This window comes from Phyllostomus discolor, chromosome X, assembly GCF_004126475.2.
Source record: "Phyllostomus discolor isolate MPI-MPIP mPhyDis1 chromosome X, mPhyDis1.pri.v3, whole genome shotgun sequence".
Classification (NCBI taxonomy): Eukaryota; Metazoa; Chordata; class Mammalia; order Chiroptera; family Phyllostomidae; genus Phyllostomus; species Phyllostomus discolor.
The window spans coordinates 56,418,680-56,490,768 of record NC_050198.1 but is presented as its reverse complement, the minus strand read 5'-3'; the positions used below and the strand labels follow the sequence as shown (position 1 = coordinate 56,490,768).

General features: G+C 39.9%; 1 protein-coding gene across 1 annotated transcript; it reads left to right on the top strand.

Moving 5' to 3' along the window:
- Positions 1-12,837: 12,837 nt before the first annotated feature.
- Positions 12,838-39,776, top strand: TBC1D8B (TBC1 domain family member 8B; the record flags this gene model as incomplete). The annotated part of the gene is given in 19 exon segments (XM_028523398.2): positions 12,838-12,959; positions 14,244-14,468; positions 14,470-14,529; positions 15,273-15,356; positions 15,358-15,397; positions 15,921-16,020; positions 18,201-18,361; positions 18,363-18,401; positions 18,403-18,484; positions 19,245-19,300; positions 19,302-19,311; positions 20,829-20,885; positions 20,888-20,908; positions 22,042-22,096; positions 36,565-36,614; positions 36,617-36,664; positions 39,412-39,471; positions 39,474-39,616; positions 39,618-39,776. Coding segments are annotated over 19 exon segments (1,572 nt in total), but the record flags the coding sequence as incomplete, so codon positions are not given.
- Positions 39,777-72,089: the final 32,313 nt, after the last annotated feature.

Sequence of the window (72,089 nt, the reverse complement as noted above, 5' to 3'; positions counted from 1 at the left end):
GTTGAGCAGCTTTTCATATATGTCTCTGGGCATTCAGTATGTCCTCGATGGAGAAGGGTCTGTTCAAATCCTTTGCCCATTTTTTAATTGGGTTGGTTGTCTTCCTAGAGTGGATTCATGTGAATTCTTTATATATTTCTGAGATCGAATGCTTTTCTGAGGTATCATTGGCAAATATGTTTTCCCCTGCAGTTGGTTCCTTTTTCATTTTTATGCTGTTTTCCTTTGCTGTGCAGAAGCTTTTTATTTTGATGAAATCCTATTTGTTTATTCTTTCCTTTATGTACCTTGCTTCAAGGAGTATATTGGTGAAAATGTTGCTGCATGGAATATCTGAGATTATCCTGCCTGTGTTTTGCTCTAGAACTTTTATTGTGTCACGACTTATGTTTAAGTCTTTTATCCATCTTGAATTTATTTTTGTATAAGGTGTAAGTTGGTTACTGAGTTTCATTTTTTGTATGTAGCTGTCCAGATGTCCCAACGCTGTTTATTGAAGAGAATATTTTTACTCTATTTTGTGCTTCTGCACCCTTTGATGAATATTCATGACCATAGAGACTTGGATTTATTTCTGGGCTGTCTATTCTCTTCCATCAGCCTATGTGTCTGTTCTTATGTGAGTACCAGGTGGTTTGATTACAATGGCCTTGTAGTACAATTTGATATCAGGTATTGTGATCCCTCCTACTTTGTTCCTACTTATCAAAATTGCTGCAGCTCTTTACGGTCACTTAAAGTTCTGTATAAGTTTTTGAAATATTTGTTCTAAGGCTGTGAAGTATGCCATTGGTACATTATTAGGGATTATGTTGAATGTACAAATTGCTTTGAGTAGTATGGGCATTTTGATGATGTTAAATCTTAAAATCAATGAACATGGTGACTGCTTCCATTTTTTGTGTGTGTGTCATCCTTAATTTCTTTCTTCAGTATTGTGTAGTTTCCTGAGTATAAGTCTTTTACCTTATTGGTTAGGTTTATCCCTATATACTATATTTTTCTTGTTGTTGTGTCAAGTGGGATTTTTTTTCCTGATTTCTGTTATTTCTGATTTCTGATATTTCATTGTTGGTGTATAGTAATGCCTTTGATTTATGAATATTGACTTTGTATTGTGGTGTTTTGCCAAATTCACTTATTAGGTTAAGTACATTTTTGGTGGATTCTGTACGATTTTCTATGTATGCTATCATATAATCTGCAAAAAGTGACAATTTTCCTTCTTCCTTTCCAATTTGGATGCTTTTTTTCCCTTTTTCTTGTCTGATTGCTGTGGCTGGGACTTCTAATACTATGTTGAATACAAGTGGTGAAAGCAGACACCCTTGTCTTGTTCCTGATCCTAGTGGGAAAACTTTAAGTTTTTGCCCATTGGGTATCATGTTGGCTGTACATATCTTGTATATGGCCTTATTATGCTGAGGAATGCTCCCTGTATTCCCAGTTTTCTGAGTGTTTTATCACAAATGGGTGTTTTACCTTATCAAATGCTTTTTCTCATCTATTGATATGGTCATGTGTTTTTTGTCTTTCCTTTTGTTTATGTGATGTATTATATTTATTAATTTATGAATGTACCATCCTTGCATCCCTGGGCTGAATCCCACTTTATCATATTGTATAATCTTTTTACTGTATTGCTGGATGCAGTTTGCCAATATTCTGTTGAGGATTTTAGCATCTATGTTCATTGGTGATATTTACTGTAGTTGTCTTTATTTGTTGTGTCTTTATCTGGTTTTGGGATTAGGACGATGCTGGCTTCATAAAAAGAGTTTGGGTGTCCTCCATCTTGGAATTTTTGGAATAGTCTGTGAAGGACAGGGGTTAGCTCTTCCTTAAATGTTTTGTAAAATACTCCTGTGAAACTATCCAATCCAGGGCTTTTGAGGGGGGTGGGGAGTTGTTTTTATTACTTCTTCAGTTTCATCAGCTGTTATTGGTCTGTTCAGGATTTCTGTTTCTTCTTTATTCAGTTTTGGAATATTAATTTTTCTTAATATCTCCATTTCACCTAAGTTTTCAAATTATCTGGCATATAGTTCTTCATAGTAATTTCTCATAATCCCTTGTATTTCTGTGGTATCAGTTGTAATCTCTCCTCTTTCATTTCTGATTGTGTTTATTTGGGTCCTTTCTCTTTTTTCTTGATGAGTCTACTTGAAAGCTTTTTGACTTTGCTTATCTTTTCAAAACGCCAGCTCCTAGATTTGTTGGTCCTTAGGATTGTGCTTTTAGTCTCTGTGTTGTTAAATTCTGTTGTGATCTTAGTTATTTCCTTCCTTCTATGTTCCCCAGGCTATCTTTGTTGCTATTCTTCCAGTTTTTATAGGTTTAGGGATAGATTATTTCTTTGAAATTTTTCCATCTTTTTTAGGTAGGCCTGTATTGCTATGAACTTCCCTCTCAGGACTGCCTTCACTGTGTCCCATAAGTTTTGGATTTTTTTTTAGTTCATTTGCATTTGTTTGCAGAAACTTTTTGATTTTTCCCTTAATGTCATTTTTCACCCATTCTTTGTTTAATAGCATGCTATTCAATCTCCTTGAGTTTGAGTGTTTTTGAGTTTTTTTCCTTGGGGTTGGTCTCTAGTTTCAGTCCCTTATGATCAGAGAAAATGATTGATATGATTTCCATTTTCTTGAATTGTTGAGGCTTGTTTAGTGTCCTATCATGTGGTCTGTCTTTGAAAATGTTCCACATGCATTTGAAAAGAATATGCATTTTTCTTGTGTTAAATGCATTCGATCTAGGAGATTGTTCAATACTGCAGCATGTTTGTTGATATTTTGTTTGGAAGATCTATCCATATTTGACACTGGGGTGTTGAAATTCCCTAGTATAATTGTGTTGCTGTCAATATCTTTCTTGAAATCCTCCAAGATTTTCCTTCTGTATTGGGTGCTCCTATGTTGGATGCATATATATTTACAATGTTTATGTCTTGATGGATTCTTCCCTTGGCTATTATGAAGTGACCTCCTGGGTCTCTTTTTGTGGCCCTTGTTTTTAAGTGTATTTTGGGTATTGCTACCCTGGTTTGTTTTTCCTGTCCATTTGCTTGGAATAGTTTTGACTAACCCTTCACTTTCAGTCTGTGTAGGTCTTTTGTCTGAAGTGGGTCTCTTGTAGGCAACATATGTGTGTGTCATGTTTTCTCATCCATTCAGCTATTCTATGTCTTTTGATTGGAGCATTTAATCCATTTACATTTAAGGTTATTATTAATAGATTCTTATTGTTTGCCATTTTACTTCCTTCATAGCTGTGTTCTACTCTCTCTCTCACTTTTTTATTTCCTTATCTTATAGCAGACTCTTTAGCATCTCTTGCACTGCTGGTTTGGAGGAGGTGTATTCTTCGAGCCTCGTTTTTCTGGGGGACTCCTTATTTGGCCATCCATTTTAATTGAGAGCCTTGCTGGATAGAGGAGCCTTGGTTGCGGGCCTTTGTTTTTCATTACTTGGAATATTCTTTGCCAGCCCCTGCTGGCTTGGAACATTTCCATTGAGAAATCACCTGTAGTCTTATCAGGGCTCCCTTGTATGTTACTTCCTGTTTCTGCCTTGCTGCCTTTAAGATTCCCTCTGTCTTAGAATTTTGCCATTTTAATTGTGATTTGTCTTGAAGTATCCCTCTTTGGATTCCTCTTGATTGGGACTCTTCTGTTTTTCATGGATTTCTGTGACCTTTTCTCTCATCAAATTAAGGACATTTTCTTTTTTTTTTAGCTTTTTTTTAAATCATTGTTCAAATACAGTTTTCTCCTTTTTATTCCCAATCCAGTCCCCCCTCCCCACTTCCTTCCCATTACCACCCTCCCCTTAGTTTATGGAACATTTTCCATCATTACTTCTTCAAACAGGTTTTCTGTCCCTTGGCCTTCTCCTTCTGGTATCTCTATTATATGAATATTGTTGCTTTTCATGTTGTCCTGCAGTTCCCTTAGCATCCCTTTGTTCTTTCTGAGTCTTTTTTTCCTTTTCTTGCTCTTTCTGTTTTTTTTTTTTACTACCTTGTCCTCAAACTTGCTGATCTAATCCTCTGCTTCATCTAGCCTGCTTTTGATTCCTTGTGCTGTGTTCTTCAATTCAGAAATTGTAATCTTCATTTCCTCTTGGCCCTTGTTGATAGTTTCTTTTTCCTTTATCATGTTGATGTAGTTTGCAGTTAGTCCATCAGTTTCCCTGTGGGTTTTGGTAATTCTCTGTGTGCTCATTGAGCTTCCTGATAACCATTGTTTTGAACTCAATATCTGATAGTTGACTTGCCTCCATTTCATTTAGCATTCTTTCTGAGGCTTCCTCCTTTCCTTTTGTTGGTGTTTGTTCCTGTGTCTTCCTATTGTTTGTGAGACTCTTCTTGTTAGCCTCCACTTCTTAAGTTGACCTGTTCTGACTCCCTGGTTTGTGGTGTGAACTTCTATGTTAGGGGACCTATGAGATTCAGTGGTGCAGTCTCCTTCATATCATGAACTTGATGCTCTTGGACTGTCATTTATGTTTGCTCTCTGGATGTATTTGCATTTTGATTGTTGTTTTGTCTTTCTTTGGTGGGTCTTTCCTTCCAGCTGTTTAACTGAGGGTCACTCCATCCTCCACATCTTGTATGCTTCTTGGGCATGTGTGGACAGATTGTGTGGAAGCTGGTTCCCCTTTCTGCCCAAGGTTTTGAGGCTTCTTTCTTACTATTGTTCAGTTGTTTGTTCTGGTAATTTCTTCACTGTTTAGTTCTAATTCCAGATTGGTCCTGGGTGGAAATTAGTGTGGCTTCTACTCACTCCTTTACCCTATTCCTTTATTATCTGTTGTTGGTTCCTTCATTGGTGGGTTCTCTTTTCCAGTAGGTATACTGGTGTTCACAGCTCCCACCTACTCTTTTATGTGGTCAGTTGAAGGGGGAAGACAAAATGGATTAAGACAGTGGGAGTCTAGTCTATGAGATTTAAAGTACCAACAGGTAAAGAAGAGATAGGATATTCTTTGGATAAGTACAGTGTTAACTATGATATTTCACACAACTAGCCCCTTTTTAGAAAGGGTAGGGAAAAAAGATAAGACTGTTGTTCAAGGTGGGAAGGACTGTGAGTTGTAGAAAACCATGAGCTGTGGAAGGTCAGATTATGAGATACAGTGAGAGTAAAGGATAGAAAATAGGTGTAGTGTGCAAGAGAATAGAGTTAACAATAACAGTAATAAAATTTCAGAAAACAGTGTAATAGGCTAAGATCCAGGAGGGGTGCTGTACAGTATTTACAATTGTTTAGAACAACAAGTTTTTACAATAATACTGGAACCACAATCATATGACAGAATATATGTAATTCGAAGAACAAGAATAAGAAGTACCCAACCAAGAGTAGTGTGCTATTGGAACACAATTGAAGTGAAAGAAGGAAAATTGAAAATATACTATAAAAGAGAGAGCAAGGAAAACCAGTCAAACAATGCAGTGAAACAAACAAAATGAAGAAAATTAAACAGAAAGAAGAGAAATAAAAAATATTAATAAAATAAAAAGTAAAAATAATTAAAAATAGTAATACAAATAAACAATAACTTGTAAATTCTATGGAATAGGGAAGTGAAATTTGTCTGATTCTCATTTGTTGGGATGATCACTCTTTGGGTCTGATTCTGGTTCTTTCACAGCTCCAGATCTTATTGTCTCATTTGTGGGTGGGGGGAGGAAAAAAAGAAAGAAAAAATAAAGGGAGGAAAGAAAAGCCTCCTACTGACTTTAAACCAGCCAAGAAAGTTCTGCTGGTCTTCCTGGTTACAGCAGGCTGAGGGAGGTTGGGTTTTGCTTTTCTCCCTTCCTATGATTTTGCAAGGGTAGGGACCAGGTCTCGGCTGCACTCTTCATAGTTATCCAGCCTCCAGCTCAGTTCTTCCATTCCTGCCAGGCCTACACCTTCTGTCCACCAGTTGTGCTATCCTGGTGGTACACCAATTAGAGGCAATTCACACACCACTTTCTGACTCTTTGCAGTTCTAGGTGCTGGGCACTCTCAAATTGTCTTCAGGGTAGTTCATTTCCCCCACTGAGTTAAGCCTTTCTGGGGACTGGTCCCTGAGCCTTGCTGCTCTCTTCTGTGCGGGGCACCTCCTCCTTCCTCTTAGCGAGCCACCATAGCTGTGGTGGCAGGTGCAGGCACTTGCTCCTGGGGCAGCAGGTGTGGGCAAGCCACTGTGGCCGGGGGTGGGGAGGGCAGGGATGTGACTGCAGTCATGACAGCAGGGGTAGGCCCACAGCCAACCTCAGGTGCATAGCTGGGGGAGGCCAGGGCAGCCACTGCAGACACCACAGGCAAGTTCCCTAAACAGCCACCAAGAGCCTCTGTTTGGAACAAATATCTCCTGTTCAAGCTTGTTGCTCCTAAGAAGCACCTAGCCTCTCTCAGAGCACAACTTCCCAGCCAGACCAGGGACTATATGGATCAGAGTCTGTTACCACCCAACGCACGCTTCTCCCTTCTCTGGGCATCACCCATCTCCCCAATTTCTATGGTAATAACCCAGTCAGCGTCCACAGTCTCAGAGGGTGAACACCACACCTGTGCATCTGCCACTTCATATTTATTTCCCCCCAGAGACTTCAAGCATCCAGGTCCATCCTGGTGCTGTTCTATCTTCCCTGTTTGGCAGAGGAGTCAGCATAGACCTGGCTCTCTTTCAAGAATCCTGCGGCAGGCCCAGCAGGTGCCAGGCCTGGGGCTGTAGCTGCCCTGGTCCTGGCTCTAGTCCCAGGGACCTTATCAAACCAAAGCAATCTCTTTACTATCTGATTTTTCAATGTCCTCTACAGTTTTGGCCTCCAACCTTCATATATGCTGGGATATTGTTGGCTGTTCATTCTGTTCCTGAGAAGGTCAGCTAGGTGTTCCACCTGTGCACAGGGAAAAATAGACTCCACTCCCACCTATCTCACTGCCATCTTCCCACTTCACTTTGTTTTTTGCAATAAGACTCTTATAAGAGGGGAAAAAGAATGAGTTTACTTATGCAAGAAGAGTGCTTATGTGAGGTTAGATGAAGGAGAAATAGTGAGAGAAGAGATAGAACCCTGGTGTAGGCTGAGAGAATATAAAGTATTCACCAACAGTAATAAAGCTTAGGAAGATGGTGAAATGAATTAAAACCTGGAAAGAGTGCTATGTGGGATTTGATATAATAATGATATGATAAGAATATATAAACTGAATAAAAAATATAAGACCAAGAATAGTGAGTTATTTGGGATATGAGTGAAGTGAAAGAAGCAAAATGAAAATGCCATATGAAGGGGAGAAGAGAAAAACAAGCAAACTAAAAAAAAACTAAGTAAACAAAAGAAAGAGAAATAAAACCAAAAAACATGAGTTCTGATGAAGAGGTGAAATTTGTCTCCGCTCTTGGTATTTGCCTTCTTATTTCCTGATCCATCTCTGGTTTTCTCTTAGCTCCAGTTCTTACTGTCTTACTCTTGAGGGAAAAAAGAAAAGAAAGAAAAAAAAAAAAACCTGCCCAGCAGGTTTTACAAACCTTCCCATTTTCTGCAGGAGACTGGTGCTGGGTTCCAGTGGAACCCTTTCTTGTGGTTCCACAAGAATGGGGGCTTAGTGTGGCTACCATAATCACAAGTGCCCAGTTTCCAGCCCAGGTCCTCAGAGCACTGTGCAGCCCACACTGTCCTCTCTGTGCATTTGCACCGGCCAGCACCAATAAGCCACCTTGCTTTGCACCCCTTTGATCAGTCCATGTGGTGCACTGAGTGGGAGCAAATTGTGCCCCCATTCCTCCCTCTTTTTTGGCCAGGCTGCTGCCTGCACAAGGTCCCTGCACTGACCCCTCAGTTGCCCTTTTGAAAAAAGTCTCTGTGCACTGCTGCCACTCTAAACCACTGCCCGGCTTTCCACACAGTCCAACCCTCTGACAAGTCCAGAGTCTTTCTGGGTCACATCCAACCATGGCCATGTCATCTCCCAGCTCCAGGTGTCACCAGGTTCCCCCAAATTCTCTGGCAATGTCTCAGCCTGAGTACTCCACCCATTGTGTGTTGCTTGTTGCCCTTCCCCGTCCTCCTGACTTCATGGGTCCAGGTCTCTCCTGTCGCAGGTCTGGGACTTCCCCACCCTGGGAGGAGAAAGAGCCTCTAGGCAGCTATCACTGACCTGGCTCTCCTCCAGTGTAACCATGGCCACAGTCTTTGGCACCAGGTCCTTGGACCTTCCCATCATCCTATCAACCCTCCTACCACCCATTGTGAAGCGTTCTCTGCACACTTTGGCTTCCAAACTTCATGTCAGCTGAGATTGTCTTGGCTGTTGACTTTGTTTTTCAGAGGATTAGCTAAGTGTCCCAGTTGGGTGCACAATCAAGTGGACTCAGCTCCCACATGTATAATAGCCATCTTCCATCCTCTGTCTCCATTCTTTCTTTTTTGCTGGGTTTAGTAAATCAGGGCCCAAGGAACTGTAGTAGCTCATAGTTTCTAATGAAGGGCCTTTACAAAGCTTTTCCTTCTTTCCCCTGTGGAAATGTACCTGGCAGAAGACTCTTAACCCTGGACTCACTAGGGGTTTGGCCCACCTGTCTTTGAGGGGATCTGGCTGACTGTAGCAAATCATAGGCATTCAGCCCCTACTTTCCAGGCCTGAGTCTGCAGCTCTCTTGCAGGAGGTTTGGCCTAAATTCTTCACTCTGAACAGACCTCTGCTTGTGAGCCATGCTGGGTTGGGTCCTACCGTTCATTCGGTATACTCTATCCCTCTGAGTTTTTGGTTAGCAGAGCCACTGTGCCTGCACACACAGGTGTGTGAGCCCTGGTTCCCTACCAAATTTCTATGTGGCCCCACAGTGTAGCACTGGTCCCTGTGGGTCCTGTTCTCCACATGCATCCTCTCCTGCAAATTCACAGGGTCTCTCACAGTCAGGGCTGGCCACTGCCTTTCAGACCTTCTGAAAGGTCTTAGATAAAGTTTCTCTCTGAATCTTTCCTAGATGGCACTGGGAAGAGCCCCGTAGCTATACTATAATAAAGCAGGGGCAAAGTGCTGACCCTGCTTCCTCCAGAGATCTTCAGTCTTGAGTGGGCCAGCTCCCATCATGCTGTTTCTGATGCCCTCACCTCCCAGGCCTTCTGTCTTCACCCCAGTAGCTCATGACTCCTTAGCCAATTTGCAGCTGCCCTGACTCTGTGCAGCCAGAAGTGCTGAGCTGTGCAACCATGGTGGCTCAGCTTAGAAGGTCCAGGCTGCTGGCTTGGGCATCCTGCAGGTGGGCTGGTTCTTGCACACTCCCTGCACTCATCATCTACTTACAAACTCACTCACAGATGCTCTCACTCACTCTCCACTCTGTTTTGACTGCAAGTTCAGTCCAGGTCTGGGAGCAAGTGGATGGAACTATCAGCTACTCTGCCACCATCTTGAATCTCCTCAAATCAATTATATGTATACACTACTGTTTTATTGTTTATATTTTTTAATCTTTTTTCTCCTTAAAGAAAAGACACTTTAACATTTCATATAGTACTGGTTTGATGGTCATGAACTCTTTTAGCTTTTTCTTGTCTGGGAAACTTATCTGTCCTGTTCTGAATGATAGCTTTTCTAGGTAGAGTATTCTTGGTAGTAGGTCCTTGCTTTTCATCACTTTGAATATTTCTTGCCAATCCCTTCTGGCCTGCAGAGCTCCTGTTGAGAACTCAGCTGACAGTCTTATGGGAGATCCCTTATAGGTAACTAACTGCTTTTCTCTTGCTTCTTTTAAAATTCTTTCTTTGTATGTAACTTTGGCATTTTAATTACAATGTATCATTGGTGTGGGCCTCTTTGGGTACATAATGTTTGGGACTCTCTGTGGTTCCTGGACTTGTATGTCTATTGCCTTCACCAAGCTAGGGAAGTTTTCTGTAATTTTTTTTCAAATAGGTTTTCATTGTTCTCTCCTTCTTCTGGCACCCCCATGATGTGAATGTTGATATGATTGAAGTTGTCCCAGAGGCTCTTTACACTGTCCTCACTTGCGGGGGTGGAGGTATTCTTTTTACTTTTTTCTGTTCTCATTGGGTGGTTTTTGCTTCCTTTTATTCCAAATTGCTAATTTGATTCTTGGCTTCATCTACTCTATTGTTGGTTCCTTATAAATTATTGTTCATTTTGGTTAGTGTGTCCTTCATTTCTGATCGGTCCTTTTTTATGCTGTTGAAATTCTCAGTAAGTTTATTGAGCATCCTTATAACCAGTGTTTTTAACTATGCGTGTAGTAGATTTCTGTCTCCATTTTGTTTACAACTTCTGAATTTTTGTTCTGTTTTTTTTTTTTTTTCATTTGGGATATATTTCTTTGTCTCTTCATTTTGGCAACCTCCCTATGTTTTGTCTCTATGTGTTAGGTGGAAGTGCTTTGACTTCCAGTCTTGGTAGTTTGGCCTAATATAATAGGTGTCCTGTAGAGTACAGTGGCACAGCCTCCCTGATCACCCAATTTGGGTACTTATAGTGTGCCCCACAAGCTGTGTACATCCTCCTCTTGTAGGTGAGCCATGATTGCTCTTGGGACATCACTGGGTGGGATTTACTCCAAGGATGATCAGCTCCAAGAACTGGCTGTAGTTCTCTGACCACTTTGGAAAATCAGCTGTGCAGGTGCCCACCCCATACATCAGGACTTACTTTTGCAGGACACTGATACCCACTGAGTCTTCCCCTTGAGTGCGTCACTTGTGGAGGTTTGTTGGGAACTTCCCTGCCTGGTTTCAGAAGCTCTAACCCCCCCCCCATGGCTAAGGCTGAGTAAAGAGACCTTGGGACCATAAGCCACTAAGGAGACAAAGCTTATCTTCCTGGCAGGGGCACCACCTCTGCCCCCTTTTACTTCACCCTGCTTGGCCCCGGGTGGATGACTCATTAGCCAATGGTGGGTAAGATTCCTCAAGGGAGGAATGACCTAAAACAGGCACAGTCATGAAGGGGCCCTCAGGGAAGGACTTGGGGGATATAGTAGAAGAGGATGATGGACCCTCGCCCCTCGGCTGTGACATGGCCTGAGTCCTCATTCTGTCTGTGAGAAGTCTCCTGATCTCTTGGCTACCTTACTTCCCCTGCCTAGCTTAAGCCTGAAACAATGATGGAGGGCAGTACAATCCTCAGCAGGAACAGGCAGTTCCCCAGGGTTGATCAGGCCTAAGAAAGAATACATAAAGTCCTGTGAAAACTGCTTTGCTAAGAATGCCCTCAGTTTTCTGATAAGGGTCCAAGCATAAAATGAGTTTGTTCCCCAAAGTTTTATAGCCCTTTAGCTAACTGACCCTGACTCAGAATAAGTCCTCGTAGTTCTTTGAATGTTATCTATTGTTTGATCATTACTGCCTGACAATGATTGGTGAGCTTTACCTGTATTACTGTGCAAATTGAACCCATTAAAAACCCATTGAGGAAAAGGCTCCTGGCCCTTCTCCTCTGAGAGATTGGCCACCTTTTCTTCCCAAGCAGATCATGTCTTGGTAGACTTATTCTCATCTGTGGCAGACCCCCCACAGAGGTTGTTGAGTGGTGATGCCTTGACATGAACTGAAGATGTCCACCATTTGCACTGGTCTGGGAACTCTCTGGAGGTACAGACCAAGGTCAGTTGCCACCTAATTTCTGCCTTGGGTGACCTGAAATGAGCTACAAAGTGATCTGTGGATGGCTGCTACTTTCGCTGGGCTGGGAGGTGCCCAGGTGAGGCCAAGCTGCAAACCAAGGCCGGCTGTTGATAGTGCCAGGCCTATGGCCACTTAGCAAGATGTATGGGGCATGCTGAGGTAAGATGCTGCTTATTTGAAAGATATCAGGTAAATCTGAAGAGTGAGCCTGGGCAGGCAATTCATATTGAAAAGGAACTGGAAATGTCTTGGATGGGTCCAAAAGTTCGGTGGGGTGGTGCCTCATGGAATCACCAGGTTGGGGCAAAAAGTGTGAGCCAGGTTGACAGAGTCTCAGATACAGCGTCCACCTGCTGGCTGTGTTTCAGGAGGGTTCATCAAAAGAACAGCCTCTGCCAGTGTTTCTGCCTAGGAGAGAGCTTCCCCCAGCCCCAGCCCCAGCCCCAGCCCCATCTCTTGCTCTGATACTGGACAGTTCAGTTCCTCCTCATATATCTTGGTTGCCTTTTGAGCTCTTGCCCCAGCAATGGAGCTAGGAGGGAATGAGTCTTAGTAGGCCCTTTAAGAGCAGCTTCCTGGGACTCCAGTGGCCCACTGTTTTCCTCAGTTTTTTTCCTTGACACTGTTTCCCTCAATGTTCCCCACTAGCTTTTACAGAAGTTATGGGGACATCTCTTCTTGGCACTGGAACCCTGGGCTGGGGGGCCTCACTTCTCTGGGGGATCCACTGCAGCCCACATATCCCTCCCAATTTTTAATTTGCCACTTGTGATTGTGGGACCAGCCCATCCTACATCTCCACCCTTCCTACCAGTCTCCATATGGCTTCTTATTTAATTCCCTAGTTGTAGGACCTCCATTCAGCCATATTTCAGGCAGTTCTGCATGATGATTATTCTTTAGTTGTAATTTTTATTTCTCACCTACATTCTGTTAGAGGGTTGATCTCATGACCACACCTATTTAAAAAGAATTCTGCAAAATGTGTGGCTGAGCACACATATGTCCAGATACTATTGTAGAAGGGGTTATGGATTATGGTGGATAGCTAGCTCTCTCTGCCACTGATTATTTATAATGGGTTGAGCACCAACAATATTACATATTGAAACTATTTATTCATTGAAACTTATCAACAGACAATTTTTTGAAAAGTAATTTAATTCAATGGATCATCTAAAAGATTTTTTAATTTTTCTATGAATCTTAGGAAATGAACATTTGACTTCAGTGTTGCTTCTGTATTCAAAAGATAAAGAAGCTTTTTGGCTTCTGGTTGCTGTATGTGAATGAATGTTGCCTGATTATTTTAATAATCAAATCATTGCTAAAAACAAGAAACACACATGAAGAAACACATATTTCTTTTCTAAACAATTCATGTGCCTCTTGTCTGTCTAATTACCTATCATGTGGAAGAATTGATCAAATGCAAGCAGTATCAAAATGCCACATTCACTGACACACTCAAGAAAAAAAAACTTTTGGAACTAAATAATGATTGTTTAATATGTTGCCTTTTTTAAATCTTCACCCCAGGACATGCACATTCATTTTAGAGAGAGAGGATGGGAGGAGAAGAGAGAAACATTGATGTGAGAAACATCGATTGGTTGCCTCTTCTACACATCCAGACAGGGATTAAACCTGCAACCTAGGCATGTGCCCTGACTGGGAATCAAGCACGTGACCTTTTGGTTTATGGGATGATGCTCCAACCAACTGAGTCACACTGGCCAGGGCAATGTTGATTTAAAAAAAATAAAGAACCTGCTTCATTTCTCTTTATCCTTGCCCAAGAACTTGCTTATTGATTTCACAGAGAGGGGAAGGAAGGGAGAAAGGTAAAAACATTGATGTGGAGAGAAACATCGATTGGTTGCTTCCTGTTTCTGCCCTGACCAGGGGTCGAACCTGCAGACTAAGCCTGTGCCCTAACCTGAACTGAAATTCATGACCTTCTGGTTTATGGGACAACACTCCAAGCATCTGAGCCACATTGGCCAGGGCTTCTCTGTTTCTTAATAAAGTAGAAATTTTAAGTTTTTTCTTTCTGTATTGCTAAAAAACAATGGTGATCTGAAGCATTGAGAGCTGCTGGATAATTTCTTGATAAGAGATAGATTTTGATTAGCTTAGAATCTCCATAGTTATGTGATTGTATAGATATATGAAAAGTTTGAAAGTAGAACAAAGTTCTTGGTTTGTTAATTGTGTAGTATTGTCTTTAGTCATCAAATATTTATAGATTTATGATCTCCTACCCTAAAACCATACATGGTCTCTCCTTTGTACCCTCATAAGCCCTTAGCATCATAGCTAGGTCATTGATTATATGGGCTTTCTTTTTAGTCATTTGTCTATTTGAGTTCTACTAGATATTAAGCTTATTGAAGATAACGCCATTTCATCAGTTGAAGTATAGTAGCTTTCTACATATAATAACAACTCAATAAATAATTGTTCAAATGAATTTGAAGTGAGTTTCTTGATGCAAGACACAATTTAGGGGGAAAACGAGATATATGAGCATACTAGTACAAGTGGAAAATATCAGAAACAAGTTGTTTTGAAAGGTGTTCATTTTTAGACTTCTTTTCATGTTCCCCCGGTGCCTTGGTAGATCAGGCTGTCTTTGAAGAACTTATCAGGGATCACCTTCCCCAGCTGACAGAACACATGACTAATATGACATTCTTTTCCTCAGTTTCTCTCTCATGGTTCCTCACAGTTTTTATTAGTGTACTACCTGTTGAAAGTGCAGTGAATGTGGTGGACTGTTTCTTCTATGATGGACTAAAGACTGTTTTACAACTGGTATTGGCAATACTTGACTAATTTAGACAAACTGCTGGCATGCAAAGATGATATTGAAGATATGACAGCTTTAAACAGGTATTATAAGAATCATAACACTTAAATCTGAAGGCCCCTTAGAGATTATGTTGTTCAATCCCTTACTTGACAGGTGAGGAAAGTAAGCCTAGAAACTTGAAGAAATTGGCTTAAGGTCACAAAGCTAGTTGAATAAAAAAGCTAGGCCTCAAGTCTACTCCTGTTTCCAAGTAGAGTATAGCAAAAGCAAATCACTTTGAAGTAAGACACTAATTTTGTTGATTCATTATTTTATAACTTTCATACTCCCATTTTGAGCTATAAAGTATCACTGTGTAAAAGTAATTTGAAGGGGAATGGGTAGTTGATAATGATAAATATCCAATTGGGGAAATTGTTCTGGTTTCTAGATGGGTAGGCTGAGCTTTATTTTCCTAGTGTCTTTTCTATGGATGCTATTTTGTATTAAAGCATTGGGGTGTGTAGGTGTTTGTGCACATGCATGTGTGCACACACTATGTATATGTGAAATGAATATTTAATTGTATAATTTGAAATAGTACATCAAATCCCATTATGTACAGAATAAAATATAATAAATACCTTACCCCAACATTTATAACTCAGTATGTTAAGGCATTGATGTACCTGTTCTTAACTTATTTCTCCTTACATGCCTCTACATACCCTATATTCCATCATTTGAAATTAACCTCTGACTAACTATAGAGAAATTATCTGTCATTTTTCTCTGCATTTTATTTACTTCCACTAATTCTTGTATTACTATCACTTTTGGATAGGTTCTTTGAGAGTATCACTAATAAGGATAGCCCATTGCCTTCAACAGTTCAGCAAAGTTCAAATGGGAGTGATGAAAAAAGAAGTCAGAGTGGATATTATAGATTTGATTAGGGAGTCAAATGAGGTAAGATTTTAATATAAATAATTTCATAGCATATTTAAAATAATCTATAGTTATGTATTCTCTAGTGGTATATTAAGAGTAAGATAGTAATATAAGATATAATTTTAAAATATGACTTCACTTTAAAAATCAGTTCTGTGAACTGTTCCTAGATTATGTACCCTCCTATGCTTCCATTTGCTTATCATTAAATGAAATGATATTCACTTGCTTTCACAAATAATTACCACTTTTAAATATCTATCACTATATAAAATGGACAAAATTATTCTCTTTTTAGAAACCAAGAATTTTACCAATGTTCTTGTACTTATTCTAGGCACATAGTAGATAGAATTCTCTCCAGTGAATATATAGAGAAAATGAAATGTGGGAGGTGAGAATTTGTATAAAAACTGAACAAGTTTAGAAAATAGCTAGAAAGAGAATGAAGGCCTCTGAGAATTACATTTGATGAAATTGAGTTGTAAGAGAAGTAGATATTTATTATTAATGAGTATTCACTAAAATAATATTTTTGTAGAAATATGGTAATGTTCATTGTGAAGATATACACAGCATGCACTGTCAAAATAGATTGTATTTGATATAGACCCAGGAGGAAATGACAAAAGCAGAATGTGGTGAGTAACCACTGAATGGGGGAAATCAATTGGAGTAATAATTTTTTCAACTTTAAAAAACATTATCATTCTATGTAAAGAAAATAAGAATAACTAAACATTTGAACTAGATTCTTGCCACAGCTTAGCTTATTATATATTTGGGGGAAAGAAATAAGTTATTTTCTTTTGAGGATGGAATTTTCTTTTTTTTTTCAATTACAGTTTACATTAAATATTTTGTATTATTTTCAGGTGAACAGTATAGTGGTTAGACAATCATATACTTTACAACATGTTCCCCCAATATTTCCAGTACCTACCTGGTACTATAATAGTTATTATAATATTTTTTACTTTATTTCCTACACTGTACTTTACATCCCCATGGCTGTTTTGTAACTACCAATCCGTATGTCTCAATCTCGTCACCTTTTTCACCCAGTCCATTATATTGGTTTCTCCAACTTTTTTTGGTATTATTTGACCTTCAATACTGAATACTATGATGTAGGCATTTAAGTATAATGCATTTGTGATGTGCTTTACCAATAAAAACAGCTGACCTACATAGTAGTCAATGCTTCTAATATGTATTATTATCCTGGATACCCAAGATAAAGTGGAGAATGTCTAACAGTGTTTTTTTAATACTCTCATTTTTAAATACTTGAATGTTTACATAAGAAGCTGTTAATATTGGTTGCCCCTGGTGATCAGGATTAATAGACTACTAATCAGAAGAGAGACAGGTTTACTTTGCTGTATATATCCTTCAGGACTGTTTGAGCTTTTTTCATGAGCATGTATTGTTTATTTGTAAACATACTTGCTTAAAGGCCAAGTCCTCAGAGGTAAAAATATGAAAAGATTAATATTTCTTAAGATTCTAGGTTTAGATTTCAATTAAATCAGTGATGTTATTATGATATAATTAACATAGAATTGTTTTAGTTTTCATATATTAACTCTTAAAAATACTAAAGTAATACATGCTTATTGTAAATTATTCAGATATTCCATAAATGTAAAAACTAAAGGTTTCTACCCTGAGTAACAAATATTAAAATGATTGGCATATGTCCTTCCATATCATTTTTCTGTATATCTATAGACATAAATTTGTATGCAGGGATAAGGGCAGGAAATATAGTTGCTTTTTTAATGAGAGCATAATTGTCATTTTGTTCTGCAACTTTTCATTCAAAAATATATCATGGTCATTGTATATTAGTACATACAGATCTACCTTACTTTCCTTAATGTACTGAATAGTATATTATGGTATAGATATGCTATACTTTATTCCTTGTAGATATACATTTAGTATTTTTTCTTATAAGTAATACCTTATTTAAACATCCTTGTATATCTATTTTTATACATTTGTAAGAATATATCAGTAAGGTGGATTCCTGGAAGTAGAAACTAAGTCAAAGGGTTTGCCCATTTGAAAATTGACAGGTCCTGCCAAATTATCCTCCAAATGATTTGTACCAAATTACAGTCCCACAAACAGTGTGTAAGAGTTCCCTTTTCTCCTACATTCCCACTAACATCAAATATTAAAAATCTAATTTGTGCCAATTTGATAGATAAAAAAATAAAATTGTCTTTCATATTTCACTGGTCACATGCTTATTGGGTTTTTTAAAACTCCTTCTCTTACACGGGAATTTTAGAAGAATAAACTAAACTGTTTTTCCTGAGTTTCTTGAGAGTCCTGGCCAAGATGGAGGCATAGGTAGAAACCCTTCGATTTTTCACACAACTAAAAGGAGGATAACAACCAATCTAAAATCAATAAATAACCAGAAGCTCCAGAAAGTCAAACTGCATGGAACACTGACAACCAAGGAATTAAAGAAAAAATCAAGAACAACCAGACCAGGAGGCAGACCCCTCGGACTGGGCTGGCTCAGAAAAACTGAGGCAAGATAGCAGACTTCATGGGTGGGGCTGGCTGAAAGTGAAACTGAGCCTCAAAGGTGACTGTGGATTACAGCAGAGGTTGTTGTGGTGGGAGAAACTCCCAGCCTCACAGAGAGTCCATTGGAAACTGCGCTAGAGCAGGGGAGCTACATTGTTCCCTTTCCAGCCCCTCCCCCCACAGGCAGCAAAAAGGGTTGCCCTGCCTGGGTGAATACCTAAGGCCCCACCCCCTTATAATTTATTAGGTGCACTGAGACAAGGAAATGGAGCCCAAATGAAAGAACAGAACAAAACTTCAGAAAGGGAACTAGAACTAAAACTTTTTTCGTATTATTGGTGTTTGAGTTGTCCAGTGTTGAGGCACCATGACACCCATCTGCCATATTTGCAACAGTATCAGATTAACTGCCAGCAGTTCAGAGTGTTATATTTACTTGTTGAGTCCCTGGGCTACTTCTGCAAACAGAGACTAAACTAACTTTATGGACATTCAGATTGTTGGACAAAAACTCTGACTGCCTTATAAACTTCAAAGAATTCTCCTCTGCAATTGGTAGGATAATATCGAATAATTTTCTTTTTTCAAACAAAAAATAAAGGTACCCCTAAAAATAGTTGTACTGCTTATTATTGCCAATTTAGTCAGATTTTTTCAGCCTGAGTTACATTGTCTCCAGATTTAGAAAAAACAAGACCCTTTTCTGTGTTTGTTGCTAAATCTAAGTATATTGGTCTCATTTTGTCCCAACCCTTCCAAAAAAAGCAAACTTTTAGATATGGATATTTTAACAGTTAACGTGAAGGAAGGGAATGTTCTGATTTTTCCACACTCAGGCAAATGGATACTTTAAGAGAACCGTCTCCCTCAGTAAAAATCCAACCACATAGTGGTAAACAGTGGCAGAGAAATATCCAACAAACATGTTGTACCTGGAAATAGGCCACTAGTTTTATCATTCCTTTATTTTCCAACACCCAAGCATTCTTTCTCAACAGGGATACTTCCTTGAAGGGGAGTTCTCTCCTCAACTGAGGCATATGGCCACATGCAAAAGAAAGAAGAAATCTGAGGATGGGGAAAGGAAGATTGGCAGGAAGAGCATTTTATCCCTCTGATAAAGGGGATTTTGCTTACACTCTAGACAGAGAGAATCTGGATGACTGGGTGATTATTTAACTGTTAGCTTAAGTAAAGGAAGGTTTCTGAATTCTAATTCCAGGTGAATATCTGTACCTTAATTAATCTGTATTGCTGGAATTGATTGAATGTCCTTTGGATATGTGACTATTTGCAATTCAGTTTTATTGAACAGACATAATGTACAATGGAGGTTTTACTGAGAAGCTTAAACTACTTTTTAAGATGTATTATTCCTCCAGGTAAGAGTTTAACAGTCTTTAATGATGTATAGGAGTTGATTCCATTTTAACAAATATAATTACAGATATAATCCCACTTTAACAAATAACATAATGTTCAGTATATAAGGTCATTCCTTTATTGTGGTCCATCGGTCATACTACTAGTACTTTTGCTGATACATAGATATAGTGAAATCTATAGAAGAGAGTCTGTGTAACAGATGGGTTTACAAGTTCCCCTTCTATTAGTGGTCTGTCAATTTAAAGATAGTTTGTATATAAGAACTACCTATCATTTGAATATTGGTATAATGTTGAATTTTTATTGTTGCTGGCATTTAGAGAGTAAAATTTAACTTTAGACAAACTGCCAAAATTGTGAAATACTACAAATTATACAGAAAAATGAGACCAAGCTATGGACAGTGAACATTTAGAAAAGGAAACAAAAGCTACCATTTATTGAGTGAAAACTTGCTCTGTCAAGGCATTTATTTTACATGCATTCTTATATGTAATTCATACAATATTCCTGAAAGGTGGTATTATACAATACTTCCAACTTTGACAATAAGGAAACTAAGGGTCAGAAAGATGAGATTATTTGCATAAGATCATGCACCTAATACATTGCATAGTTGGGGTTCAAGTGAAGGTCTGACTCCCAAGCTAAAGTTTGTTTCTATTCTACCATACTGCCTCAGTTACCACACCATTCCAGTTTACTTAAGTGTTACCCACTAACTATTAAGAGGCTCCCATTTTCAAGCCTGATTCATATTTTGGGAAAACAGTCTTAGGCTTTAAAGTAAAGGAACATTTTAGCCAAAGTTACCTTTAGCAAAAGTACCTTTTAGGTTAGATAAGGTAATTCACACACACACACACACACACACAACCCAGCATTGTCTAAAACTACACTTGGGATCTCTTTTAGAGTCATCCCAGGATAACCAGGAACCATTCTTTTACCAGACCAAAAATCTGAAAGTCATCTTTAACTCTTCATACACTCAGATCACAAACACAGCATTAAAACAAACCTCCTAATGATTTAATTATGAAAGATTTTATATTGTCAAGTCAAATTGCCATTAAAATGTTTAATATTGTCATGTAATGAATATGTTTAAGTAGAATGGTCAAAAATAGAAAGAACACTACATATCTGTTAGAGCATTCAATTTCATGTTTTCCTTATTTTTTTTATTTCAATCATTGTTCAAGTACAGTTCGTTTTTAAATGACTAAAGTCACATTTTTAGAGATTTCCAAGCCACATTTTCTTTCAGTTGTAATGGCTCTTGGAAAACTATTAAAAAACAAATAGGAGAAATAATAGAAGTCAAAGTGATCAAGTATTTTTTGTTATTTGCTATACAATGAAAGAATACCACTTCCACATTTCTTCATATGTCTTTCTTTTACAGAAACCCTTTACTTAACTCTCTGCCCCCAGATATACTTGAGCTGTTAAAGGACCTGTTTCTTTTCCCTCGTTGTTAGTAAATTTGATTTTGGTAATCTGTTTTCAGCTTATGTTGAAGTGAAATTCAAGGACCCTTCAAAGGGAGATGAACTTTCTAAGGAAGAATTTATTTCAGTCAGCTCCATGGTAAATATCTGTTCAAAAATACTCACTCAGTAGAGATCTTCCTAGCTTAAATATTTTTTATCCAGCTACCACTAGTAAAATTGGGGTTAATTATGACTGACTAAACTGCATTTGGGGTTTTGATGTATGGAATTTCTTGTTTCCTGGAGAATTAGAAAGAAAATGTAGTTTGTTCCTACTTACGTTGAAGAAGTTTCTAAAATGTATCATATCATTTTCATCTCTTGTTAAAAACACAATGAAGATAATACAATCTTTTTTTTTAAAGATTTTATTTATTTTATTTTTAGGGAGGGAAGGGAGGGAGAGGGAGAGAGAGAGAGAGAGAGAGAGAGAGAGAGAGAGAGAAACATCAATGTGCGGTTGCTGGGGGTTATGGCCTGCAACCCAGGAATGTACCCTGGCTGGGAATCGAACCTGGGACACTTTGGTTCCCAGCCCGCACTCAATCCACTGAGCTATGCCAGCCAGGGCTTGATAATAGAATCTTTGATGATTGATTGAAGGTCATAGCTATTGTTCAAACAGTGACTGTGTATTATACATCACTGTAGGTATAGGAGACAGGGATGAGTCTATCTCCAAGACATAATTTGGAAGGCTTATGAGCTTATTTTTGTGCCCTTTGCTTCTTTTCCAAAATATGAATGTCTTACAGCAGAATAAGTCCTGATTAATGTATGTTTATGGTAACTATATGTTAGTGTCTGAACATTAAATTTGAAGAGACCTAACAAATCATCCAGTCAAGTCCACTGATTTCACAATGAGTTATTACCACAATCAGTACTATAAGGTCAGTCTTTGAACTTCCAGTATGTTTTTCTTTTTAATAAAAGTAATATAATTTAATTTGAGAAAAGACCCAAAGAAGAAAATAGCACCCAGAAATAAATATGTACTATTTGGTATACTTCCTCCTAAGAATATTTTCATATAGATTTCTTCCTATTGTTCTTTTTACTGTACAAGTTTTTGAATACTTTTTCTTCTAATAATCGGAGATCAGATGAGCTAAAGTTGGTTTGTTGAACTGAAGAAAACAATGTACTTATAAGTCTCAATATAAATTTTTTCAACAAAAGCTATTTGTTAAATATTTTACAAATTGCAATTGTCTTCTTTTCCTCTAGTTTCCACACCTGTACATAAAAAGGAAGCAGAATCAGTAAACAAAACAAAACAAAAAACAGCCTTGAAAAAGGTACTATCATCTAAGAATATCATTTAAGTTATTTTTTTATTCTTACCCAAGGACATGACCACTGACTTTAGAGAGGGGAGAAAGAGGGAGAGAAACATCGATTGGTTGCCTCTCTTATGCACCCCAAATTAGGACCAAACCTGCAACCTCCAGTTTACAGGATGATGCTACAACCAACTGAGCCACACTGACTAGGGCCAAGTTATTGTTTTTTAAAACAGGATTAAATACAAAGGGGAAAAGTAGATTCCCTTTTTTATGTGACATTTTAATTTAATTTTTTAAAACATTTAAAAAATTTTTCATTATTGCTGGCATATAATATTATATTCATTTCAGGGGTACAACCCAGTGATTATACATTTATATAATTTATGAAGTGATTACCCCAATAAATCTAGTACCAATTTGACAACATACATAGTTACTACAATATTATTGACTATATTTCCTATACTGTACTTTACATCCCTGTAACTACCAATCTGTACTTTTTAATTCCTTTACTTTTTTCTCCCAGTCCCCCAACTCCCCTAACCATTGGCAATCATCAGTATGTTCTCTGTGTCTAGGAATCTTTTACCTTTGTTCATTCATTTATTTTGCTTCATTTATTTTTCAAATATTAATTGGCCATATCGAGTTTATTTCTGGGCTCTTTACTCTATTTCTTTGATTGATATGTCTGATTTTATGCCACTACCATGCTCTTTTGATTACTATAGCTTTGCAGTATAGTCTGATAATCAAGGTGATACCTCAAAATTTGTTCTTCTTTCTCAAGATTGCTGTGGCTATTCAGGATCTTTTGTGGTTCCATGTAAGTTTTTGGAATATTTGTTGTAGTTCTGTGAGAAATGCCATTGGTATTTTGGTAGGAATTACATTAAATCTATAGATTGCTTTGCATAATATGGACATTTTACCAATGGTAATTCTTCCTATTCATGATCATAGTACCCATTTCATAATGGAAGTGTGGTCTTCAATTGTATGGTCTTCAATTTCTGGTTTTGGAATTAGGATAATGCTTGCTTTTTCCTAAAAATTAGCTTGGGAGTGTTTCTTTTGCATTTTTGGAGTAGTTTGAGAACAACAGGTATTAGTTCTTCTTTGAATGGTAAAATTCACCTGTGAAAGCACTCAGTGCAGGATTCTTGTTTGTTGGGAGTTTTTAAATCATTCTGTTAAGATTTTCTGTTTCTTTTTTATTCAGTTTTGTAAAATTATATGTTTCTAAGAATTGATCCATTTTTTCCAGATTGTCCAATTTCTTGGCTTATGGTTTGTAATATTTTCTTATAATTCTTTGTTTTTTGGTGGTGTCTGTTTTTAATTCTCATCTTTCATTTTTAATTTTATTTATTTGGGTCCTCTCTCTTTTTTTCTTTCATGAGACTGGTTCAAGGTTTATCACTGTTGTTTACCTTTTCAAAGAACCAGCTCTTGATTTCATTGATCTTTTCTATTGCTTTTGTACACTCACTATTTCATTTATTTCATAGCTGATCTTTTTTATTTCCTTCTTTCTACTTACTTTAGCTTTGTTGTTCTTTTTCTAATTCCTTTAGATGTAAGGTTAGATTGTTTATTTGAGCTTTTTCTTGTTTCTTGAAATAGGTCTGTAATACTATGAATTTCCCTCTTATGATTGCTTTTGCTGTGTCTCATCGATTTTCTGTTATGTTTTCATGTGTATCAAGGTATATTTTGATTTCTTCCTTGGTCTCATTGTTTATCCATTCATTGTTTAGTAACATATTATTTAGCCTTCATGTGTTACTGTGTTGTTCAGTTTTTTTCTTGTAATTGATTTCTAGTTTCATACCATTTTGCTCAGAGAAGATGCTTTATATGATTTCATTCTATTTAAATTTTCTGAGACTTGTTTTGTGGTCTTAACATGTGATCTATCCTAGGAGATGGTTCGTGTGCACTTGAAAAGAGTGTATATTCTGCTTTTTGGTGTGAAATGCTCTGCAAATATCAAAACTATCTGGTCTAGTGTGTCATTTAAAGCTGCTGTTTTTTTTTATTGATTTTCATTCATGAAGGTCTACCCATTGATATCAGTGGGATATTAAAATTCGCTGCTATGACTGTTTTCTATCAATCCCTCCCTTTATGTATATCAAGTTTTGCTTTATATATTTAGGTGCTCCTATGTTTGCATAAATGTTTACAAGGGTTATATCCTCATATAGGATTGATCCCTTTATTATTATGTAATGTTCTTTGTCTCTTATTATAGTCTTTGTCTTAAAGTCTATTTTGTCTCACATAAATATTGCTACCTCAGCTTTTTTCAATTTCTGTTTGCATAAAATACATGTATTTTTCAGTCCCTTTAGTTTCAGTTTGATTGTATCATTCTGAGGTGGGTGTCTTGTAGACAGCCCATATATGGGTCTTGTTTTCTTTTTCATTCATCTACCTTATGTCTTTTATTAGAGCATTTAATGCATTTACTTTTAAAGTTGATTATTTATAGGTATATACTTATTGCCATTTTATTTTTTTATAACTGTGTACCTCCTTTTTTAACTCTCTTTTTAATATAGAAGTCCCTTTAACATTTCTTATAATACTGCTTTGGTGGTAATGAACTTTTTTAAAGCTTTTTCTTATCTGGGAAGTTTTTTATTTATCCTTCAATTTTAAATAACAGCATTGCTGGACAGAGTAGTCTTAGTTGTAGGTCCTTGCTTTTCATCACTTTGAATATTTTGTGCCAGCCCCTTTTGGCCTGAAATGTTTCTTTTGACATATCAGTGGACAGACTTATAGGGCCTCCCTTGTAGGTAACTGTCTTTCTCTTGCTGCTTTTAAATTTGTTTCTTTGTCTTTAACTTTTTCCATTTTAATTATGTATGGGCCTCCTTGGTTTCATCTTGTTTGGGATTCTCTGTGCTTCCTGAACTTGTGTGACTTTCTCCTTCACCAGGTTAGGAAAGTTTAGGTCACTATTTCTTCAAATAGGTTCTCAATCCCTAGTGTCTCTCTTCTCCTTCTGGTGTCCCCATGATGTTGATGTAGTTATGCTTCATATTGTCCCAGAGGTTTCTTAAACTTTTCTAACTTTTTATGTTTTTTTCTTTGCTTCTATGATTGAATGTTTCCTGCTTCCTTTTCTCCCAAATCGCCAGTTTGATCCTCTGCTTAATCTAACCTACTGCTGATTCCTTATCATGTATTCTTCACTTCAGATATTGTATTCCCCCTTTCTGATTATTTTTATGGTATTTATACCCCTTTTTAAAAAAAATATTTATTTATTTTTTGAGGGGAAGAGAGGGAGAGAAACATCAATGTGATTGCACCACTAACTAGGAACCTGCCCCACAACCCAAGCATGTACCCGGACCAGAAATCGAACTGGCAACATTTTGGTTCACAGGATGATGCTCAGTCCACTGAGCTACACCAGCCAAGGCTTATGTCCTTTTTCTTTTTTTTCCTGCCCTGCATGCTCCCTCCCACCCATATTCCCCCACCTTAATTCATGTCCATGGGTTGTACATATAAGTTCTTTGGCTTCTACATTTCCGATACCATTCTTAACCTCCCCCTATCTATTTTCTACCTACCATTCATGCTACTTATTCCCTGTACCTTATCCCCCATTCCCCTCTCCCCTTACCCACTGATAACCCTCAATATGATCTCCATTTCTGTAATTCTATTCTTTTTCTAGTTGTTTGTTTAGTTTTTCTATTTTTAGGTTCAGTTTTTGATACTTGTGAGTTTGTTGTCATTTTACTGTTCATATTTTTTATCTTCTTTTTCTTAGATAAGTCCCTTTAACATTTCATAAAATAAGGGCTTGGTGATGATGAACTCCTTTAACTTGACCTTATCTGGGAAGTACTTTATCTGCCCTTCCATTCTAAATGACAGCTTTGCTGGATAGAGTAATCTTGGATGTAGGTCCTTGTCTTTCATGACTTTGGGTACTTCTTTCCAGCCCCTTCTTACCTGCAAGGTTCCTTTTGAGAAGTCAGCTGCTAGTCTTTTGGTCTTGCGGAAAATAACTCACATGCGGGAGAGATTGCGGAGCAGGATCCTTCATTACATGCACGGGCTCATAGGGGAATCCCAAATTCTGAGCAATGAGCTCAAGCTGGAGTTTCCTTTATATGCTTGTTACACAGGCAGAAGGAGGAGGAGAAAGGAATGCAACTGCTAAAACGGGGGTTAGTGTATGACCTTGAGATAACTGCTTATCTGGGAATGGCTGCGGGTCAGCTCCTACCTAAGAATAGCTACTGCTCAGCTATGTCCTGTGACATTCCCCCCTTTGATGCTATAAGGCGTTTTTATCCCTTTAGCATCACTATATACCTGGCTATATGGCTGAGGTCCTTGGGAGGGTTGATGCTGATACTGGTGTTGGTACCGCTGGAGGGCGAGCACTTTGGTGGCTGTCCTATGAGTCACTGTGGCCCCAGGTGTTGGACCAAGGTCCGGAGGATGCAGGGCCCCATATGCCTGACACCTCGGGGTCTGGTATCCTATGGTCTTGGATATCACTCTAGTCTGGTATACCTTCCCTCCCCAAATGCAGAGGGATTGCTGTGGCTGAATGCAGCCTGATGGCATGTCAGTGGAGGAGCTGAAAGCTGACCCTGGGAGATGGTAAGAGACCACTTTACTGCTGAGCATAATCCTATGCCCGGGGGTATTACATTTGCAGGCTGGGGCTGAGACAGGGGCGACATTTGTTAAGTGAAGCATACAATAAACCCAAATGCAGAGACCAGAGATAAACTATTCCTAGGGTGATCTGCTCCTCGGGATTCCATTTTGCAGGGGTCACAGTCACTAGTTCGATTCCCAATGCTCCTATGAAGGTGCCAATTAAAGTCAGGTACCCTGCAGAACAATGGTCCATTCCTTGATGTCTTCTTTACTGGGTGGCATCCTCCGGTGCCTCAGCCTGGGTATTCTAGGTGCAGGCCTAATCCTCGGGTCCTTAGGATCTGCTGCTATTTTGGCCTGGCTGTAGTGGATCCAAGGGGTGATTCCTGCAACCTAGGCAATGCTAGCAGCAGCAAGTCTGTCCAGAGCAGTCCAGTTTCCTGGTCTGTGTACCCAACAACTCTCCTGCCCTCAACCGTACAGCTGCTTCCATCCATGTAGTGGGTGACATTAGGTCGGGCCAGGGTCTGGTCCTGGAGGTCTGGCTGGCTGGCATGGAACTCTTTGGTTACTTCAAGACACTCATGGTCCAGATCTCCAAGTTCTGCCAGTAAGTAGGTGGCTGGATTGATTCATTTCATGGTCTTAACAAGCACCCTCAGGTTTCCTTGGAGGATGCCCTGGTACTGAGTCAGTCTAGGGTTCAACAGCCACTTATGCCCCTGCTAGGCAAGGAGGCTGTTCACTGCATGTGGTATGTGAAGACTGACTTCTTGGCCTAGAGTTAACTTGTCTGCCTCTTGCAAGAGGGTTATGGCAGCAGCGACTGCCCTCAGACAAGGTGGCCAGCCAGTGGTGACATGGTCCAACTGCTTAGACAGGTAAGCCACCAGGTGTTGTCATGGTCCAGCAGGCTGGGTCAGGAGCCAAGGGCTACCTTGTCTCTCTTGTGGGTATACAGATCAAAAGGCTGCCTTGGTTCTGACAGTCCAAGGGCAGGAACATCATTGAGGCACCCCTTGATATCTTGGAAGGCTTTCTCTTCATTTCCCCCCCCCCATTCCAGAGGCTTAATGTCTGGACCCTTCAAAGCCTGGTAGTAGGGCCAAGTTCCACAGCTGCAGGGTGCAGGCTGGCTTTTCCTCAGGAGAACAAGCATTTTTCTCAGAAATCAGACAAGGTTCTGGAGGGTGTTGGCAACTCTGCCATTTTCTGTCCGTGCCCCTGATTACACCATGAGTACTTCTGACAAGCCTGGTTGCTGAGCTCTGTGACTGGCAACACTGCCGGAGCCCCGAGGGAGCTTGCAGGCCACTGGGGCAGGCAAACCCGATGGAGCACTGTGAAGGGCTATGACAGAGGACTGCACGGATGGCTGTGGGGGCACTTCAGATACACAGTGCGTGCCCTCTGCAACTCGACGTGAAGAGTAGGAGTGTGTTCAGGATGTGCTTCTGGTGTTCTTTCCTTAATTCAGCCAGGCGCTTCAGCAGCATGTGCATTCCCTCCCAGCACCATTCCTGGGATGGGCCACCAGGAGGAAGTCGTCCATGTACTGCAGAATTGTCAGGTCCGGCCCCCCTTAGCAAGGGGCTTCAGGTCTCTTGCTAGGTCTTCCCCAAATAAGGTTGGGGAGTTCTTAAACCCCTGGGGCAGTTTAGTCCAGGTCAACTGAGTCTTGACCGCTGTGTGCAGATCTTTCCATTCAAAGGCATAAATGGGTTGGCTGGAAGATGCCACAGGGATGCAGGAGAAGGCATCCTTCAGATCAAGGCAGGTAAACCACGTTGCCATTGGGGGAAGCTGGCTCAGGAGGGTGTATGGGTTCGGGACCACTGGGTGGCGGGTGACGGCTGCTTCATAGACGGCCCACAGATCCTGGACGGGCCGGTACCTGCTCCCGTCCGGCTGCCATCATGGGTTTGGGCAGGTGTGGCCCCATGTTATGGAGCCAATCTTCTCCAAGCTCCCACACAGGTGCTGTAACTTGGGGGGCCTGCCTCCCAGTCACATCTTCGGTGGGGGGACACTTTCTTTAGCTCCCTGGCCCAGAGCATGGCCACAGCTATTCAGCATATCTAAGTGAACAGCAGAAGGCTATAAATATGTCAAATGACTATGCCATGGATTAGCTGTAAAGCTGTTGCTGTACAAAACAGCCCTGCATGTTCTCGCTCTGTGTGTCCCTCCCCCAATTCACACCTGTGGGGGAAGGGGTGAAGACATCTTAAAATCTCCTGGACGCCTTGAGTTCTGGACCCCATTTTAAATGCCCATTTGGGGTCCCCTCTCTTGGCTGCACCCTGCAACAATCTCTCATTTCAGATATACACCCACTTTAAATTCCTTTGAAGGACAATGGACAAAGGTCTTATCTTCTTGTAACTGCTTCCGGCTGGAAATGGACGTTGTTCTACCTACCCATGGGTCAGGGATGCCCTGAAGGGGGAGGGGGTACAGCACGGAGGGAGTCCTTCCTGTAAGGGGAAGGACCTTACAGAATCCTGGTCAGTTGGCTGTCGCCAGGAAGTTGCAGGCTTGGTGTTCAAAGACTGGCATTACTGGACCGTTGGCATCCTGGTTATATTCTGGAGATGACAGATTTGGAAAGCGTTGGAAGGCACAATTAAATCATAACCACTAAATGACAAAGGCGGGAACTTAAGTGAAGAATGGTTTATCTGAAGGAAGGTATACAAGGCATGCTACACCTATCCAAAACTCTTGTGGCCCATTATACTTCACTCAGGCTGAGGGGAATATATTAGGATTTCCCTCCTTCCAGATATCTGAACCCTTCCTGTCTAAGCCATCAAGACAGAAAAGGGAAAATCAGTTCTAAAGTGAAGCCCACAGATCACCCAAACTGCTCACCAACGCAACCACTTAGTTCAGCCAAACCCTTGAGTTTCAGGGGGTGATGATGAAGAATGGGCTCCTTAAGTGAGGTCTATATTGCAACCAATCACTCAGATAATGAAGTCAAAGGCATACATCCTATGAAAACAGAAGAGCACACAGGGTAATTCACACAATAGTCTCCAAAGCAGTCTCTGTGCCTGTGAGACTATCTTTTGGGAAGACATTCAGTTGCAAGGTCTTTCCTGCAATGACATTTAGCAATGGCAACTTGACAGGTCCTCCTTGCCTGTAAATTGTACATCTTTGATGATATTACAAAACCAGTTTCAACTTTCAAACAAAAAGACGCTTTCAAGACAGTTAGCTGCGTCATTCTGGTGTCCAATACTGAGTGCCGTGATTTCCTTTAACCACAATTTTTCTTCTTAAGATCAGCCTCACTGTTATTAAAGGGACTACTTTGAGTTCCACTTTTCATTTTGACTGTTCGTTTGCATAAACACACCAAGAGCAGCCTGGATCACATATGATTTTTAAGTCTGCTTTGCTGGAACTCACACAGGGAACCTTTAGATTGACTTCTCAGTCCTCCCCTCGGGGCACAGAAGCAGAGCCACACATCCGCCATCTGGCTTCGCCTGTACCAGTTGTTTCACTCAGATCCTTGAGGCTTCCATTGTGCCCACAGGTTCCTTTTTGGCCATCTTTCATGAAAGCAACCTTCGTTCCTTCCCTGGAAAGACTGCCATGAACTGCACAACCAACCAAAGTACCAAGCTTTTCTCGTGGGCTTACACTAGCTTCACAAACCAATCCCAGTTCCTCAGGGCTTTCTGGTGATGACCAGAACCCATACATACCTCTTTCAGACATAACATTCCAGTCAAAGTTTTGGTTAACAAAACCACTATTAACTACTGGACTTATTGATTTTATGCAAAGAAACCTTATGTTATCACTCATTCCTTCAGAATGCCAAATTCTGGAGGGATCAGGTAGGGAGAAAAATACAAAGCATGAAGGAAAATCCTTTCCCTTCTGATATTTACCAGGCTTTTAAAACTTTTACTTCCACAGACTTTCTGCAACATTCACAAACCCTCTATTTTTTTAACACAGCTTCTGATATCCACCGAGATTGCATTTTCATGCCTTATACCTTCTATTATTAACTAACACCATGTAATCCCTTCCTAAAACTTTTATTTTTCCATTTATTTTGCATTTTCCCACAGACCAGACCTTCTTCATTTATATATATAAATGAAGCTCAGACCCTTCATTTATATATATAAATGAAGAAGGTATATATATATAATATATATATATATTATATATATATGGTATATATATATAAATATTATATATATATATATATAATATTTTTTATTTATTTTCCTACAGAGTGTGAGGTTTGAACCTTCCCCGGAATCCTCCATTTCCTTTTTAGAGCAGATACAGAGCAAAATCCAAAACACAGAGTTCCAGAACAATACACAGGTAGGGGCATTCTCTTGCACCAATGTGTCCATCGGTGCCTCGCAGAGACATGCTCCTTCAGGCCTGGTGTCTTGGCAGAGACATGCTGCTTTGTCTCTGGCTGAAGCACTCATCAGCCCCTAATGACCCTTCCTGGGTCCCTAGTGACAAAGGCATTCTCCCCAACCAGTTACAGGTGACCTTAAACAGGTCTTTAAGTACAGAGGGTTTCTGAACAGAAACAACACTAATGTTACAAATTTGCTTTTTTCCCACAAAACCAGAAAATAAATAGTTGAGGTTTCTTTTACTCCAGGTTTAAAACTTTATATTCTTTATACATAATTTTACTCATTCAGATTTAACCATCATTCTCCTTTAATCCTGGTTCCTTTCCCATCCCACACTGGGAAGGACTATACTTAAACTCAGCATGTGGCACCTGAAAGTCCCTGGCACTGCAGGTACCTTTCACTAAAATTCCCTAGATTTGCAGGGACATCCTGCAGTTTTCTGAAGCTCAGACCCTGAAAACACCCTATAGGTCAGATGTTCACCCTTGAACCTCAGTTCATGTCCTTCAGAACCAGAGCCATTCTTATCAGAACCAGTTATACAGAGGGCCAGACTGATGCGGTGCCCACACAGCAGCAGCATACAGGCTATAATCTGAAAAGAGCCCTTAGCCTGGCACCTTGCCCAGTTCCAAGATGGAGGGGCTCTCACGTGACCCATCATCCAAGATGACGACAACCATGCACGTTCCTCCCTCCATGGTGGGGCACTCACGTGGCTCATCATCCATTTTACCCAAAATGGCAGCATACCCACATGGCTTGCTGTCCTATCTCCAACATACATGCAATATAGTTCTGTGGCAGCCCCCCCCCCCCCCGCATGACAAATTCTCCCGATCGGCGCAGACAAACAAAGGAAAAGGGGATCTTTTGCACGCCCACCTGGCCTGTCCCAATCAGACTCCATAAGCCTAGCTGGCTAGTGGAGTCACAGATACATTCACACACACAGTCACATAGAGTTTACAACTTTTCCTCCCCCGAGTAGGAGTCTGATGGTCTGAGCCTTGGCTCAGACTCCTGAATTTTCCAGTTGAGAGGTAACCAGCTTCTCTCTGGTTTTGGGTCTGTTCCCTGGGTCACTTACCGATTCCAACCGTCGCTTCCAACAGTTCGTGGTTCATCTCTCCCCTTCCGCCTGGGTCTTAGAGCAGCTGGGGATGCCGCGCGGGAGTCTCCACCCCGGGAAGCCCGAAACAACCCGGGCACACGCTCCTTCCCCTGCAGCAGGGCTCCCCCGGCAAGCCCCCAGTCATCTTCACTGGAGGCAAAATGCCTGCTTGTGTGAGTCGTTTCCTGGTCAGGAAACCAAAATGTTGTGGAAAATAACTCACGTATGGGAGAGATTGCAGAACACGATCCTTTATCACACGCGCAGGCTCAGAGGGGAATCCCAAATTCTGAGCAATGAGCTCAAGCTGGAGTTTCCTTTATATACTTGTTACACAGGCAGGAGGAGGAGAAAAGGAGTGCAGCTGCTAAAATGGGGGTTAGTGTACGACCTTGAGATAACTGCTTATCTAGGAATGGCTGTGGGTCAGCTCCTACCTAAGAATAGCTACTGTTCAGCTACATCCTGTCTCAATGGGAACTCCTTTGTAGGTAACTGTCTCCTTTTTTCTTAGATTCTCTCCTTATCTTTAATCTTGGGTAATTTAATGATGGTGTGCCTTGGTGTTTTCCTCCTTGAGTCTAACTTCTTTGGGACTCTATGAGCTTCCTGGACTTCCTGGAAGTCTATTTCCTTTACCAGATTGGGGAGCTTCTCCTTCATTATTTGTTCAAATAAGTTTTCAATTTCTTGCTTTTCCTATTCTCCTTCTGGTCCCCCAATAATTTGGATGTTGGAACGTTTAAAGATGTCCTGGAGGTTCCTAAGCCTCTCCTCACTTTTTTTTTTTTTTTTGAATTCTTGTTTCTTCATTCTGTTCTGGTTGAATGTTTATTTCTTCCTTCTGGTCCAAACCATTGTTGTTGGTTTCCTGTACATTTTCCTTCATTTCACTTTTCATAGCCTTCCTTTTTTCCTCTATTTTGCAGCCATACTCAACCAATTCTGCTTAGCATCCTGATTACCAGTGTTTTGAACTATGCATCTGATAGGTTGGCAATCTCTTCATCACTTAGTTGTATTTTTTCTGGAGCTTTGATATGTTCTTTCATTTGGGCCATTTTATTTTTCTCTTGGCATGCCTGTTATGTGGTAGTGGGAAGAGGCTTAGGTATTCAACAGGATGGGGCAACTCACATCACTGCATTGTGGCACTATATGTGACACTTTGTTTTTTTAATGTTTGCTTTCTCTTTCAGTTCTCACCAAGTTCACCTATTCTTTGCATAAGTTCATTGAGCATCTTTATGACCATTGTTTGAACTCTATATCTGGTAGATAGCTTACCTTCTTTTTCTTGGGATTTTTCCTGTTCTTTCATTTGGGGCATGTTCCTTTGTCTCTCCATTTTGGCTGCCTGCCTCTCTAGGATTGTTTCTATATATCAGGTATATCTGCTGTGTCCCTGTCTTGGTACAGCACCCTTATGTAATTAATAGGTGTCTTGTGGGGCTTAGTGGTGGTATCATCAAGACCACCTGAGCTGGGTGCTCTAGGAATATCCCATATATGTGATATGTGAGCCCTCCTGTTGTAGCCGAGTCTTAATTGCTATATGCTCACCTGTTGGTCAGATGGACTCTCAGCCTGGCTGGGTATGAGGATCAACCCTGACCTCAGTGTATGAGCTTCTATGGGGAATTGATCCCACAACATGGAATTCAACCCAGCAGTCTGGTGCCTGCCAAGGTTTCCCTTTTGGTGTGTCATTTGTGGAGGTAATTGGGTTGTTCTCCAATGTGGTCTGAATCCTACCACATGGAATGTTGGTTCTAGGGCCTCTTCCAAGGGACTCTAGTGCAGGTCAATGTCAGGCACTTGTGACTGGCCCTGGGCTATTTGATTGGAGCTACAAAGTGATGTACATTTTTTGGCCATCTCTGCTGGGTCTGAGTATGCAATAGAGGGATCAACCTGTGCACCAAGGCCAATTTCTACTGGCACCAAGGTCTGTAGCAGGTCAGCAAAAGGCCTAGGACACCCTTAGTTCCACCTTTGCTTGTTGACTGATTGTTAAGCTCAGTCACTGAAACAACCTTTGGTGGTACACTGGTATGCCAGTTGAATGAGGCAGGTTCTCAGGTATTCACCAGGTTGGAATGGATTCAAATTCTTCTAGTTTGGGGTCTGAGGCCACTTGGTAAAAGTCCAAGGGTACACCGAGGCCAACTGCCAGGAACCCACAGACTTTTGTGGTGGGGCAGAGTCTCACAGTTGTTTGGGCAAGGCCAGCAGACTTTATTGGGCCCAAGAAGATCAAGTTTTGGCCATGTGAAGGGAGGGTTCTGCAATGGTAGAGTATGTGAGGAAAAATGGCCACCTTTCTAGAGGCACACAACTCAGTGTCTCCTAGATTCTGTCCTGACCTCTTGGAGAGCCAGAGCTTGGCAGAGCAGGACTGCTGTATGGTAAGGAGGGTGGTGTTGTAAATTTCCCATGGGGAATTGTGGTGCCAGTTAGGCTCTAGGGAAGGTGGTGGCTCTTCCCCAGAGCCACATAACTCAGTCTCTGGAACATCCTGAGTTTGCCTGGACTTCTACATCTCAGGCCAAGACAGCTGATTTCTCCACAGGATTTGAGCTCTGTGGGGTGGGGTGATAGGGAGCCCAGAGGGTGGGATCACTTTGTTCCCCCAGGATGATACTGTAAGGAAGGGAGTGCTCCACCCTGGAAAGGTAGTGTTTGTGATGTGGGAGAGGGACTCAACACAGGAACTCCAGCAGCTTTCCCTTCAACTCTCTCCCCTGAACCACAAAACCACAGTCTGTCCTCATACAACTCTAATTCACTCTGCCCTCCTACCACCAGAGCCCAGGGTTAGTGGCTGGAAATAAGATTTTGTGCACTGGCCCTTTAAGAGTGTGCCTGTGTTTCTAGACTAGTCTTGTCTTTCCCTGGTGGACAGAATCCCAGCTGATATTCACAGCCAGATATTATTTGCCTCTCCTAAGCTCTGGTGCTCTGGGATGGGGAACCCTGAATGGCACTGAGACCCATTGTCATAAGGAGGGATCTTTGCAGCTGAGATATCCCTCTAGATTCTCAGCCCCTACACAAGGGTGTGGGGCCAGTCCTTTTTAAATCTCTGCCCTTACTTGTAGTCTTGATATATATTCTTCTGTAAAGCCTTTATAAGACTTATGTTCAGATAGTCTTCAATTGGTAATATAGGTTGATTGTTCTATAATTTTTAGTTGTTACTCTAGTTCAGCCTTGGGAGGAGGTGAGTTTAACTCCCACCTACTCTACCACTATCTTGGATCTCTGTACCATAATTTGTTTTAATAACTGGCCCAATACAGATGGATATTTAGTTTGTTTCTAATGAATCATATTTCAAATTCTGCTGCAACAAACATTTTATACTTACATTTTAACATACGTTTTACACATATTACTTTAGGATAGAGTAAACTCATACTGGTATGAGAATGCTAGGTCACAAATAATATGCACATTTAATATTTTGATGGAGGCTGTCAAATTGCTCTCCAAAAGTCCATCATTCTCTCTTTTGAGTAACAGTTAAAAAATAATTAATTGCTGAAGAATTGTTTATTTATGACAGCTCCCTCAGATTCTTCAGTATAGCCATCTAATTTTCTAAGGAATTGTACATAGTAATTAATAAAGCCACATTAATATCATCTTAATTAAGTTCTTCAATGAAATGAATGAATAAATTTTGTTTTGCATTTTTCAAAATGAGCTGCCATAGACCACTTAATATTTGCATATTAAGAACATCATATAGAAGTTATTTTAATGAAATACATGAAAATGTCTATGTGAAATTTACATCATCAAGCTAGGGTGCACTGTTTCATATAAAATGCATCCTTCTCAGCCCTGATCAGTTAGCTTAGTTGGTTAGAGCATCATCCCAATACACCAAGGGCAGGTTTGATCCCCAGTCAGGGCACATACAAGAATCCACTTATTGTATAAATGGAACAACAAATCGATGTCTGTCTGTCTTTCTCTCTCTCCCCCACCTCTCTAAAATCAATAAATCAAAATTTAAAAAAAGAAAATGCATCTTTGTCAGTCTTGCTTCATATCCTCCATAGTCTCCAACCTTCCCAAAGTAAAAGTTTTACTTTAAGAGAAATGGGTAAGTACCCTAAGAGCCAGTAGGTGAAGTAAAAGGTAAATTCAGAGTCACTTCCTGGATTAAAAAAAGGGTGGAATCTTATATCTTGGTGAAATACCTTTCAATAATACTTTTTTGAGATTTGGGAAAATATAGTGGGCTGTTTATTATGAAATGGTTTTATTCTCATTCAGGCAAAGGAAAAGTTGATATTCAAGGATATCTGAGTCAATGGCAAGATGAGCTTTCATAAAAGAAGAAAACATTAAGGATTTACCAAGAATGAATCAGGGATAGTATTTTTAAAGAAAAATTTCTAGTTTTTTATTGTTATTTTTATGAATGTAGGTATATCCAAATCCAAAATAGCTGACATGTTATTACAAAAACAGTTAAATAATATGTGTAGCATCTCTTTAAATATCAGATGAGCACAGAAGAATGGAATCAAGTTACTTTTAACACTTAAATGTATCTAGTGTTTCAGTGTAGTTCCTGTGATATGACATTTGTACCTATAGAAAAGATGAATATGTATAACATTTTTCAGTGCTTTGTATTTCCAGCTTTATTAGAAAATTGTATCTATTTTACTAAACATATTTTAGTGCCTACTAAATGACATACCCCATGCTAGGTACTATGAATAAGAAATTACTAAGTCATACCCTGGTACCTAATCATCTTGTATTTGAACCTGCTTGATGATTCGTATTGACACAATATTGAATCCATCTTTCCCATTCACAGTATTTAGTCAGTATATGTTATCATATTTTTAAATAAAAATCTGTTAGTGTTGATACATAGGATTCTCAGAACTTTACCAAAATGAGAATTATCAAATAGCTTAGTATTTCTCAGTGCAGTAGGTAATTTGATGGTTGAATAACTACTTTTTAAAAATGAATCAATAGGATGAACTTATTCTAAATTTTTTAAAATCAGTGCTAAAGACAAAGGAAAAAAGAGAAATGGAACTTAAAAGTTTGGTGCAATATATTTTTATGAAGTACATTCTTTATATTTGCTTTTTATTTACAGACAAACTTTTATGGTAGGATTGACTTATAGGATTCTTGTGTTGGAATCTTTTGTTTTTTTAATTGATAGATAGCTTCTAAGAATGTCTATGGATGATCTAGGGACAATTAGCAAAGAAACCAGTTGATTTCTCCACCTGGGCCCCACATCTGCCTTTAAAGAGAAACATGTCCAAATGGACTCCATAGTTACCTTGTTACACAGCAACAAGGGGGGCCTGAGATGATATACTATTGCTGAAAGGAACCCCCAGGTCTGTTACATCCGCCGCCTATAAGAAAGATGTCTCTCAATGCCAGAGATTCATGAAAAGGAAAGGAAGTGTTTATTTAATGCTATACAGATTTAAAGTAGTGACCTAATGTCTTCATCAAAATCCCAAAGTCCCTTAAAACACCTACAAACACACACAGTCCTTCCTTCCCACTTTTCCCAGTCTGGGGTACTGTATCTCAGGAAAGGAAATAGAAGTCTATGGCTCAGGCAGTCCCTGGTTCTTCCCAGTAATCCGTGTTGACTGGGAGACCTCCGTGGGTTCCCGGCACCCTCAGCTATGTTGCTGGGATCTCTGCTAAGGCCGAGTGGTGTTTCCCTCTTCTAAAGCTGTGGAGGTCCCCACTCTGGCAAAGGCATGTGGTCCTCTCTCCACCGCTCCAGCCATGCGGTCCTCTCTCCCAGGGCCACAGGAGTCCCCACTCAGCCAAAACTGTGTGCTTCTCTCTCCCCAATGGCTGCCGTGTCTGGGTTTAAATCTCCATGCCAATCTTCCTCTGCAGTCCCATTTCTGACTCCTCCTACAATCGGCCTCACATGCCAGAACTCATATCCTTCCAGCTTTACTGGACTGCCATCATGAGTCTGGGCAGGCATGGCCCCATGTCATGGAGCCAATCATCTCCAAGCTCCCATGCAGGTGCTGTAACTCAGGGGACCTGCCCCCCAGTAACATCTTGGTGGGGAAGTTACTTCCATTACCCTGGCTCAGAGCCACAGCTATTTAAAATACCTATGTAACCAGTCAAAGGTTATAGATATGTTAAATGACCACACCAGAGGGTAGCTGCAAGGCTGTTGCTATTTGAAACAGCTCTCAATGGCCCTACTCCATTTGTCCCTTCCCCCAACCCACACCTGGGGGGTGGGGGTGAGGACATCCTAAAATCTCCTGGACACCTTGAGTTATGGACCCCATTTCAAATGCCCATTTGGGGTGACCCCTCTTGGCTTCACCCTGTTACAACCTTGTACTACTAGGTAGGTCCCAAAACATTCTTCCCTAATTTAAGCCATCCTAGTTGAACTGCTCTCTCTTGCCATTTGGGGAGATCAAGGGAATCTCACCTTAATCCTTTTATTAAGATTGATTAATGAATGAATGATTTACAAGTAGGTAAATATGAGTCTTTGCCTAATTACAAGTACTAGCTAAGCCCTGACCAGCATGGCTGGCTCAGTTGGTTGCATGTTATCCCTCAAAGTGAAAGGTTTCTGGCTTGATTACTGGTCAGGACATATCTTTGGGTTGCAGGTTCAGTCCCCTGTTAGGGACATATAGGAGAGGCAAGCAATTGATGTTTCTCTCCATCTCTTTCTCTTTCCCTCCATACCCCTCTCTCTGAAAATTAGATAGATGATGACTGATAGATAAATGATGATAGATAGATCAATAGATAGATATAAAGAAAAGACAAAAGAAGTACCAGCTAACATTGAGAGAGTGCTGGAGTGCTGGCAGGTAAACTGGCCAGAAATTATTGTATATATAATATACTGCTAACTGGGCAACACATTAGATAACTTAAATGGAATTCTCTTCCATAGTCAATATCCATCTATCTACAACCAAGATTTATTTGGGAATTAATTATCAGTTCTTGTAACTCCTGTGGTGAAGGTTATATGGTACAAATTCTAGAGGTGACTGTTCAATTCTAAGTTCTCTATATTTGCTAAATCTAATATCAGATGTGGTATTTTTAACTTGTGTCTTCTAGTAACAATTTATTCAGTTTTCAAAGACCCTTTATAACTTATTTCACAGGGACCCTGAAGAAGAGTTGTAACCAGCCTTTTGCTCAGAATGGAAGAAATTAGAATACTTCATAGCCCCGCATCATCAGCCAAAGGATTCTCTTGTACTTCTGGAGGACAGAGTGAGGGGAAAACAGAGAGGTCCTTGGAGAAAGATCCCTCCTCTAAGGCTTAGGGAAGAGCCTTAGTGGTCATTTGCATTTGAATAGATTCTTGCTTCTTTGTTGAGTGAACCAGCAGTGGTGAGGTTTTTTGAGAAACCCACAGATGTAAAAGCCAAACTAGAAAATGCAAAAACCTCTCAGTTAAGTTTTAGAAGCAAGATATAAATCTCTGAACAGGAATTGCCTATCAGACAAGTTTACTAAGATTCCTGTAGTTCTCAGCTTGATTCCTGGGAGTAGAAATTAGGTATTTATCATGTTACCAATATGTTCAAAGGTTTAAAAAAGACATTTGGAAGCACAATGAATCATTCCTTTGTGGTAATCTTTAATTTTGATATTCTCTAATACAAATGTGCTTTTTAAATTTTTATTTTTCAATTACAATTTACATTCAGTATTATTTTGTATTAGTTTCAGGTATACAGCATAGTGGTTAGACAATCATATACTTTACAATGTGTTCCGCCTGATATTTCAGTACCCACCTTGTACCATACACAGTTATTATAAACATTATTGACTGTATTCCCAGTGCTGCATTTTACATCCCAATGACTGTTTTGTAACTGCCAATTTGTACAATCCCTTCACCTTTACAAGATATGCAACATCAAGGGAGTATACTAAATGATACCATCAGAGGACACCAACATATCACTTTTGGTAAGGAAATCACAAGTTTGTGCTGCTGTTTACATATAAATTACTGATAATGTTGTAAATGTGGTATTATGTTTGAGTATTAGTGATGATGATATGCCACACTGAAAAATCCTACTTCCCAAAGTACTGCAGTCCTATTAGAATGCTTTAGAAAACAAAGCTCTTAGATTTATAACCTTAATTATCTATAAGATTACCATATGGAGGGGCTCATTTTCAAGTTATCAAACTGAAATAACATTAACTTTTAAAAGTTAATCTCATCTAGTCTTTTAATAATAAACTTTTAAAAATTACTTTATTGTTGTTCAATTATAGTTGTCTGTATTTTCTCCCCACCCCTCCCTCTACCCCCTCCAAACCCTCCACCCTCCCTTGCTTCCACCCTCCCCCTTGGTTTTGTCCATGTGTCCTTTATAGTTGTTCCTGAAAACCCTTCCTCCCATTGTCCCCTTCCCCCACCCCTCTGGCTATTGTTAGATTGTTCTTAATTTCAATGTCTCTGGTTATATTTTGCTTGCTGTTTTATTTTGTTGATTATCTTCTGAATTCTCTCTACCTGAGCACTTCAGAAGCTACTGACTAACTTGTAACTATGTTATTGATAAAAATAAATCAAGAACTCAAAACTCTGGGCTAGTATAAGGAAACACAATATTGGATTTGGATTTAAACTGGATAAAGCCAGCCTTTTCAGAAGGGTTAAAAACAGTTCAATGAACTGTATTGGTTTCTCATTAAACTGACAAATTTCTTGAAATTATTCTGTGCACTGTAGGTTGTGGCATCTGTCTCAGAATAGAGTGTGACTGTTTTTGTTCTACCTTTAGATTTTGGATTTTTACCAGTCATATTTTAAGTTACATTAGATAGACTGAATCATTGTAGTAGTCTGGCAAGTTCATAAAGTATAATTGTGTGTGATGATTGTTAAGGAAGTGTTTAGAATTGCTAGTATCCATCTAAAAAGTGTTGACTCTCTGATTTATATGTATAATTTCTATATACTTTATGCTGCTTATATATCAGTCATTACAATGAAAGTTCATGTAAAAATAATGGGCTTCATTACTACTTTAAAGAGCAAAATAAGCTAACTACACTTCTGATAGGAACAATTTATTAATCAATTGACTTTAGAACTGTGGGGAGAAATAATCCTTTGAGCTTTCTTCAAAAAAGACTGGTTTTAAGCCCAGTCTTAAAGGGTAGAAAGGGTAGACATCCCTTAGAGTGACCCAAGAAGTCTCTCTTTATGAAAGAAATTGGTATAGTTAGCCTTTGGTGAGAATCTTCTGTGAACAAGGCCTAACACAGGGAAGTTGGTTATCATAGAATATATTATTTTCAGAAAGACTCAAAAGTTTTTAAGTATATACTGAAAATTTCATAATTTGGACATGGCCAAACACTAAAATGTCTTTTAAATAATTTGCTCAACACTGTCTTTTCAAGGAAATTACTATTTAAACAGATAGTTGATAAATAGCATCTATGCCATTTCTCAGGAATGATTTGCTGAAACATGACTACATTTTAGAGTTAAGTTTATATATCAACTACCACACATTTGCTATTATATAATGATTGATAAATTAGACTTTAGTAGCTGTAGAAAGACACAAGGCTCTATGCTTATATACAAAGGCACAATTGCACATATTTTGTTGAACATTTTGTCCATTGTATTCCCCAAAAAAGATACTTTCTTAAGAGCATATACTATTACTATTTGATATTTTAAAGTCAGAATATTGATTACCTTAGTATTATATTGTAGCCTAGATTAATTAAAATCCAATACTTAAAAAGAGATTTTTGAGTTACAAAAAGACTCTACATGCAAGTAAAAAAAAACAACAACACATTTTTCTAAGTCTATAGGAGAAATAAACTAAACACATAGTTTATAGTTGCTACTTGTTAAGCAATAGGTTTCTCTTAGTATTAAAAATCTCACCCTGGGTAGCGTAGCTCAGTGGATTGAGCGCGGCTGCGAACCAGGCATCGCAGGTTCGATTCCCAGTCAGGGCACATGCCTAGGTTGCAGGCCATGACCCCCCAGCAACTGCACATTGATGTTTCTCTCTCTCTTTCTCTCTCCCTCCCCTCTCTAAAAATAAATAAATAAAATCTTAAAAAAACTTCTATCCTCTTTAAAAGAAAGAAATCTCATGTAGCTGTGTCAAACTGAACCAGTGCATATATCTTATACATTGAACATGTTACAAAGTGGCCTTACTTGTCTTTATAAAAGTAAATATTATAAATCTATTGTAAAAAAACATGAAAATGATTTACTTAAAGATATTGCTATGTTATTTGTTGTGATGTATTTTTATTTACACAAAACTCAGTTATCACTTGAGGACTTCCTTCCTATATTAGTTAACTTTCAGTTTCAGGGAACAGAACTCCCTCTAATAACTAGTTTAGTCAGGAAAAGATTTATTACCAGACATTAAGTGGCTTACAGAAATTTCAAGAGAACTGACTCCAAGTTGAGCTTTCAGGAACAACTTCCAAAGCTATTCCATAGAACCAGGCCATGATGAAAAGCCAACACTAAAGCTGCTATCTCCAGAACCATGCTCCACCTGCTTTGATTTACACCAGCAAAATAAATACCAAACCTCTCAGTACCCACAAGCTAGTGACTAAATTGCAATAGAACAACCAAACACCTTCACAACCATGTTTACCAGAAGAGATAGCAGAAGCATAGCCTCCACCTCCCTTCTGTCATTCAAGTCTCTCAAGTATGCAACTGATTAGCCCATGTTATAAGGGCAGCCTATGTTGCAAGGAAGATGCACTGTTGGGAACTACTCTGCCTGGTTTCAGAAGCTGCAATCCCCTGTGGCTAAGGCTGAGTAAAGGACCTTGGGACCATAAGCCACTTAGGAGACAAAGCTTATCTTCCTTGCAGGGGCACCACCTCTTCCCCCTTTGTCTTTGCCCTGCTTGGCCCCTGGTGGATAACTGGTTAGCCAATGACGGGTAAGATTCCTTAAAAGAAGGATGACCTAAGACAGGCATGGTCATGAAGGGGCCCTCAAGGATGGGCTTGGGGGGTATAGTAAAAGAGGATGATGGACCCTCACCCCTTGGCTTTGACATAGCCTGAGTCCTCATTCTATCTGCAAGAAGTCTCCTGATCTCTTGGCTGCCTTATTTCCCCTGCCTGACTTAAGCCTGAAACAATGTTGGAGGTGGGTGTGGCCCTGTGCTGGAAAGGGTGGGTTCCCTAGGGTGATCAGGTCTAAGAAAGAATGCATAAAATCCTATGAAACCTACTTTGCTAATACCCTCGATTTAAATGATAAGGGTCCAAGCAGGAAGTGAGTTTATTCCCCAAAGTTTTATGGCCCTTTAACTATCTGACCTTGACTCAGAATAAGCCCTCAGAGTTCTTTGAATGTTATCTATTGTTTAATCACTTCTGCCTGATCATGATTGATGAGCTTTACTTATACACCCTGTATTCCTGTGCAAATTGAACCCAATAAAAGCCTATCAAGGCAAGGCTCTCCCCTTGAGAGAATGGCTGAGGCATTCCAAGGCTTGCTCTCCTCTTGAGAGAGAAGCTGCACCATCCCTTTTCCTCCACAGGACTTGGTAGTCTGTGTGAATTTGTCTTATCTCATCCATAACACTGCGGACCCCAGGAGCCGGGATCCACATCAGCACACTGTAAGGCAGGAATGGACATTGGACACTGTATTTGTTTTCTATTACTGTGTAACAGATGACCACACACACACATTTATTATCTTACCATTTCAGTGGGTAAGGCCCTGGATCAGGCTCAGCTAGTTCCTCTGCTTAGGAGCTCACTGAACTGAAACCAAGTTATCAGTCAAGGTAGTTCTTACGTAGAGACTCAGCTGGAGGAAAGTCCACCTCCAAGCTCACTCAAGCTGTTGGCAGAATTTATTTCCTATGGTTGTGATCTGGCAGGCCCAGCTTTTTGCTAGTAGTCAGCTGGAGGCCACCATCAGTTCATAGAGGCTTTCCTCAGCTCCTAGCATCTACTCTCAGCTTGTTCAGGCTGCCCTTCTTCTTTGCCATGTGGGCTTCCCCAAAATGGCCACTTACTTCATCAATCCAATAAGGAGTCTCTACAGCAAGTCTGTTAACAAGACGGTGCCTAATATAATATTATATAATCTCACAATGGTGACCTCTCTGCCATATTCTGTTTATTAAAGTCAAGTCATAGGTCAGTACTCACTCTCAAGGGGAAAGGATTACACAATGGCATGAACATCAGGAGTCAGGGATCATAGATGTCAAACAGTATTTCAAATGGCTATACCAATCAACATTCCAATCAATCATAACTAACAGTTCTGGTAGCTCTGCATCTTCACCAATACTTGCTATGATCTGCCTTTTTTTCATCTTAGCTATCCTTGTGGAAGGATAATAGTATCTTGCGGTTTTAATTTGTGCTTCCCTGACTTTTTTGAAAAATAATCTACCAAGGTATAACTTACATACAAGTAGTGGATTTATTTAAAGTACATTTGGATGAGTTTGACAAATGTAAACACCTTTGTAACCAACCACACCACAAAGTATAGAAAATTTCCACTACCCTAAAAAGTTCCGTTATTCCCCAACCAAGTAGCATCCCCTACCCTGAGGCCTAGGCAACCCTTGATCTGTTCATATATGAAATTTACCTTTACTAGACTTTCATGGAAATTGAGTCACACAGTAAGTTCTTTTATGTCTGTCATTTCTTATTCAGCGTAACATCAGTAAAACTTATCCATGCTTTCGCCCACATCAGAAGTTTATTCGTTTTAGTATTTCATTAGTTTGAATATACTGCAAATTGTATGCCCATTCACCTGTTCATTGTCATTTGAGTTGTATCTAGGTTTGGCTATTATGAATAATGCTTTTAGGACTATTTGTGCACAAATCTTTATGTGAACATGATGTCAGTGGGACTTATAAATGTATTAATGTATTTTTGACCTAATAAGGAATTTCTAAACATTTCTAGATCAGCTGTATATTTTGCATTCCCATTAGCAATATATGAGGGCTCAAATTGTTCCATATTCCTGCCAGCACTTGGCATTTTTATATTTTGTCTTTCTAAATTTGGCCACTTTAGGGGGTATGTCATAGTATTTCATATTGTAATTTTTTAATATATTTTATTGATTCTGTTATTACAGTTGTCCCATTTCCCCCCTTCACTCCCCTCCACCATGCACTCCCTCTCCCACCCACATTTCCCCCTTAGTTCATGTCCATGTGTCATAAGTTCTTTAGTTTCTACATTTCCCATACTATTCTTGCCCTCCCCCTGTCTATTTTCTACCAACCATCTATGCTACTTATTCTCCGCACCTTTTCCCCTTCTCTCAACTCCCACTCTCCTGTTGCTAACCCTCCATGTGATCTCCATTTCTGTGGTTCTGTTCCTCTTCTAGTTGTTTGCTTAGTTTGTTTTTATTTTAGGTGTGGTTGTTAATAATTGTGAGTTTGCTGTCATTTTACTATACCTGTTTTTTATCTTCTTTTTCTTAGATAACTTCCTTTAACATTTCATAAAATAAGGTCTTGGTGATGATGAACCCCTTTAACTAGGCCTTATCTTGGAAGCACTTTATCTGCCCTTCCATTCTAAATGATGGCTTTGCTGGATAGAGAAATCTTGGATGTAGGTCCTTGCCTTTCCTGACTTGGAATACTTCTTTCCAGCCCCTTCTTGCCTGCAAGGTCTCTTTGGAGAAATCAGCTGACAGTCTGATGGGAACTCCTTTGTAGGTGACTGTCTCCTTATCTCTTGCTGCTTCTAGGATTCTCTCCTTCATTTTTACCTTGGCTAATGTAAGTATGAGGTGCCTTGGTGTGTTCCTCCTTGGGTCCAACTTCTTTGGGACTCTCTGAGCTTCCTGGACTTCCAAGAAGTCTATTTCCTTTGCCAGATTGGGAAAGTTCTCCTTTATGTTTTTTCAAATAAGTTTTCCACTTGTTGCTCTTCCTCTTCCCCTTCTGGTACCCCTATAATTTGGATGTTGAAATGTTTAAAGATGTCCTGGAGGTTCCTAAGCCTCTCCTCATTTTTTTGAATTCTTGTTTCTCTATTCTTTTCTGTTTGGTTGTTTCTTTCTTCCTTCTGGTCCACTCTATTGATTTGAGTCTCAGTTTTCTTCCCATCCCTATTGGTTCCCTGTGCATTTTCCTTCATTTCACTTAACGTGGCCTTAATTTTTTCATCTAATTTGCAACCAAATTCAACCAATTCTGTGAGCATCCTGATCACCAGTGCTTTGAACTGTGCATCTGACAGATTAGCTGTCTCTTGGTTGCTTAGTTGTATTTGCTGTGGGGCTTTGATCTGTTCTTTCGTTCGGGCCATTTTTTTTCTTTGTCATGCCTGTTATGTATGAGGGACAGAGCCTTAGGTGTTCACCAGGGCAGGGCAACCCAGCCGTTGAGTTGCGGCACTGTATGGGGGGGTGGGGTCTGAGAGGGAACAATGGCGCTTGCTCTGCTCTCTGTCAAACTTCAGTCCCTTCCACCACTTCCCCCAAGCAAACTGGGCCTTTCTTGTGCTAATTCCCAGGTGGGTGGGCTTGTGCACATTCTAGGACCCTGTGGGTCTCTCCAACAAACTCTCCTGTGAGGCTCAGCATCTCTCCCTGCGCCTCAACTCTCACAGGTGTTTTCAATCTGTGTCCCAAGGCTCTATTTCCTGGCGCTGGGACCCTGGGTTGCACACAGTGTCTTGCTTCACAATTGTTGCCTTGCTGGGTCTGCAGGTTGCCACCCCATGCCCAGGGTCTGCTAGTGGCTGCCCAGTCTTGCATGCCCAGGATGCCTTATGTGCCAGGTCCCACCACTCCATGTGCCACAGCCACTCTCCACACGGCCTCCCGTCTCTGCCCCTCCTACTGGTCTGGATGAACATGTCTATTTTAACTCCTCAGTTGTCTGACTTCCATGCAGTTCAATTTTCTGTCAGTTGTTATTCTTTTGTTCTTCTTATTCTGGTTGTTCTTCTTTTTCTAAATTTTTGTTGTTCCTATCTTGGTTGTGCGAGGAGGCACAATGTGTCTACCTACACCTCCATCTTGGCCAGAAGTCTGTAGTTTTAATTTGTATTTCACTGGTGACTAATGAAGTTTGGCATCATTTAATTTGCATATGGGTCATTCTTACATATTCATTTGTGAAGAATGTTAGAATATTTCACTGATTGTTTTAAAAATATTTCCAGTTTTATTGAGAAGTAATTTACATACATCACTGTATAAGTTTAAGGTATACAGCATGATGGTTTGGTTTATACATATTGTGAAATGATTACCACAGTAAGTTTAGTTAACATGCATCATCTCATATAGATATAATAACAAGGGAAGAAATTTTTTCTTTGTGACAAGAACTCTTAGGATCTGCTATCTTAACAACTTCCCTATCATAAAACAGTGTTAACTATAATCATGCTATATATTGCATCCCTAGTATTTATCTTACAACTACAAGTTTGCACCTTCTGATCACTTTGCTTCTATTCTTGTCCTCCCACCCCTCACCTCTGGTAACCACAAACCTGATTTATTTCTGTGAATTGGATGGGTTTTGTTTAGTTTTGTTTAGATTCCACATATAGGGGATCATGCAGTATTTGTCTTTCTCTATCTGACTTATTTCACTTGGCATATATTTTTATGGCTGAGTGTCTGTGTGTGCATATATCACAACTTCATTATCCCTTTGTGTGTGTATGTGTGTGCGCATATCACAACTTCATTATCTATTCATTTATCATTAGATACTGAAGTTATTTCCATGAGTTCCCTATTATTAATAATGTTGCTATGAACATGACAGTGCAGGTATATTTTTTAATTAATGTTTTGGTTTCCTTTGGACGTATTTCCAGAAGTGAAATTGCTAGATCATACAGGGATTCCATTTATAATGTTTTTAGGAACCTTCACACTAATTTCCATAGTACCTGAAACACTTGACACTCCCACCAGCAGTTCACAAGGGTTTTCTTTTCTCCACATTCACACCAGTATTTGTTATGGCCATTCTAACGGGTCACTGTGGTTTTAATATGTATTTCCCTAATGACTGGTAATGTTGAGCATCTCTTCATGTACCTGTTGGCCATTTTTATATCTTTAGAGAAATGTCCATTCAAGTCCTAAGTCCTTTGCCCATTTTTAAAATTATTAATACTATTTTTACTATTGAGTGTTATCAGTTCTTTATATATTTTGGATATTAACACCTTATCAAATATATGGTTTCAAATATTTTTCCTATTCTTTAGGTTGTCTTTTCACTTTGTTGATGGTTTCTTCAACTTACAGAAGCTTTTGGTGTTTGTAATCCCATTTGTTTATTTGTGATTTTGTTGCCTGTGCTTTAGTGTGACTTCTAAAAAATCATAAACAAGAACCATGACAAGGAGTGTTTTTCCTATTCTACAATTGTCATGGTTTAAGGTCTTACATTTAAGGTTTTAATAATGGATTAAATTGAGTTAATTTTTTTTTGAGTTGAGTGAGTTAATTAAGGGTCAAGATTTATTCTTTTACATGTGAATATCCAATTTCTTTTACTGTCTATATCAGTTTGTCTTTTTTCTTCATTTCATATAAATGAAGTCATACAATATTTGGTCTTCAGCATCTGGATACTTTCATTTACAAGGTTTTTTGAGATTCACAGATGTGGTATCTAAATATCATGTGTTAGTTCCTTTTTATTATTGAGTAGTATTCCATTATATGGATATATCACAATCTGTATAGAAAATCAACAATCGATGTACATTTGGAACACATCCACCTTTTGGCTATTATCAGTAATGCTGATATGAGTATTTGTGGTACAATTTTTGTGTGGTCATATGTTTTCATTTCTCTTAAGTATACAAGGCCTATCCAGGAAAACTCCAGCCATTGTTAATATAACAGGAATGGTTTGTATGTAACCTGGCAGCCAAGGAGAGTGGACTGGAATGTGTACACATAAACAGTGAGGACTTCACTGTACTAGTCAGTGGACAGTAGATACTGTTGAGTGAGCATGTATACTGTGTAGTTGTTGAATTCAAAATGACTGTGTGAGTTATGGGCACCTGGTGATTGGTAGATTCATCACAACAATGTGCCCACTCACACATCACATATCATGCAGAGATTTTTGGTGAAACATCAAATCACACACGTCACTCAGCCCCCCTACAGCCCAGATTTGGTGCTCTGTGACTTCTGGATTTTCCCAAAACTAATATCACCTTTAAAAAGGAAAAAAATTTTACTGTCAATGAGATTCAGAAAAATACAACAGGACATCTGATGGCACTGGGAGAACTGTGTGAGGTCCCAGGGTGCCTACTTTGAAGGGGACTGAGGCATCATTGTCCTATGTACAATGTTTCTTGTGTTTTCTTCAATATATGTCTCTATTTTTCATAGTACTTGACTGGATACTTTCCAGACAGACTTACTATACCTAAGAGTAGAATTGCTGGATCATATGGTAACTCTGTGTTTAACATTTTGAGGAACTGACAAATTGTTTTACAAAGTGGCTGCACCATTTTACATTTCTACCAGCAGTATATGAGAGCTCCAATTCATCTACATTCTTACCAACCTTGTTATTGTTTGTTCTTTTTTATTGTAGCTGCCCTAGTGGGTATGAAGTGGTATCTCATTGTGGTTTTGACTTGTATTTCCCTGATGTCTACTGATGTTGACCATATTTCTGCATTCTTATTAGCTGTTATGGGCTGAGTTTTGTATCCCTCCAAATTTCTGATCCATCTGAGACACAAAAGTCACCCCAAGTGTGGGATCTGCATGGTTCTGGCCTGAAGAGGTGGCTGACCTTGCATTCAAGAAGACCCATTTTGGGTCCTCAGAGCCCCTAGGGACCTTCTGTGTTATTTATATAGCAATAATTCTTTTAACCTTGCCATACAAGACAGCACCTGAAGTGGCTTGGCAAGAGGTTCTCTGAAGCCAGGCCAAGTTGGGCCTGAAGACCCTGAGGCCAGCCAGTCATAGCTTGGAGTGGCCACCACCACCACCATCAGATCATGAAAGTGTGTGTAGTTCACTGCTACTTCTGAGTCTTGGCCTGGGGCCAGTGAGAGCTGTGGTGAGGGCTCTGGGTGGGTCTCTAAAGGATGGGGTGCAGACTGCCCCAAACCCTTTCCTGAGTTCACCCACCTCTACTCCTTACTTCCTCTATTCCCCATACTAAACCTTTGAAATCCAGGGTGTATTTCCCACTTAGAGAAAATCTCAACTTGTACTAGCCACATTTGAAGTACTTAATTTTTATGTGTCTAGTGGCTACTGTATTAGACAGCACAGTTCTCTAGCTTTACTTATTTTTGTATAATCTGTCATTTACAGAAGGAGGTATCAGAGAATTTTCCCATGACTATGAATATATCAATTTTTATTTCTGTGAAGTTTTGCTTTAAATTTTTGACTTTAACATATTGTGTAGTTTAAATTTTTTTTAAAAAACATATTTCATGAGGGACTTTGGGCAAGATGGAGATGTAGGTAAACATGCCTCACCTCCTTGTACAACTACAGCAAAAATTACAACTAGACTACAAATATCACCCACAATCATCAGAAAATCAAGTTGTATGGGAGTCTGACAACCAAGGATTCAAAGAAGCCACATTTGTCCAGATGAGTAGGGAGGGACAGAAACATGTGGAGAAGAGCAAAGACCTGGAGAGATAGAGTGCCACAGAGAGGTGTGGATATGCAGAACAGGCAGTCCCACATTCATGTGTGGTAGACAAAAATTGGGAGGGACGCCTTGGGTATGAGGGATCCCAGGCCTAGACCAGACCACCCAGCCCAGGGTTAAAGTGCCAGGAAGATAAAGCCCCATAACTTCTGGCTATAAAAAACAGTGGGGTTTGGGGCAGTGGAAGAGACTGAGATTCTCAAGAGTCCACCCTCAAAAGGCCTGCAACAGACTTAGGACTTATGCAGATTCACTCCCTCTGGGACTCAGCATCAGAGCAACATCTGGAAGAGGCATACAGGTAGAAGTGACTGGCAACAGGACAAGTTCTGGGAGACAGCTTTCTCCTGGGCAAAATTCCACAGGCCAGGGAGTTGTATTGTCCTCTCTCCAAGCCCTCCCCTACACAGAGACAGAGCAGCTATATGGGTTGCCCCACCCTGGTGATTATGTAAGGCTCCACCCCATACAACTAACAGGTGTGCTTTTTAAAAAATATATATTTTATTGATTATGCTATTACAGTTGTCCCATTTTTTCTTCCCTTTATTAGCCTCCACCCTGTACCACACTCCCACTTTCATTTCACATCTTAGTTCACATTCATGGGTCATACATATAAGTTCTTTGGCTTCTTCCTTTCCCATCCAATTCTTAACACTCCCCCTGTCTATTTTGTACCTAACACTTATGCTTCTTACTCCCTGTACCATTTTCCCCATTCTCCCCCTTCCCCCTCTTCACTTAATCCTCCATGTGTTCTCTATTTCTGTGAATCTCTTCCTGTTCTAGTTGTATGCTTAGTCATTTTGGTTTCTTTTTTATGTTTGGTTGTTAAATAGTCATGAGTTTGTTGTCATTTTGCTATTTGTATTGTCAATCTTCTTTTTCTTAGGTAAGCCCCTTTAACATTTCATATAAGAGCTTGGTAGTGATGAACTCCTTTAACTTGACCTTATTTGAGAAGCATTTTATCTGTCCTTCCATTCTACATGATAGCTTTATTGGATAGAGTAATCTTGGACGTAGGTCCTTGCCTTTCAACACTTCTAGTACTTCCTTGCAGCCCCTTCTTGCCTGCAAGATTTCTTTTGAGAAATCAGCTGATAGCCTTATGGGAACTCCTTTGTAGGTAACTGTCTCCTTTTCTCTTACCACTTTTAAGATTCTCTCCTTATCTTTAATCTTGGGTGATGTAATTATGATGTGCCTTGGTGTGTACTTCTTTGAGTCCAGCTTTTTGGGAATTCTGAGCTCCCTGGTCTCCCTGGAAGTCTATTTTCTTTGCCAGATCAGGGAAATTCTCCTTCATTATGTTTTCAAATAAGTTTTCAATTTCTTGCTCTTCTCCTTCTGGCACCCCTATGATTCAGATGTTGAGACACCTAAAGTTGTCCTGGATGTTCTGGCGCCTCTCCTCATTTTTTTGAATTCTTGTTTCTTCATCCTGTTCCAGTTGAATGTTTATTTCTTCCTTCTTCTCCAAACCATTGATGTGAGTCCCAGTTTCCTTCCCTTCATTGTTGGTTCCCTGTACATTTTCCTTTATTTCACTTTTCATAGCCTTCACTTCCTCGATTTTGTGACCATACTCAACCATTTCTGTGAGCATTCTGATTACCAGTGTTTTGAACTGTGCATCTGATAGGTTGTCTATCTCTTCATTGCTTAGTTGTATTTTTTCTGGAGCTTTGACCTGTTTTTACATTTGGGCCATATTTTTTTGTCTTGGCATGCCTGTTATGTGGTAATGGGAAGAGGCTTAGGTGTTTGCTAGGATGGGGCAACCCACATCACTGTGTTGCAGTGCTGTATGTGGGGGAGGGGTCCAAGAGAGCCACTTGCTTAGCTCTCAGTTGGCTTTCAGTCACTTTATGTGCTACCCACAAGCAAATTGGTCGCTTCTGGTGTTGATTCCTGGGGGAGGGTGGTTTGTGTACATTCTATGACTCTGTGGGTCTCTCCACTGAACTCTCCTATTAGGCTTGGAGTTTCTACTGCTGCCTCAAACCCAACAGTTATTTTCAGTCTGAGATTTTGAGGCTTTATTTCCCTGTGTTGGAACCCTGGGTTGCGTGGTCTGTCTCAATCCCCAGCTGTACCCCCCAGTTTATCTGCACACAAATGTGGGACCACCCACTCTACTGTCCATTGCCTTGCTGGGTTGCCAGCTGCCACCTCGACCATCCCAGTCCTCCAGCTGCCACCTTGCCATGAGTCCTCTGCACCCTGGCTGCCCATCTTCCCCTCCTACCAGCCTGGATGATTGTTTTTTCTTTAACTTCTTGGTTGCCATACAGTTTGATTTTTCTAGCAGTTCTGGTTATTTTTGTTTTTAAAATTGTTTTTGTCCTTTTTTGGGTTGTGGGAGGAGGCTGTGTGTCTACCTACACCTCTATCTTGGCTGAAAGTCCAGGTGCTCCTTTCTACAATAGGCCACACTATTGAGACAGGGAGTCAAAACAGTTCTACCTAATACACAGAAGCAAACACAGGGGGGCTGCCAAAATGCAGACAAAAATGTGGCCCAAATGTAAGAACAAAACAAAACTCCAGAAAAAGAACTAAGCAAAATGGAGATGAGCAACCTATCAGATGCAGAGTTCAAACCACTGGTTATCACAATGCTCAAGGAACTCATTGGGTACTTTAACAGCATAAAACAGACCCAGGCAAAAACGAAAGTTACATTAAATGAAATAAAGAAAAATATACAGGGAACCAACAGTTCAGGGGATGAAGCTGAGAACCAAATCAATGATTTGGAACATTTGGAAGAAAAAATATTTAATCAGAACAGCAAGAAGAAAAAGGAATTCACAAAAAATTAGGATAGGCTAAGGAGCCTCTGGGACACCTACAAACATACCAACAGCTGAATCACAGAGATGCCAGAAGAAGAGGAAGAACAAGAATTGGAAGTCTTATTTGAAGAAGTCATGAATGAAAACGTCCCTAATTTGGTGACAAAAATAGACGTACAAGCCCAGGAAGCACAGAGAGTCACAAAGAAGTTGGAACCTAGGAGGAACATACCAAGACACATCATAATTAATGTGCCAAAGGTTATAGATAAGGAGAATTTAAAAGCAGAAGGAGAACAGGAGTTACCTACAAAGGAGTTCCCATAAGACTGTCAGATGATTTCTCAAAATAAACTTTGCAGGCTAGAGGAGACTGGCAAGAAGTGTTCAAAGTGATGAAAAGCATGGACTTACAACCTAGATTACTCTATCCAGCAAACCTATCATTTAGAATGGAAAGGCAGATAAAGTGCTTCCCAGGCAAGGTAAAACTAAAGGAGTTCATCATCACGAAACCATTATATGAAATGTTAAAGGTAATTATGTAATAAAAAGATAAAAACTATGAATATTAAAATGGCAATAAATTCACAACTATCAAAAATTGAATCTAAAAAACAAGCTAAACAAGCAGAACTGGGACAGAATCATAGATATGGAGATCATTTGGAGGGTAATCAATTGTGAGGGGTAAGGGGGAAAATAAGGTAAAGGCTCAGGGATTAAGTACAAATTGGTAGCTACAAAATAGATGGGGAGGTTAAGAATGGTATAGGAAATGGAGAAACCAAAGAACTTGTATGTATGACCCATGGACATGAATTAAGGTGGGGAATGAAATAGGAAGGGGTACTCAGCAGAAGGGAATAAAGAGAAAAACATGGGAGAACTGTAATAGTGTAATCAATAAAATATATGTAAAAAATAAAAATTATATCTCTTCTTGATGGATTGAATATATTGTCATTACAAAATGAACCTTGTTATCTTTAGTACACGCTTCTTGCATGAACCCTTTAACCTCATTTATTCTCATGATTTATTTGCTGTTTTTTTTGTAATTTAACTCTGTGTATTGTTGACTTTATGTGACATTATTATTGTTGATTCATGCAGTCAACACTTACATTGATTTACCAAAATATTATTCATTATTCCTTGTATCTCTAAGCTGCCTTTTTGGGTCACTTGTAATTAATGTTTCTTTAGTGGCTTTCTGCTGGTAACATATTTTCTTAGTTTTTGTTTGTAAAATAAATCTTTAGCTCACCTTTCTCTACAATTTTTCTTATAACTTTAGATTCATATGCAGTTGTAACAAAGATCCCATATACCTTTTATCAAGTTCTCCCCAGTATAGTACAGTATTTCAACCAGGATATTGACATTGGTTTAGTACTCTGACTTACTGAGATTTCTCCAGTTTTAATGGTACTTGTGTATGAGTGGGTCTAGCTGTATATACTTTTGTGTGGCCACCACCACATCTAAAACACAGAAGTTCTATATCACAAGGCACTCTGGTCCTACCCATTTTTTACAGCCTTACTTATCTCCCACCCACCTGAACTCCTAGAAACTACTAATATAGTCCATTTTTATAAAATTTTATTCTTGCAAGCATTATAATGGAATCATAACAGTATGTGACTCCTGGGGATTGGCTTTTTTTCATTGACCATAATTCCCTGGAGGTCTATCTAGGTTATCATGAGTAGCATTACATGGTGTAGATATGCTCCAGTTTATTTAACTATTAACCCATTGAAGTACATCTGAACTGTTTCCAGTTACTGGATATTATAAATAAAGCTGCTATAAACACTTGCAAGATTTCATATAAATGTAAGTTTTCATTTCAGATAAATGATAAAGAATGTAGCTGCCAGGTTGTATGGCATATGCATGTTTAGTTTTGTGAAAAACTGACATACACTTTTCCCAGGGTGACTGTACAATTTTACACTCCAATACATAAGTGATCTAGTTTTTCTGTAACTTCTCTAGCATTAGGTGTTGTCACTATTTTTATTTTAGCCAATCTGATAGGCATGCCATTGTATTTAATTGTGGTTTTAATTTACATTTCCATGGTGGTTAACGTTATGGCTTAAATTTGGTCACCCCAAAATTTGTATGTTGAAGTTCCAACCCCTAGTACCTCAGAATGTAACTGTTTTTGGACATAAAGTCTTAAAGGGTGATTGACTGAAAAGGAGGCTGTTAGGGTAGGAACCTAATCCAATATGCCTGATGTTCTTATAAGAACAGAAAGACACCAGAGGCATGTGTGCATAGATGGATGGCTATGTAAAGAAGCTTCAGGAGACACCATCATCAAGCCAAAAGTGAGGCCTCAAAGGAAACTAACCCTGCCAACACCTTGATCTTGGACTTTCAGCTCCAGAAATGTGAGAAAATAGGTTTCTGTTGTTTAAGCCAGGTATTTTGTAATAGCAGCCCTAGCAAATTAATATAGGTAGTGATGTTGAGCATCTTTTCATGTACTTATTTATCATTTGTATATCCTCTCCAGTGAAATATCTGTGCATGTATTTGATCATTTTCTTTCTTAATATATTTTATTAATTATGCTATTACAGTTGTCCCATTTTCCCCTTAACTCCCCTCTTCCCTGCACACCACCTCCCACACACATTCCCCCCTTCATGTCAATGTGTCATAAGTTCTTTAGTTTCTACATTTCCCATACTATTCTTGCCCTGTCCCTGACTATTTTCTCCCTACCATCTATGCTACTTATTCTCTGTACCTTTTCCCCCTCTCTCCTCCTCCCACTCTCCTGTTGCTAACCCTCCATGTGATCTCCATTTCTGTGGTGCTGTTCCTCTTCTAGTTGTTTGCTTAGTTTTTCTTTTTTGTTTTAGGTGTGGTTGTTAATAATTGTGAGCTTGCTGTCTTTTTACTGTTCATATTTTTATCTTCTTTTTCTTAGATAAGTCCCTTTAACATTTCATTTCATATCATAAGGACTTGGTGATGATGAACTCCTTTAACTTGACCTTATCTGGGAAGCACTTTATCTGCTCTTCCATTCTAAATGATAGCTTTGCTGGATAGAGCAATCTGGGATGTAGGTCCTTGCCTTTCCTGACTTGGAATACTTCTTTCCAGTCCCTTCTTGCCTGCAAGGTCTCTTTGGAGAAATCAGCTGACAGTCTGATGGGAACTCCTTTGTAGTTGACTGTCTCCTTATCTCTTCCTGCTCCTAGGATTCTCTCCATTTTTACCTTGACTAATGTGATTATGATGTGCCTTGGTGTGTTCCTCCTTGGGTCCAACTTCTTTGGGACTCTCTGAGTTTCCTGGACTTCCCAGAAGTCTATTTCCTTTGCCGGATTGGGAAAGTTCTCCTTTATTATTTGTTCAAATAAGTTTTCCACTTGTTGCTCTCCCTGTTCCCCTTCTGGTACCCCTATAATTTGGATGTTGGAATGTTTAAAGATGTCCTGGAGGTTCCTAAGCCTCTTGTTTTTTTTGTTTTTTTGTTTTTTTAATTCTTATTTCTTCATTCTTTTCTGATTGTATATTTTTTTCTTCCTTCTGGTCCCCTCCATTGATTTGAGTCCCAGTTTCCTTCCCATCCCTATTGGTTCCCTGTGCATTTTCCTTCATTTCGCTTAGTGTAGCCTTCATTTTTTTCGTCTAACTTGTGACCAAAATCCACCAATTCTGTGAGCATTCTGATCACCAGTGCTTTGAACTGTGCATCTAACAGGTTGGCTATCTCTTGGTCGCTTAAAAGTATTGGCTCTGGGACTTTGATATGTTCTTCTGTTTGGGCCATTTTTGGGGGAAGTGGTCTGGTCGCACCTGTTACATGTGAGGGGTGGAGCCTTAGGTGTTCACCAGGGCAGGGCAACCCAGTAGCTGGGTTGTGATGCTGTATGTGGGGGAGAAGTCAGAGAGGGAACAATGGCACTTGCTTTCCTGTCTGTTGGATTTCAGTTCCCTCTGCCGCTTCCTACAAGCAAATTGGGAACTTGTGGTGCCAGTTCCAGGTGGGTGGGCTTGTGTACATTCTAGGACCCTGTGAGTCTCTCCATTGAACTCTCCTGTGAGGCTGGAAGTCTCTCCCAGCACCTCAACCTCCACAAGTGTTTTCAATCAGTACTTTTAGGCTTTATTTCCCAGTGCTGGGGCCCTGGGTTGTGCAGTCTATCTCACTGCCCATTTTCACCTGGTTTATCTGCACGCAAATGTGTGACTGCAGACAGCCAGCTGCCTTACACGCCTCACTGGGTCTGCTCGTTGCCTTCCTGCCCCTGTGCCCAGGGTCTGCCACTGAGGTCTGCAGGTGCCACCCTGCACACCCAGGTCTGCCAGTCACCACTTTTTCCTGCTGCAATATCTCTCTGCCAGCTGCCAACTCTGCCCCTCTTACTGGTCTGGAGGAATGTTTGTTGGGACTTCTGTACAGTTCAATTTTCTGTCTGTTCTGGTTGTTTTTTTGTTTCTAATTTTTTGTTGTCCTTAATTTTGGTTGTGCGAGGAGGCACAGTGTGTCCACCTACGCCTCCATCTTGGCCAAAAGTCCTGATCACTTTCTAATTGGATTTTTTTTTTACTGTTTTGAGATTTCTCTTTATATTTGGAATGTGTCTATTTTTAATTTTTCAAAATTTTTAATTGTTGTTTAAGTATAGTTATCTCCAGTTTCTCCCCACCATTCCTCCTACCCCAGCCATCCTCACTCCCCACCCTTGATCCTACCCCTCTTTGGTTTTGTCTATGTGTCCTCTGTGCATGTTCCTAAAAGCCCTTCCCCTTTCCCCCCCATTATCCACTCCCACTTCCCCTCTGTTTACTGTCAGTTTGTTCTTAATTTCAATGCCTCTGGTTATATTTTGCTTGCTTATTTGTTTTGTTGACTAGATTCCACTTATAGGTGAGATCATATGGTATTTGTCTTTCACTGCCTGGCTTATTTCACTTAGCATTATGCTCTCCAGTTCCATCCATGCTGTCACAAAGGGTAGGAGTTCCTTCTTTCTTTCTACTGCATAATATTCCATCATATAAATGTACCATACTTTTTTGATCCATTCATTTACTGATGGGCACTTTTTGTCAGCTATGTGATTTGCAAATATTTTCTCCCATTATGCACCTTTAGTTTTCATGTAATTCACAGGATTTTGATGAGGTTCAATTTATCTTTTTGTGTGTGTGTGTCATAGTATGGTGATTTTGGAGTCAAGCCTAAGAATTATTTGACTGGTTGTAAATCCCAAAGATTTACTGCTATGGCCTTCTACTAAATCTTTATAATTTTATGTTTTGCATTTTTCTGTTATCTATTTTGAGTTATTTTTATATAAGATATGAGGTTTAGGTCAAGGTTCATTCTTTTTGCCTCTGCATGTCCAATTGTTTCAGCACCTTTTTCTGCAAAGACTGTCTTTCTCCATTGAATTGCTTTTGTACTTTGTCAAAAATCAGTTGGACATATTTGTGTAGGTGGGCTCACTATAATTTTTGAAAGATATTTTTGCTGAATATCAAATTCTGGACTGCTTTTACACTTTTATTTTTCCAGCAGTTTGACAATATTGCATTCTATTTTTTCTATTGTCACTTTTAATGCTCCCTTTTTAAGTTAACCATTCTTTTTTCTCTGACTGTATTAACCCTTAACTTAAAAGAAAAACCTAAAAACAATGTAGACCCTTTAAAGAGCATTTGGAAAAAGTGAAAAAAGTAAAATCACATATAATGTTACCACACTAACACAACCAAAGATTTGCACTTTTGGATTTTAGTTTCTGCAAGCATTTTTGAGATGGTTAATTCCTTAATCCTCTCCCTATTTGTTTCTTTTTCTTAATAAGAAATGAAAATGTCCTTCACTTGGATATTTTTATATTCTTTATTTTTATTGAGTTTATTGGGGTAACATTGGTTAATAAAATTATATAAGTTTCATGTGTACAATTCTGTAACACATCATCTGTACATTGTATTGTGTGTTCACCACCCCAAGTCAAATCTTCTTCCATCACACATTCATCACACTTTACTCTCTTCTACCTACCCCCATTCCCCATTCCCCCCTAGTGATTTCTCTCTTTTTAATTATACTCTCTTCTATGTGGTTTCAGCTGTGTCTCCAGCTGCATGTAATATTCTTCAGTTTATGAAAATAGATACAAAGAATCCTTGGAAACATATACTTTTTGTGCAGTAGTAAAAGAAACATTTTTCTTTTTACTAACTTCTCTTGGACCTACTTATCATTTAGTATATATTTACGGGGGAGAGGTACACCAAAAAAGTATACCATACATTCCATAAAGACTAGTATCATCACCCCTCCTTTTTAAAAGGAAAAATAATTAACTCTTTTACTTTTGATAATTTTATTTTTATCCCCATCACTGTGCCTTCATTTTACTTTGTTTTAGCACATGTTTTGGTCAGTTAGAATTTCTCCTACTATTTTTAGTGTTGTTCTTGTGCTTGTGGTAATGCTTTTCTGGATTATTTGTAAAATTTCCACTATTCTGGAGGGTTTTTTAAAATTTTCAATATATTTTTGGAGTTTAAATAGTATGAATTCTTAAACTATTTTCTAGGGAGAAAATCCATTTTCCTAGCAGTCTGAGTTCATTCACAGTGGCATAATGTGTTCGTTGTACTGAAATATGCAGGCAGCATAGCTTTGGAGAAATATCGTGACCTGAAAATTTTGTAAGCCATTGCTAATAGTAACTACCAAAAACTACCACTCTCAGCAATTCAAGCAAACCTACTGATCCCATATTCACAATTATGTATATACAGAGCCTCATAGACAGCTTCCCTAAATTGATTAGGAAATGGGGTATCCAGGAAAGGTGAGCAGGTAGAAAAATGGAAATATTTCAGCTACCTCTAGGAGGTAAGACACGAGTATTAGCATCTGTAGTGATTTACCTAAATGCTTTTTACGCAAAATCTCTAAGGACTTCTCCCAGAATTTTCTGGGGCTTGTGCCTCTATTTGAAAAACAAACTGTTGTATCAATATTCCTTCCACAGTGTGTATTAAAACTCAAGTATGAGGTGTCATTGACAAATATGTTTTCCAATACAGTTGGTTCTCTTTTCATTTTAATGCTATTTTCTTTAGCAGTGCAGATTTTTATTTTGATAAGATCCCATTTGTTTATTCTTTCTTTTATTTCCCTTGCTCTATGGGACATATTGGCGAAAATAGTGCTGTGTGGAATATCTGAGATTTTCCTGCCTATGTTTTCCTGAAAAACTTTTATGGTGTCATGACTTATATTTAAGTCTTTTATACACCTTGAATTTATTTTTGTGATCTCCCAAATATGTAAAGAACTCACACGATTCCTCTCCAGGAGGACAAATAATTTGATTAAAAATGGGTAAAGGACTTGAACAGACACTTCTCCAGGAATAATATACAAAGGGCCCCAAGATGTATGAAAAGATGCATAACATCACTAGCCATCAGAGAGATGCAAATGAAAACCACAATGAGATACCAGTTCACACCGGTCAGAATGGCCATCATAAACAAAGCAGCAAACAACAAGTACTGTAAAGGTTGTGGAGAAAAGGGAACCCTAGTGCACTGTTGGTGGGAATGCAGGCTCATGTAGCCGCTATGGAAAATAGCATGGAATTTCCTCAGAAAACTAAAAAGGGAGCTGACTTTTGACCCATCACTTCCACCGCTGGGGCTGTACCCTAAGAACCCTGAAACACCAATTCAAATTAACCTATGCACCCCAATGTTCATGGCAGCACAATTTACAATAGTCAAGTGCTGGAAGCAACCTAAATGCCCATCAGTAAATGAATGGATCAAAGAACTATGGTACATTTACATGATGGAATACTATGCAGCAGAAAAAAAGAAGGAGCTCCTACCCTTCACAACAGCATGGATGGATCTAGAGAGCATTATGCTAAGTGAAATAAACCAGGTGGTGAAAGAAATACCATATGATCCCACCTATAAGTGGAACCCTAATCAACAAAACAAATGTGCAAGCAAAATACAACCTTAATTTCTTATTGAAATTAAGAACAAACTGACATTTCTGGCCAAGATGGAGGCATAGGCAGACACACTGTGCCTCCTTGCACAACCAAGATAGGAACAACAACAATTTAGAAACAGAATATCCACCAGAACTGACAGAAAATTGAACTGTATGGACGTCGGAGAACCAAGGAGTTAAAATAGACATGTCCATCCAGACTGGTAGGAGAGGAGGAGTAAGGCAGCCAGGTGGAGAGGGGTCGAGTGGCACAAAGAGTGTTGGGGCCAGGCATGTAAGACTACAGCAGGTGGACCCTGGGCGCACAAGTGGTGGATGGCAAAGCCCAGCCGAGGGATGGCAACTGGCAGAACCAGCGAGGCAACGATTGTGAAGCAAGGCACTGCGCACAACCCAGGATCCCAGTGCTGGGAAATAGAGCTTTGGGGCACTGATTGAAAACACCTGTGCGGGGGTTGAGGCACAGGGAGAGATTCCCAGCCTCACAGGAGAGGTTGTTGGGAAGACCCATGGTACACAAGCCCACCTACACAGGAATCAGCACCAGAAAAGTCCAGTTTGCTTGGAGGTAGTGGCAGAAGGGACTGAAGTCCACGGAGAGCAGAGCAAGCGTCATTGTTCCCTCTCAGACCCCACCCCCACATACAGCCTCACAACCCAGTGACTGGGTTGACCCGCCCTGGTGAACACCTAAGGCTCCACCCCTTGTATGTAATAGGTGTGACCAGATTTAAAAAAAAAAAAGATGGCTCAAACAGAAGAACAAATGAAAGCCTCAGAATCAGTACTTTTAAGCAACCTAGAAATAGCCAACCTATCAGATGCACAGTTCAAAACACTGGTGATCAGGATGCTCACAGAACTGGTTGATTTTGGTCACAAGCTAGTTGAAAAAATGAAGGCTACAATAAGTAAAATGAAGAAAAATGCACAGGGAACCAATAGTGATAGAAAGAAATCTGAATCTCACATCAATGGAGTGGACCAGAAGGAAGAAAAAAATATATACAAACAGAAAAGAATGAAGAAATAAGAATTCAGAAAAAATGAGGAGAGGCTTAGGAACCTCTGGGGCATCTTTAAACATTCCAACATCCAAATTGTAGGGGTACCAGAAGGGGAACAGGGAGAGCAACAAGTGGAAAACTTATTTGAACAAATAATAAAGGAGAACTTTCCCAATCTGGCAAAGGAAATAGACTTCTGGGAAGTCCAGGAAGCTCAGAGAGTCCCAAAGAAGTTGGACCCAAGGAGGAACACACCAAGGCACATCATAATCACATTAGTCAAGGTAAAAATGAAGGAGAGAATCCTAGGAGCAGCAAGAGATAAGGAGACAGTCACCTACAAAGGAGTTCCCATCAGACTGTCAGCTGATTTCTCCAAAGAGACCTTGCAGGCAAGAAGGGGCTGTAAAGAAGTATTCCAAGTCAGGAAAGGCAAGGACCTACATCCCAGATTGCTCTATCCAGCAAAGCTATCATTTAGAATGGAAGAGCAGATAAAGTGCTTCCCAGGTAAGGTCAAGTTAAAGTTCATCATCACCAAGTCCTTATGATATGAAGTGTTAAAGGGACTTATCTAAGAAAAAGAAAATAAAAATATGAACAGTAAAAATACAGCAAACTCACAATTATTAACAACCACACCTAAAATAAACAAAAAAGAAAAACTAAGCAAACAACTAGGTGAGGAATAGAACCACAGAAATGGAGATCATATGGAGGGTTAGCGACAGGGGAGGGGGAGTTGAGAGAAGGGGAAATGGCATTGAGAATAAGTAGCATAGATGGTAGGTAGAAAATAGACAGGGGGAGGGCAAGAATGGTATGGGAAATGTAGAAGCTAAAGAACTTATGACACATGGACATGAACTAAAGGGGGAGAATGTGGGTTGGAAAGGTTGTACAGGGTGGAGGGGAATGAAGGGGGAAAATGAGACAAGTGTAATAGCATAATCAATAAAATATATTTTTTAAAAATGAACAAACTGACAGTAACCAGAGGTCATGTGAGAGGGAATAATGGGGGAAAGGGGGAATGGGCTTTCAAGAATACGTGTAAAGGACACATGGGCAAAACCAAAGTGGGATAGGATCAAGGGTGGGAAGTGGAGATGGCTGGGGTTGGGGGAAGGGGGGGGGGGGGAGTGGAGACAACTGTACTTGAACAACAATAAAAAATGAAAAAACTACCAAAATGCCAGAACAACTAAGAAAATCATCAATATATCAAATCCCTTCAGTCCTGTTTAAAATGTTTAAAATTCAAATATGTCTCAGGTTCCTCTAAAATTCATTAAAAAGAAAAAAACTCAACTATGAAATAAAATTTTATAACATCAGAGTGGTTTCATCTTATAACCATTCACTCAAACTTCATTTCCAACAAAACTATAAAGTTGATAAGCTAAAGATAGTCCCCATTTTAGAGAGGAGGAAGCTTAAGTCGATTGTCCAAGGTATTACATATAATAACCAAAAGAACCTGAACAAGTACTTGAGTCAAATCACCTGATTCTGGTGCTCTTCTCACAACACTTCCCCCATCTCAGAAATATTAAATAGACACTAACATTATAATTTTACAAGGAATATATTTTTATTTTAAACTTTTCTTACGTATGGAAATTGTCACCAGTTCTCCAAAAGTATTTTTCTTTTTTATATTTATAAAAATTGTGTATTTTTATATATTTTATTGATTATGCTGTTACAGTTGTCCCATTTTTCCTCCCCTTTATTGCCCTCTGCCCTACACCCAACGTCCTTCCAGCCCGCCCCCCACCTTAGTTCATGTCCATGGGTCATGCATATAAGTTCTTAGGCTTCCCATTACCTATACTGTTCTTAACTTCCTCCTGTATATTTTGCATCTACCAATTATGCTTCTTATTCCCTGTACTGTTTCCCCCATTCTTCCCTGCTTCTTTCCCCATTGATAACCCTCCATGTGATCTCCATTTCTGTGGTTCTGTTCCTGTTCTAGTTGTTTGCTTAGTTTCTTTTTGTTTTAGCTTTGGTTGTTGATAGTTGTGAGCTTGCTGTGGTTTTATTGTTAATAGTTTATATCATCCTTTTGTTAGATAGTCCCTTTAACTTGACCCTATCTGGGAAGCATTTTATCTGACCTCAATTCTAAATGATAGCTTTGCTGGATACAGTAAACAAGACTGTAGGTTCTTGCTTTTCATGACTTAGAATACTTCTTTCCAGCCCCTTCTTTCCTGTAAGGTTTCTTTTGAGAAATTAGCTGATAGTATTATGGGAACTCCTTTGTAGGTAACTGTCTCCTTTTCTCTTGCTGCTTTTAAGATTCTTGCATTATCTTTAACCCTGGGTAACTTAATTATAATGTGCTTTGGTGTATTCCACCTTGGGTCCAAGTTCTTTGTGACTTTCTGGGCTTTCTGGACTTGTATGTCTAGTTCCTTCACCAAATTAAGTAAGTTCTCCTTCATTATTTTTTCAAATAAGTTTTCAATTTCTTGCTCTTCCTCTTCTCCTCCTGGCACCCCTATGATTCAGACGTTGGAACATTTAATGTTGTCCCAGAGGTTCCTAAGCCTTTCCTTGTCTTTTTGAATTCTTGTTTCTTCATTCTGTTTCGGTTGAATGTCTACTTCCTCCTTTTGTTCCAAATCATTGATCTGAGTCCCAGTTTCCTTCCCTTCACTTGGTTCCCTGTATATTTTTCTTTATTTCATGTTGTATAGCCTTGACTTCTTTCTTTATTTTGCAGCTGTACTCAATCATTTTTGTGAGCATCCTGTTTACCAGCGTTTTGAACTCTGCCTCTGATAGGTTGGCTATCTCCTTGTCGGTTAGTTCTTTTTCTGGAGTTTTGACCTGTTCTTTCATTGGGGCTATATTTCTTTGTCTCAAGGCACCTGTTGTGTTCTAATCAGGTGGAGCCTTAGGTATTCACCAGGGCAATGCAACCATCTTTGCTGCATTGTGGTGCTGTATGTTGCAGAGTGGTCATGGAAGAATCAATGTTACTTGCTTGTCTCTTGCCCAGATTTCAGTCACTTCCCTCACTTCCCACAAAGGGACTATTCCCTTTTAGGTGCTGATTCCCAGATGGGTGGGATTGTGTATATTCTAGGATCCTGTGGGCACCTACAATGGACTCTTCTGTGAGACCAGAAGTTTCTCCCACTACTGCAACTCCCACAGATTTTTACAGCCATCAGTATTGAGGCTTTCTTTTCCTACATTGGAACCCTGGGTTGCACAGTCTGTCTTGCTCCTCAGTTATTCCTCCTGGCTTATCTGCACGCAAATGTGGGATCAGCTGGCCCACCAGCCACTGCCTTGTGGTGTACCCTCGCTGCCCTAGCTTCCTGTCTCCACTCCCCCTACTAGTCTGGATGAATGTTTCTTCTTTAACTCTTTGGTTGTTGGACTTCCATACAGTTTGATTTTCTGGCAGTTCTGGTTGTTTTTTGTTTTTATGTTGTTATTCTTTTAGTTGAGCAAGGAAGCAAATCGTATCTACACCTCCATGTTGGCCTGATCTCCTTTCCTTTTTTTAATTATATTTTTCCATAATCATTTATACCCCCTACACCTTCTTTCACCTCCACCTGCACCCCTCTCCCCTCCACAATCACCACACTGTTCTCTGTGTTCATGAGCCCTTTTTCTTTTTGCTCCATCCCTGCACCACCCCACCCCTCAAGCTGTCAGCTTGTTCTCTGAGTCTGTCTTTTGTTAGTTCAGTTTGTTTATAGATTCCACATATTAATGAAATCAGATGGTATTTGTCTTTCTGTGACTGGGTTATTTCACTGAGCATAATTTTCTCCATGGTGGGCACTTGGGCTACATCAAACAAAAGTTTTTGCATAGTAAAGAAAACTATGAACAAAATTAAAAGACCACCCGCTGAATGGTTGAACATATTCACCAATGATACATATCATAAGGGGTTAGTATCCAAAATTTATAAAGAACTTATAAAACTCAATGACAATAAAACAAAGACTCCATTTCAAAAATGGCAAAAGACCTGAGTATACGCTTCTCCAAAGAGGAAATACAGATGGCCAATAGACATATGGAAAGATGCTCAACATCACTAATCATCAGAGAAATGCAAATTAAAACCACCATGAAATATCACTTCACACCTGTCACGATGGCCACCACCAATAAATCAACAAGTGCTAGCAAAGATGTGGAGAAAGAGGGACCCTTTTTTACTGTTGGTGGAAATGCTGACTGGTGCAGCCACTGTGGAAAGCAGTATGGAGATACCTCAAAAAATGAAAGATGGAACTGCCTTATGACCCAGTGATTCCATTCCTGGGAATTTATCTGAAGAGATACTGAACACTAATTCAAAAGAATGTAAGCATCACTATGTTCATTGCAGCGTTATTTATGGTAGCCAAAGTTGTTTTGATAAGCTTCCATGGGTCTGTTTGAGCAGGGAAAATTTTCACTGTTAGCCAAAGGCAAAGCCTTTCCTCCCCATCTAAAGATTTACTACGTGGTCCGGTGACTTCTGGGTGTCCATGAAAGAGCTACGCACAACTAGAAGCTCAGTATGGAATTCTTATTTTAATTGAATTTCTTCCCCAGGTTCTCAGAGAACAGTGGAAGGTAGGAAAATTGAACAAGTACACCTTTTCTGCCTAGTGTAGACAAGAGGGACAAGAGTCATATCCTGGGCAAATCTACCTAGATATTGTGGGTTTGAGGAGTTTTCATGCTTGAATACTCCTATTCACCCTTTTCTTCAAGACTTTCCACTGAGAAAGCTACATACTCAAGGACCAATTAGTTCAACAGCAAGCAAAGTATCATTCATTAATAAAAGTTTGATTAAAGAATTAGGTACATGCTTGTTAAAACCTCCTTCCCTCTTTCTAACTTCCTGTTGCAGAGTTTTGTGGCTTTAAAAATGGATTATAAAATGCAGCTTAAGCTACTCCCTCCCTTCTGAATTTGAGAAGCTATGGTCTTCAGAAAACATTTGGCCTAACCTAATCTACCAGAGCAGGGGGAACCTACTGTGTATAGTTACAAACATGTATCACTTTTCATTGTGATGACACTGCTCAGTGATGAGGTATGGCTTAGTAATTGATCTCAGACCTATCAGATTAGCAGCTCTGAAGTAGGAAGGTCTAAGAAAGTGTGGAGAGCCAAGCAGGATAATGCATGCCAAAGGGGTTGGAAGCAGGCCTCGGGTTCAGCACAGCTGCCATAGGCCACGGATGACTACCTGATAGATTGTTGTAAGAAAAGAATGACTTGGCTGCTTGCTATATCACTGTACCAAAAAGGAGTAGCAAATGTTCTTAAATAAATGTACCTAGCCTTGTGGTTTGTCTTTCTCATGTTCTGCTTCAAAGCTAGCTCACTATATAGCCTGATTTCACTAATAAACAGTACCTTCCTCTGCATCCCAAAGAAGGGACTCCATCTGACCCCGCTTTGACTCTACCTCTTTATTTCTCAATCCCCTGTCACCTTCCCTTGGGACCAGACTGATCCAGCCACACTGGTTGCAGCAGAAAGATGTATACCTGTGCCTGGAGTTGTGGGTAAAAGTATTTGCTATTCACCATGGACCAAGACTGAAGCATATAGAGAGGGTTAAAAATGTTTCCCTTCCCTAATACTAGAAAGAACACACTTTCTGTTCCACATAGTCTATTGGGAGAATTTGATTTCAATGCTGGATCCTTCTCTTGGGTTGCCATGGTGATGAGAGAGTGAAGAGACAGAAAAAGAAATTTAGTGCTAACCAGAGATGCAGTGTTTCAGGAGGAAGTAACAAGATTTCCCTCTCAGAAGAACCAAGCTTGCCAGGGCTTTGGTATTACACAGGGGCTAAGGAGGGGGCCTTTGAGCTGAATGATTTATCTGAGCAGTCCTTATGCTGTTGCCAGTGTGTTAGAATGAGAGGAGACCAGCGTCTAGTACTAACAAACAAGTTTACATTTTCTACCCCCAGTCTCATGTCAAGGGACACTGGGAGTTTTATATTACTGCTTCCTGCATTGCCTACAAACAGATGCTGCCATCATGACCCATGAAGATGACACATATCAATACCTCATAATCTTTGTACTGACTAAGGACAGAGTCATCACCCTTTGGAGCCCCTGACAGTTATTGTTACAGGGTGCAGCCAAGAGGGGGGGCCCAAATAGGCATTTGAAATGGGGTCCAGAACTTAAGGTATCCAGGAGATTTTGGGATGTCTCCATCCCTCCCCCCGCCCAGGGTGTGGGCTGGGGGAAGGGACAAATGGAGCAGGGCCATTGAGAGCTGTTTAGCATAGCAAAAGCCTTGTGGCTAAGCTCTGGTGTGGTCGTTTGGCATATCTATAACTTTTGACTGGTTGCATAGATATGTTAAGTACCTGTGATCAGCTCTAAGCCAGGGGAATGGAAGTAACTTCCCCACCCAGATGTAACTGGGGGGGCAGGTCCCCTGAGTTACAGCGCCTGCGTGGGAGCTCAGAGAGGATTGGCTCCAGGACATGGGGCCACACCTGCCCAGACTCATGATGGCAGCCCAGTAAAGCTGGAAGGATACGAGTTCCGGCATGTGAAGCTGAGTGTGGGAGGATCAGAAATGGGGCTGCAGAAGAAGATTGGCCACGGGGATTTAAAACCCAGACTTGGCGGCCATTGAGAGGAGGAGAACCATGCTGCTTTAGGAGGGAGAACCATGCTGCTTTAGGAAGGAGAACCATGCTGCTTTAGGAAGGAGAGCCACGCAGCAGCCCTGAGAATGTGAGCCATGCACAGCCTGGAGGGGGAGAACCATGCTGCTTTAGAAGGGAGAACCATGCTGCTTTGAGGAGGAGAGCCATGTGCAGCCCTGAGGAGAGAACCATGCGTCTTTAGCAGAGTGGAGACTCCTGCATCCCAGAGAGAGGGAACCACGCAGCCTGGCAGAGTGGGGACCCCCACAGCTTTAGAAGGGGGAACCACCACCTGGTTTTAGCAGAGATCCCAGCGACTCAGCTGAGGGTGCCAGGAATCCAGGGAGGTCTCCCAGTAGAGATGGAGTTCTAACTGGGAAGAACCAGAGGACTGCCTAGGCCATGGACTTCTATTTCCTTTCCTGAGATACGGTACTCTGGACTGGGCAAAGGGGGAAGGAAGGAAGGACTGTGTCTGTTTGTGGGTGTTTTTAGGGACTTTGGGATTTTGATAAAGACATTAGGTCACTACTTTAAGTTAGTATAGCATTAAATGAACATTTCCTTTCCTTTTCATGAATCTCTGGCATTGAGAGGCGTCTTTCCTAGGGCGGCAGACATAACGGACCCGGGGCCTTCTTTCAATAATAGTATATCATCCCAGGCCCCCCTTGTTGTGTTCTGTAACATTATGTTCAACATGAGATGAGTGGCTAAATCAGGCTGGCTGTGAGTATAGGGCAGCAGCTAATTTCCTAGCAGGGCATGCAGCCTGTGGGGGAAATAATGTTCACTTATCCTCTAACCTGCCATCCAACGTTTAATAGTCTTAGCATGTGATGGAAATGTAACTATATTGGGTCTCCAGCCTGCTCTGTGGTCAATCAATATGTCACAAAGGGGGCATGAACATAAAATGGAGTAAAAATAGCCTCTTCAATAAATGGTGTTGGGGAAACTGGACAGGCACATGCAAAAAATGAAACTAGACCACCAACTTATACCATACACTGGAATAAACTCTAAATGGATAAAAGACTTAAATATAAGTTGTGACACCATAAAAGTCCTAGAGGAAAACAAGCAGGAAATTTTCAGATATCCAACATAGCAATATTTTTGCCAATGTATTTCCCAGGGCAAGGAAAATAAATGGAAAGAATAAACAAATGGTACTACATCAAATTGAGAAGTATCTGTATGGCTAAAGAAACCATCATTACAATGAAAAGGGATCTAACCATATGAGAGAACATATTTGTCAATGATACACTGAACAAGAGTTTAATTCCCAAAATATATGAAGAACTTGTACAACTCAACATCAGGAATACAATCCAATTTTAAAAATGGAAATAGGCCCTGGCTGGCGTAGCTCAGTGGATTGAGCGCGGGCTGCGAACCAGTCATCGCAGGTTCGATTCCCAGTCAGGGCACATGCCTGGGTTGCAGGCCATAACCCCCAGCAACCACACATTGATGTCTCTCTCTGTCTCCCTCTTCCAACTCTAAAAATAAAGTAAATAAAATCTTTAAAAAAAATGGAAATAGGCCCTGGATGGTGTGGCTCAGTGGATTGAACACTGGCCTGCAAAGCAAAGGGTTGCAGGTTCGATTCCCAGTCTAGGGCATATGCCTGGCTTGTGGGCCAGGTCCCCAGTGGAGAACACGTGAGAGGCAGCCACACATTAGTGTTTCTTTTCCTTTCTTTCTCCCTCCCTTCCCCCCTCTCTAAAAATAAATAAATAAATTCTTTTTTTTTTTATTTCAGGCAGTTTTTTTTTTTTAAGATTTTATTTATTTATTTTTTAGAGAGAGAAGGGAGGGAGAAAGAGAGAGAGAGGTTGCTGGGGGCCATGGCCTGCAACCCAGGCATGTGCCCTGACTGGGAATCAAACCTGCAATGCTTTGGTTTGCAGCCCATGCTCAATCCACCGAGCCATGCCAGCCAGGGCAATAAATAAATTCTTTAAAAAATGGAAATAGAACCTGAATAGACACTTCTCCAAAGAGGATATACAGATGGCCCATAGACATATAAAATGATGCTCAACATCACTAGACATCAGAGAAATGCAAATTAAAATCACTGTGAACTATCACCTCACACCTGTCACAATGTCTATCATTAATAAATCAACAAACAATAAGTGTTGGAGAGGATGTGAAGAGAAGGGAACCCTAGTACAATGTTGGTGGGAATGCAGACTGGTACAGCCACTGTGGAAAATAGTATGGAATTTCCACACACAAAAAAATGGAATTGCCTTTTGACTCAGCAATTCCACTGCTGAGAATATACCCTAAAAATTCCCAAGTTATCAATTCAAGAGAACTTATGCACCCCCATGATCATAGTGCTATTTACAATAGTCAAGTGCTGGAAATAGCCAAAGTGTCCATCAGTAAACAAGTGGATCAAAAAACTGGTACATTTACAGAATTGAATACCACACAGCAGAAAGAAGGAACTCTTACCTTTCACAACAGCATGGCTATAGCTGGAGAGCTTTATGGTAAGCAAAATAAGCCAGG